The 72,089-nt window shown below is 34.5% G+C and overlaps 1 pseudogene across 1 annotated transcript; it reads left to right on the top strand.

Moving 5' to 3' along the window:
- The first annotated feature begins 36,785 nt into the window (after window positions 1-36,785).
- Window positions 36,786-39,630, top strand: LOC149560144 (bidirectional sugar transporter SWEET5-like; annotated as a pseudogene). Its single transcript, XR_016363330.1, has 6 exons — window positions 36,786-36,954; window positions 37,682-37,718; window positions 37,847-38,063; window positions 38,217-38,378; window positions 38,917-39,036; window positions 39,144-39,630. The product of XR_016363330.1 is annotated as a bidirectional sugar transporter SWEET5-like (transcript).
- The last annotated feature ends 32,459 nt before the right edge of the window (window positions 39,631-72,089 follow it).

Here is a 72,089-nt window from a genome sequence, read left to right as displayed (position 1 = left end):
GATGCACTTGGGAAGCCCAAGTGGTCTCAGAAAGTGCAAAAATGTGCCCGAGAAGGCTCTGGGGGCCAAAATCAACATGATAGGGGGCAACTAGGAGCCCAAGGGTAATTGCAAGGATTAACACTCCATAAAGTGACATAATAATGAAAATGATAGCTCATTTTTTTCACAAGAAAGATATGAGTCCAATGCAACTGACATTTCATAAATTAGAGGTTAAATGCAAAAGTTATGGCCTCCGGAGTGTAACCTAGGGGTTCCAGGAGCCATTTAGGATAACCTAGGTCCCCAAGTCCGACAAAACTCTACCAAGTGTGTCAAAGATGTATTTGGCATGGCAAAGTGCATCAATGATGCATTTGGGAACCCCAACTGCACCCTGACAGTGCAGATTGTGCCCTAAAAGGCTTCGGGGCCCAAAATCAACCCGATTGGACTCGGAATGCCCCGAAACTTTGTGTGCATGCCCAAAATGATTGAAAGATGTCATAACATGAGGGAAATCATCAAAAATGGTTGTATTTGGTCAAATATGATGAGAAAAATTTCATACTAAAGTTGAACCAGGTGGAAAGCCACAGAAAGTTGATTGACAGTGTAGGATGATGCAAGAATGCATGAATGCAAGATGAAGATGATTTGGTGAATCGGAAGACATGATTATGGTGATGGAAAATGAGATAAAGAAGAAAGATGAGATGAGGAGATGTTAGTATGATGGAAATACTTTTGCTTGTAAAAAGTGCACTATATGTCAAATGGAGCTTTATTTTGATATGGCAAATGGAATGCAATGCATCATGGCATAAAGGGCCAGAGCGCAAATGCAAGCCTTTTGCATAAACAAGCACGATGCAGACAGAGAATGACCTTGTCCTTTCTAAGGCATATGTGCATGCCCCAAACTCTCAAAGGTACATTGTAATAGATAAAAATGGAAAAAGATGACCATGAACCATCCTGACTAGTCTCATAGATTAGTTTTATATCATCGAGTGGCATAGGAACATGATCAAAGAAAAATAAACCAAAAAATAAATCACTCACTAAACAGCATGAGGCAACAGCTATCTTTTTTCCATTATTACTTTCTTTTTAGTGTTTTAGGTGTTTATATGGTGTTCAATAGGTTGATAATGTGATAGCACTATTTGTGGATTCAGTTGATAAGTTCATAGTGATCTGTTGGATTGATTGATGGTTCATGTTGGTTAGATAGTGTGATATTCTTGAAAGTGTAGAGCTTTGAGTTTTAGGTTATAAAGTGCAAGTTTGTACGCAAAAGGGATGGTTATCCACAATGAATATGTCCAAGGTTTATTGCAAATTTTTGACAGGTTTTGTGATTTTTAGGGTTTTTTAGGATATTTGATGTTTTTGTGTGACTAGTTTCTTCAGGAGATTTTATGATTTTTATGGTTTTTTCAGGACATTTTCTAATTTTTAGTGCTTTTTTCAAGACATTTTCTAATTTTTAGGGATTTTTTTAGGATCGTATAAGCATAAACAAGTGTTAGCTCAAATCCATTATGCGATAGGTCTAATGGATAAAAAGCTCTTAGGGATATGCCCCCAGTTCAAATTCAATCTCATGCACCATGTAGGTAATATGCCCCCAAACAAGATGCAAACTATGTACAAAGGCCAGTGACAGAGTATGTGTGCAGGCTGGTGATGCTTAGGCAAGGTAACAAAGGACATTAACCAATTTGTGAGTCATGATAAGGGACCAAGGATGTCTTGCAATATGAAGGATATGATCAAGGAATGATGGAGAGGGAAAAGATCAGATGGAATCCTGATAGATGGAGGAGCAACACTGATTACACATGGTGCCTGTTTGCCAGGTTTTCACCATTCTACTTGCCCAAAGCACCTATTTGCCAAGTTTTTACTTTTGGATGAAATTTTTCTCTTGACTCAAATTTTCATGCCAAGATGCCTATTTGCCAGGTTTTCATCAAGGCATCCATTTTTTCATGACATTTTTTCACTTTTTTCTTTGCTTTTTTCATTACTTTTTACTATTTTTTTGATATTTTTTCAAGACTTTTAGATGAAATCAAGAATGTCACTGACAAATTCTAAGAAGATATCTATTGTTGGTGCTGCTAGCTAATGAGCTCTGGATCCATGATTGACCATAACTACATAGGAGTCGTTCCGAGTCTGTAGCTACAATCAAACCACTAGAAAGGCCTCGAGAGATACCATCATGTACCGTATGTAAGACAATGTCTATCTCTAGCGAATCAAGGAATCTAAGGATAATTGGGTCAATAGAAATGTCATGTGGGATGTCACCGATGATGACATAGGAAAAGGCTTGTTGGATAAAGGACTGATTTTGGTTATAGGACAAATTAGGTAGCTAGATTGGGGGATAAAAAAAGGGATATAAGAGAGGGTTGGGAGGTTTGAGACCAATGACCTTTCGCATGAATTCTGATTGAGAGAGCTCCAAAAGACTTTGTGGCATGTTGAACACTGGAACACTGATATTCATGGCATCATATTTTTCATTTTGAATCATTGGGAGCTACTTAGCTTTTGATTTTTTATGGTCTAATGGTGCTTTTCGGTTTTCACCAAGAGATCTATGCTTGCTATCTTTTTTTCTTTTTTCTTTGTAACTAGAAAGTGGAGTTGGCTCCACAAAATATGCCAATGTGTTCTCTTTAGGAGAAACTACTTCTTTATGATCTTCAGTCATAATGCCTTCAAATTCTATTATAAGAGTGTCATCATTTTAGAATCGATCAAAAATTGGTGGTCCGTGTTGGTCCCAATCCAAAGGTTTAGGATAACTTGAGGAGATGTCATCATTAGTGTTGAATGGGCTTTGGTTGAAGGTAGATATATGGGTAACTTATTCAACTAGGTCATTGGGGTTATGCTCAGAGGCTAGGGGATTGTTGGTTTCAAGTGGGATATCCTCATATGCCTTTTCATCATTTGAAACATCCATAGTCTTACATGTAGGTGCCATGGTACTAGGAGGACCTATTCATAATGGTTTAAATCCAAGCCCAAAACTAGGAGGTTGTCCTTCTATAGTGATAGGTTCCATGATTCCTTGTTTCTGAGATCCAAGACCACTATAGCCATCATAGCCTTATTTATGCATGATGGTAAACCCAAGTCCATATTTTCTAGGAGATATCAAAGTGTATTCTCATTTTTCTTTTTCTTTCTCAATACATGCGGATGTATTCTCATTGATAGAAGTATCATTATTTGTACTGATGGGAGAAAGTGGTGACTCTCTAATGTGAGAGAGTTGAGACATAAAGTACTCTCCACACCCATTGTCTTCAATCTTCATCTTTTCCTTGGCTTTACTGAGCACTATATTGGCATCCACATACTTAGAGGGATTTGTGAGTTGTGCTTCATTGTTTGTTGGGATTTGGTATGCAGTATCATCTCTTATATTAGCAAAAAACTGGAAAGGATCTGGATCATCGGGGATGGTAACCTCTACATTGTGATAGGAAAACTTTATACATTGATGATATGTAGAAGGGATTTCTTTCATAGCATGAAGCCAAGGGCATCCTAGTATCATGTTGCAATTCATTTTGATGTCTAGGACATGGAACAATGTATCTTCAATAGCTGGACCAACTCTAATAGGTAATGTGATGATGCGGTTGGAGAAGCGTTCACCATCATCATAAGCTTTTATTGTGATTCTTTGAGAGGGATCTACATCATCTTAAAAATAAACCAAATTGTTGACAACCTTAAGAGTACAAATATTCAGTCCTGCTCCTCCATCTATTAAGACATGTCTGACTTTAGCATTATGGATGAAGACTTTGAGATAAAGGGGATCATTATGGTTGGGTTCATCTTTAGGAATATCTCAAGGTGAAAAAGTAATATGTTGTGATGCAGATAGGTTCCAACCATGGTTGGGAACTGGGCAACATCAATGATATCTAGGACAACTGACTATTTAAGGGCTTGATCCAAGATCTTCTGACGTTGGCGAGATGCATGCAGTAGGTCCAAAATGGATATTTGTGCAGGGGTTTTTCTGAGTTGTTCAACAAGGCTATAATCAGACAAAGTAGGAGTAGTAGGTTTACTTGGGGGTGCAAGTCCAGTAGAAGCAGTAGGTCTAGATGGGGCTCCAGGCAGGGTGATCTTGCTATGGCATGTAGCGATAGCACAATGAGGATCTTCAGCCTTCAATGTGAATTTGGATACGCAAAAGTCAGACTCATTAAAGCAATTGATGGTGTAGTCATAGCCGGTGTGTGTGTAATTCACATTACCTTGTGAGTTTGAGTTTGAACTTGAGGGTTTCTCTTTGTCATGATTACCCAAAGGATCTTTGAAAATAGTATGATCAGAGTTGGATGCTAATGGTGATGGATCAGCAGTGATTACACCATCATCAATAAGGTCTTGTATTGCATGTTTCAATTGGAAGCATGATGAAGTCTTATGTGCTTTGGTGTGATGGTAATCACAATACTTTTTGTCATCCCACCAACCTGCTTTAGTTATTGGTTCATCTTTGATTGGAGGTAATTGTAGGAAGTTATTACTCAGTAACTATTGCAATGCAATCTCAAGAGGTATCCCCAATGGTCTGAATTTTCTATCCTTGGTTCTAGGATGTCTTTTGTCTTGCGTGGAAGTCTCAATTTTATGTTGTTGAGGTGTTGTTTGATTAGGATTTTGTGAATTTGTAGGGTTTACACCTTTCAAAGTCAGTTAAGGTTGTGTTGTGCTAATCGTGCAAGCACCTACGATGCCATCATTAGTCACATTCTTGTTTTTGGAGAAAATATTTGCCTTATCATTAGACGAGTTCATATTTGTTTTATCTTTATTTATCTTGAGGATTCTCTTATAGATAAGAGCATCTTCAATACTAGCCCCTTTCTTCATTAGTTTAGAAATGGTGCTTGGACTCTTGATTTTGAGTTCATACATTAATTCTAGGACTAAGTTTTCAATGTATAGGTTTACTTGTTGTTCTTCAGGAATGTCTAGTGAGCATTGACTAACTAGGCTTCTCCAACGCAGTAAGAATGTGATCAATGATTCTCTCATCTTCTATTTAGTTGAGCACAAATCAAAAAGTGTCACCTCATTTGCAATTTTAAAGGCAAAGTGGGAGATAAACTTGTCTGCTAGCTCTAACCAAGATTTGATATTACCAGGAAGTTTTGAGTACCATTCAAGTGCAGTCCCACCTAGAGAATGAGCGAACAATCTCATAAGGTACATGGGCTCATCACTGAGTTTGGTACATGAAGCACAAAATTCTTAGATGTGATCAATAGGGTTTCCTTTTCCTCAGTATTTTTCAAACTCTGGAGCCTCAAAGTGTCTTGGGAATGGAGGCATATACAAACTATTATCGAATGGGTTAGGACATAGCTCCCTTTCTGTATATAGAGCCTATTTCTTTTGGACTCCCAATGCCTCAACTTTTTTGGAAAGTTGTTTGAATTGTTGTAATATTTCTTCATTGGGGTTTTGTATGATGGTCTTTCCTTCAAGTCTTTTGTGTCTGTGAGTAGACCGTTTGCTATGGTGAGAACTATGTCTACTTGGTTCTGACATTTCTGTGTCTGATGAGTCCGATGAAGTGTCACTAGGTGGTGGAGGTATGTCGGAACCTTGAAGACAAAAAGGTCCTTGTTGTTGGGGTACTTTTTGTGGTATTTGATGTGGCACTTGTTGTGGGATTGATTGTGATTGTTGTACCATGTGTTCTTGTTGTGCCATGTGTTGTGGTTGTTGTTGGGATACCTCTATTGGTTGTATGTGAGACCATGTATGTGCTTGTTGTTGTAGAGGTATTTGTTGAGGTTGTTGTGGCACATGTTGTTGTTGTAACAAATGTTGATGGTATGCAATTTGTTGCTCAAGGCGTCTTTGGTATTCCAACTGTTGCTTGAGTTTCTCTTGTTGTTTAGCAAACATCATTTTTTGTTGTTGGAATTGCTTCTGAAATTACTGCTGAAATTGTTGTTGATAAATTGTGTGTAAGTCAAGTGGGTTCACATGGGATTGTGTATTAGGAACATTGGGTGTTTTCCCCAAAAGAGGTTGTTGTCGTGGTGGTTGATGTTTTTGTTGATATGTGGGATGTGTGTTAAGTGGATGTATACTTGGTTGCACCTTGGAAGTGTGGATTCCTTGTACCATTATAGGTTGTTGTTGTTGTGGGGGTTGACTAAGTCCTAGAGAATTGAACGTCATGTTTGTATTGTTGTTTTGGTACCTTTGTGTTTTAGATGTTCCTGCTTGTGACATCATATTGACTTGACTATGAGATGTGTGGGAATGGGTGTAATGTCAATAAGACTTTTCCTTTGTGTGTCCATAGGGATGGTTGCACTTGATGTTTCACATGTTGTACTTATGAGAGGCTCTATAGTGTTTGATGTCATAGCACTTGGTAAAGTTAGGAGCAAAGGTGTACTTTGTTGATTTGCTTCCAAAGAAGGTATGTTTGGCATTCCTAGAGCACAAGTCTCTTTAGGTGCATCTTGTTGTTGCATCATGTGACTAAAATCAAGTCTTAATGTCCTTTTGGGGTGTTTAGGGATTGGTGGTATTTCATCAAACAAGGGATTAAGATTGATGTGTTCAAATGTACTTTGGAGGATTTCGATGGTTGAATCTTCATGGGACTTTATAGGTGCCACTATTGTGTTTGAAAACTCAAAAGGTTGTTTTCCCCTATCTAAGTTCAAATTTATCATGGGTTGTATGTTTTCAATAGCTGTGTTGGTTTGATGTTTGGACTTAGGAACTTCCAAGTTTGGGTTAAATTTGACAATTTCTTGGGCTGTCAAATGCTTGAAGTTCTTCCAAAAACTTTTGTCTTGACATGCCCTAGCCATTTCTTCATTAGTGATGCCATAATCAGTGTCAGAGTCATCACTTAGGTGTACAGTACCTTGTTGTATGTTTGATGTGTTAGGTTGGCTGAATTCAAAGGAATGTGATTCTTCATCTTCAGGTGTGGTTGTACACTTCCTCCTCCCAGTGGTATTGGCATGAATATAAGTTCAAAGTTAGGAATCCATTGAACCATCCCATGTGTGGGGGAAGTGTTTGGAGTAAATTTCATGGTAGGTGCATTGTTCAAGGTTTGTTGTTCCATAGCTTGATTATGAGGATCTCGCGGATACATGTTTAAGGGGTCTGCTAGTAATGGTTGTGATGCCTCGATTTGGTCTTCGTCAAAGGTTTGTTGTGTTTTCTTGCTCTTTTTCTATCTTCAGCAAGGTTTTGGTTGTGCTTGTGCCTCAAAAAACAAAGGTTGATAGATTTCCTCGAGTCTTTGAGCTGATTGTGTCCTAGTAAGTGCTGGCATGATACCTAAGAGTGCAAATGCAATGGAGTTTTTGAGTGTTTTGGGTGATTTAGAGTGGTGGGTATGCAAGATATGAGTTTTTTTTGGATTTTTAAGTGTTTAGGAATGCTATGCAAGGTGTGGAAATGCTAAATGAATTATGGTTTTTATGTGCAAAGTACAAATGTCCTAGGGATGTAGTGCAAGTGCAAATGTGAGGTGATGTTTTGAAGTTTGACTAGAGGGGATGAAAATGACTCTAAGGTATGCAAAATGACAATTAGGGTTGTGTTTTGGACTTCCTATGGATGCTAAAGGTTGGTGTGTGCAAGGTAGACTATGCAAATGATGGTTTCCAATGGTTGATAATGAAGTTTAGGTAATGCAAAATGAGGGTAAATGATCAAGAAGGCAATTTCGTTAATGGATAATCTAATAGGGTGTGCTAGTGAGAATGATGCTAAGGTTTGGACCATGCAAGATGAAGGGGATATACCACTAGGGTAAGTCAAAATGATGTTTGGGGATGCTAGGGATATGATTATGCTATGACAAGGGTATAGGTAAAGTTTTTAACTTAGGTAAAACCTTTAGAAATTATTTTGCCTACGATTTTAACCTTGTGATAAAGGACTTTGGATCTTGACAAAAAACCAATAAAGATGAAAAGATCAAATTGATAAAAGATGACAAGGTCAAATCTATCAAGAAATAGACAAATTTTGACCCAAAAAAATGATAAGAAAATATGAAAAGACTAGTCAAGATCCATTATCTGTCAACACAAGGAGATACTCTAAGACTCATACTTTGTGTAGATTTTTGAGTAAATTCAAAGGTTTTGGGGGTTCAAAATGATGTTTCGAGGACTCAAAATGGTGGTAATGTTGAATGGATATGTGATATGGACAATTCCTATAATTCAAAAGGAGATTTTGGGTGCAAGATGTAGTTTTGGGTAAAGTGCAAAACGGGGAGGTGTAGAGGCTCCTAGATGCAGTTTTGGGGTCCTAAAGTGCAGTTCGGAGGCCCAAAAGGGTCATGCAGGTGCTGAAGTGTGCCCTAATAGATCCAAGTGTGAAATAACAATACCAACTACATCATTTATGCACTTGGAGCTAGTTTGGGCATAGTTGGTAGTTTTTGGGCGCAGTTGGTAAGTTAGAATGAAGGTTTGCTGATTCTGAGAGGTATGGTTGCCAAACTGATATGCTAGGAAGCTAAGATGATGGGGTTGATGTTAGGATTGGTTGGGAGATGAAAAATAAAATTTATGACCTATATAATGATGTCTTAAGTTAAGGTGACAAAGACTAGGTGAGGTAGAATGCAGATCTAGGCAAGCTAGTGCAAGGGGAGCTAACCAGGTACCTTAAGACATTGTTGAAGCCCCAAAATGTTATCTAGAACCCAATACTAGATCTCATAAACACCAAGTGCACCCAAATAGTGTAGGCTATGTCAATGATTTAGTTGGGGCCTAGTTGGGCGCAGTTGGTAAACTGGGCTGAAACTGAGGCAATTCTGGAAGCTATGATTTCAAGATTGATGTTATAGAGAGGCCAATAGTAGGGGATAGTGTTAAGACCAATTTGAATGCTAAAAATTACGGTTAGGACACCTAGAATGATAGTTAAAGTAGTCAACATGATGAATAGGTATGCAAAGATGCAAGGTGGTGAATGAAAAGTGTTGATTTTAAGATGGGAATGCAAAAGACCAAGGGAGTTAAACTGAACCTAAAGGGATGCAACATGAAAGGTAATAGATACTAAATGAGGGCTAAAAGGTGAAATATGAGGTCTATATCATGTATTAATGAGGCCTATACTAGGGTGAATGCAAGTGAAATCTATGCAAGTGTGAGATCTATGTTTTGCCAAGCACGTTTAAGAGCACAAGTCACCATGTTTTTCAAGGTTTGAGTGTGTTGAACCAAAGTTTGCAAAGTTTGATAAAGGTTGAAATGTTTTGGCCATGTGTGATGTTTTGATAAGTTCAAATGATATCCAAGGTGAAAATTTAAAAGTTTGGCTTTTATCTTGATTATGATCTACACACACGCAAGACACATTTAGACAAGAATAGCTATTGTTAAAAGTTAACAAACACACCACAACCTAGGCTTTTAGGACTGTATCCACTGAATTCCTACTTGAACCAAAGTTTAGTCATGATTATCCAAAGAAAAAATCCTAGGATCTTGGCTCCACAGGCTCCCCCTTATAGCGCACTCACTTCTTGGGGCTACCAAGATCCGCTTCCCAAGGGGCATGACTTCCCAAGGGACTGTTGCCTCTACTAAGGACCGTGAGAATGCAGGATGTCTTCTTGGGCATGGGTGACCCCTTGAGCCAGTGGATAGAAAGGATTTTGGCCACTAAAAAATAGTTTTTAGCAAGGGCATTCCTTTCGGCAAGTGAATGATAAACTTTCATAGAAGGTCTCCCAGCCCTAAGAATCGAGGTTTGACACACCACAAGGGTACTGGAGGAGAGCTATCACGCAGCAATACTGTCGATACAACTTTCACCATAATCAAATTTTATATAGTAGCTAGAACATTGACCTGGCTTTGGCCCGTTACCAGTCTGAGGTCGTCCCCTGGCATACCCAATATCGAGTATCTTGGTCCAAGGCAGGCCTCCTATAGAAGTTACATAGATTTCTCTTACACCCAAGATCCTCGAATGGCGAGGGGAGAGGATACGTCCAATGAAAATCCTAGGTATTTAACACAATTGACACACCAGGCAGAAAAGAAAAAGGTTCTTTTTAAGCACCAAACGAAATGTTACCTAATCTAGGAAATCCACACACATAGTTTTGAAAGACACACAAAGTCTTCGATAACATCCTGCAAACAAAGTATTAGTAGTTTATGATCATGTCTTCATCCCACGATTGTCACATGCTGCAAATAGACCATTTGTAACAACAAATCATTTAATCTAAGTTCCAAGAGGAAATAGAAACCTTATGTGCATATTTTAATTAATGCATATGCTTACTGTGAACCCGAGTGTGCTCTGACAGAGCAGATTGCTCCCCAGAAGGTCAAAATGGATCTAAACATCCCCAAGTGTGCCCAAATAGTGTAGACTAAATAAATGATGTAGTTCGGGCCTAGTTGGGTATAGTTGGTAGTTTTAGGGTGTAGTTGGGAAGTCAGGTGCAAAGTGTGGGGAAATGGTGCCTAGACAAGACCCAGAAACTAAAATTTTCAAAGCTACACTCCCAAGTGCACTCAAACAGTGTAGACTACATTAATGATGCAGTTGGGGCCTAGTTGGGCATATTTGGTAAGTCAAAAACAATAGAAGGAGGTTTTGGTGGCTTCTAAACTCCTAAAATTGCTCCTAGGGGTCCCAAGTGGGCCTTGACAGAGCAGAGTGCACCCTAGGATAGCAAGCTAATAGAATGCATGAAACAAGAGCATATAAGCATTTTACTAGACCCCATAATTAATCTAGGTGTGAAAAGGAATAGTAGATAGTCATTATACCCTTCCAAGTGAGCTCCTTCCTTGCACCTACAAGCACAAAACAAGAAAACCCAAGTTAGAAATGCATGCTCACGTCGAGTTCACCAAATGTAGGACAAGAAAATGGGTTAAATGCATAACATACTATGAGAAAATCATAAAACTCAATCAACATACGTTAGCACCCACTAGTCTACCCTGAAAGCCAAACTAATAAAGAAAGCAATAGAAACCCCCTTTTTTGCTTGTAGCTCCCATGTCCTTCTTTCTTCTCCAAATGATTGTAGCTCCAAAGTTTCCTATAGTGCACACAAAATTGAAGCAAAATTCTATGATGTGGATAATGCCATGAGAATACTTGAAGTTGTCATTTGAATGTGAGAGATGGAGTGAGAAATCTAAAAGAAATTAGGACCTAAAGGCTTCCAAGACTTCAAGAAGACCCGAAATAAGAGAAAGAGTGTCCATTTTATAATCAACATTCAAAGTGAGGGCATTGGATTTGTCACCCATAGATATGCGATGTGGCAAGAGATTCCTTTGAGAATCCATGACGCATATGACAAAATATGCCAATTGTGAGATTCTATGACACATGAAAGTCAAACTTGGCTAAATGTGGAAGAGAATCTATGACGCGTCATAAGACACCTCAACCCACTTAAAGCCAAGAATATATGACAAAGAAGCTAAATAGAGACATGCATAAGAGAATAAGAATATTTGATTATGAGAAGTCTTAGAATATTAAATTATGGGTTACTTAATCCTATAGAGAAAATTAGTAAATGATTGGCCAAATTGATTAAATGAATGCAACTATACCCTTTGATAAAAATGTAATGATGATGGATATGGAATAAGATGATGATAGATAGACCAAATCCATGGTCAAATTGATTGATAGATCAAAATTGATAACATGCCAAGGACACATGACATGAATTGGTTGATATGTAACATTTAACCGACATTGTAAATGCTACAAGATTGAAATTGATTGATAAGGTTTGATCATAATAACACCATCGAACATTGTCAATGTTATTAAAATGTTTGATGATGTCATGATTTGACATTTAAAGCCTCAACAATGTCAAAGATTGGATGACATGAATGATAGTTTGACCTAGCACTGAGAGCCACGACAGTACTATGGTCAGATTGATAAGATTGATAGGTTGATAGATTTCCAAGGCACTAAAAGCCACAACAATACCTAGGAGTTGGACAAATGATGATTGATTTGGGATGTTTGATATGTTTTGGGTTGATTAGGACTGATTTCGAATGATTTTGAGTTGGTTTGGGGTGATTTCGAGTTTATTTGAAATGGTTTTGAGTTGATATGAAATTGATGTGAAGAAGGATACAAATGACAAAATATGGTCAATCTGGCCAAAAGATCAAAGTTAGTAGAATGAGAAAATGGGACAAATTAGTATCAAGAAGTGATGAATTCTTAGATGCAAACCATTTTTGAGCGTCTACAACCTCAACTTGTGACATCTCAATGATTTAGAAGAATCATTTCTTTCAACCCCAATTGTCTAATGCAGGACCATCCTAGGTTGCATGGCTATCTTATATGTTTGCTGAGTTCCTTAGTTGCTAGTGAGTTGAAATGACTTACATTGTTGAGTTTTCTTTGGTTTCCAAGTTTGCAGTTGTTGCTGAGTTTAGGCTAACCTTGCAGGTCAATTCATGTTTGGTATTTAATATTTGTTGAGAGTTGACTTATGGCTTGGTTTTCATTTAATGTAAAGGTTTTTTTTTTGGTATTTGTAATAGGTTGACTTGTTGTCATGCATGCATTTAGAGGGGTCCTAGGTACAATCTTAGGGAGAATAGTAGAGTAGGACAAGTAGAAGAAAAGTTGGAATTTGAGGCTTATCATTGTGGATCAAGTTTGAATTGTAATGTTGGTTGTAACCTAGAAGGCCTTATAGCTGGGCATGTATGTTGATGATTCAATGAATCTATAAAGAATTTTTCTTTTCTATCTTCTTTGGTTGTTGTATTTGTGTTTTTTCATATGATAGATAGATGCATATGAAGTGAACCCTCAAAATCAAGCCAATATCTTTGCATTTTAGCTTAACTGGCTTTACATCATTTTTGATTCATTGTAGCCTAATTTTTACTCTTACAAAAAAAGATTGTTCTTTAAACCATCAACAAAATATACATCCTGAGTGTTAGTTTTACCATCAAGAGTTATAGATACTAGAAAATTTGTTCTATATTGAGGATATAAGAGATATTTACTATAAAATAGAGAGTATAGGCAATGATGAAATTCATTGAGACCTAGGAACCATTTGCAGCAATGACTTATCCTTGAAGTTTGAGTACGCACACCTAAACGATTTGAATTTTGTAAGCTATATGTTTTATATAGAGTTTGACAATCATGATTGGACCCAAATCATTTTGAGTAGGGTACATGATGATATGTTGTGGCCAAGTGATGCACAGATTATTATTGATAATGACCTTATTCACAAGGTCACAAGATTGAGTAATGAAGGTTGCAATCCTATTAATGAGATGAATGTCAAGAAGATGATTAAGACAAACCTAAACACAAGGTTTGATAGAAGAAACATGAAGGTTGACTCCATTTGGGAAAAAGGAGTTAAATTACTAAGAAAGATATTAGGGTACAAGTTAAACCATGTATCGAGGGTTAACTTTGTACCAACTAGATTTGTACATGCAGCTTATGTAATGGCTATCCAAGGAAGAAAGGTTTATTTGTGTGAGATCATCAAATTGAAACTATTGGATAACATTGCAAAGATTAAGAGAACTAAGAATGCAGTTTTGAGATTTGAGTCTTTGCTAACTCATATATTTTTCCTTACTACAAGGAAGTTTCCTGGATTGATAAATTGGGATAGCAATGAGGGTGCATTGAAATTGGTGACTCAATGATATAGGTCCAATCCATAAAATTCTAGAGATGATGACATCAACAAAATGATGAAGAATTTCTAGTCTGAGATGAAACAAAGGTATAGAATACCTTCCTCTATGGTAGAGAAGTACAAGGAAGAGCTATGCTTCATGGTGGAAATATACAACACCTGCATAGAAGAAGTAATACCAAGAGTCAAATTTATAGAGTCTATGGGATATAAGATGAGCATAGAACTCATAGAAGGGTATGCATGGATTATCTTTGAAACTAAGAAGGATACAAAGTACCCTAGATGGGGAACATGTGAGGTGAAAATAAGAATAGTTCAGTTTGAACTATATAGGAAAGAAAGAAAGAAAAAGGTAGAAAAAGACATAGATTCCATTCTTAAGGAATCGAACATGACTAGGTAAGAGTTTGATGAAATAAAAGGCATTACATTAGAGATGAAGGCTAGTGGATAGACTGAAGTGTTGATTGAAACTCCCATTTTACTTGCAGGACCTTAAGCGAGTGTAACAGTAGCACAACCATGTGTAAAAGCACCAATTACACCATACGCAGTAGTTGAATCATGTTTTGTGCAAAGGAAATTAGAGACATTGGTGAATGTGAAGCATGAAGCTTCACTAGCAACCAAGAAAATGGTCAAGTAGATCACTAGAGGACCTAGAAAGAAAAAAGAAATAGTGCAAGTTAGTGATTCTAAGTAATCAGAGGATGAAACAAAAGATAGAGCAGTAGTCTAGAATGTGCAAGAAGGAAGAACAAAAGCTAGAAAGAAAGCATGGAAACCAAAGGTAGAAAACTTTAACATGCAAATTATTAATGATGGAAATTTTGTACAGTTGAATAAATATTACGATTTGTATAGTAATATGAATAAAAGGCAGTTCAAAAAATGTCATTATAAGGAACATGATTTTGAGGAACAAAAGGTTTGAGAATATACAGAATAAGATGCTAGAAGATCTATATAATAGGCTTGTAAATAGGAAAAGGAGAATATTAGAGGAAGACATGAATATGAGGATTACAATGATAAATAAACTATGTGATGTTGATTCTATGGAGGAACTAGATAGAATTTTAAAGGGTATTGAGCCATTCCTAAGGAACAAAAGAAGAGAAATTCATCTAATGGGAGGCAACTATGAGGATGTTAGCCAAGAAATAGAGGAGGCAATAATAAAATACATGACCTTAGTACCTAAGGTGAGTTCACAGTCTAAACTTGAGAGTCCAATGTATGTACAAGTAGGTACACCTTCTAGTGATGAGGAAGAAGTGGAGGAGACACAATAGGAATTCTTGCCACCACATAATGTTATGAGTGCTAAATCCATGCAAGTGGATAGTATGCATATAGAATACACTAGTTTTGATGATGATGAAAAAGAAAAGAGGATAAAAGAAGAGGAAGAAAAGAAGAGAAAAAAAGAAGAAAAGAAAGAAGAAAGTAGAAAAGGAAAGGAAGGAGAAAGCATAAGAAGAAGAAAAGAAGAAGAAAGTAGAGGAGGAAAAGATAAAGAAAGAGTAAGAGATAAGGAAGAAGTCAAATGAAGACTTTGAACTCAAGTAGAAATAGAAGATTTTGATCCAAGAATCAGTATTCTTGCCCAATTTGAAACATGTGGAGATAGAAATAGGAAAAGTAGTGTTCCAACATGAGGTTGATATACCTTATGTAGCTCCAGCAACTATATTTGTTGTAGCATTAGCAGCCAATCCATAAGTAGTAGCAATAGTGACATTAGATGATGAAGATCAAAAAGGATTAATGAGCACTTTAAGTAAGTCATTTGAGCAGAACAAATAAATAAAGACTTTGGAGAAGACATTAACTAAAGTCTTGGATAGAATGCAAAAGACAGTTACTAAAATTGTAGCTAGTCCAAACTTGAAAATGAAAGCCATGGAGTTGGTGAAAACCTTTAATAAGGAATTCACAACTTTAACAGAAGTAGCTTCAGTGCAACCTTAGGTAAGACATGATGTAGCACTATTTAACATAGTGTACAATAATGTGCAAAATGATATGAAGGCACTTGGTGGAAATATCAAGGGACTAAGAAAGCATATTGATGAAGGGAAAATATTGTATGGAAAATTTATACAGTCATACAATTACCTTGTAGATTTTGAGAGTTAGATAAAAGGTAATTTAAGTGAGCTTGAAACACTCATTGTCAAGTTATAACTCCCAAAATCCAGTATTGAAGTCTATCAAGAAGAAGTGGAGAAGATACATGGTATGATCAGAGACTTGGAATCTAATAAATATAAAGTACCAAGGAGATTCTCTACTCTTAGAGAAATTTTTTCATTAAAAATCGGCATTTTGCAAAGCCAACTCAAGGAATGTCTTATAGCTAAGGCTTACTATAATAAGTTTTCCTATACTGACTCGAGTGCAATTGAAGTGGCATCCTATGCGCTTTACACACTAATCAATATCTCAAAGAAAATAAAGGAGAATTAGAAGAAAGAGATAGAAAGAATAAAGATTGTTTATGTAGATTGTTTTTCCAAATTAACAATTTGATCAATCGTAGAACACCCAAATTTTTGTATACAATTTTTGGCACCTTTACCATTGATGTCAAAGCGGGGGTATTAAGTAGAAGGAAAATTGTATAGATGTATACGTATATATAAGGGGGATCTTATGCATATATTAATGTAAAGGAGTGATAAGGAATGTAATGGTCCATTAAAACATGAATAAAATTGTTATGATTTGAAGGCAATTATGTGTAGTTACTTTTATTTTCTTTTTTAAGCATGACATCATTTTGGGACTTAGCCAACTTTTCCTAATGTTCCCATTAATGCCAAAGAGGGAGCTTGTTGGAAATATGTTCTGATAAATGTCTTGATGATTCTCATTTATGGAAACATACATTTAGTTTATGCATTTAGAGTTAGAAAACTATCTAAGTGTTAGATAACTTATAGTAACACAAAGAATAGATGTTTCGTGCATAGACAACTTGTTTAGAGCTAGCTCATGCATAGTGGAGGAAATCTTCATCACAATATCATGATACTCATTGTCATGTTCCAACTCCCAAAATCCACAATTGAAGTCTATGGAGTAGAAATGGAGAAGATACTAGGTGAATTAGTTATCCAACAATTAAAACATTTTTCTTTAAAAAAACTTAACCATTCAACCAAAGTAAAGAGAAATGATAATAAGATGCACATAGATATTTACACCAAATAAGTTGACTAGGGAAACCCTTGATCAGAGGGAAAACCCCAGTGGGAATGATGCCCAGAAAGATGATGTACTAGTATAAATATTCCTTGTTAGAGGATGGACCCAATTAGGAGTCTATTACAACTGTTGGTGTAAATACATATTTACTATTTACACTTACTTAAGTTTACTTAGGTTAATACATTATTTTAATATTTATTTATTAGTCACCTAGGATTATGTGCACTCTTGTGAGTTGTCATGTTGACAACACAGGAGTTCACACCTCTTTTATGCACATGTTGTTTACAACATAGGAGTTAGCACACTAATTAAGCACTTGAGAGGCCTTTATATACAAGCACTCTTACTGTGTTTGTGCATACAATACAAAGCAATGTATGAGGACATACTCTAATATTGATCATACTCTTTTTTGGTCTATAGTTGTGCTTGAGTTTGAGTTCTATGATCTTGAGTGAATCTTTCCCTAAGGAAAATTCTTACATGGTAATAGAGCTCTTGGAGAATCTTCGCATAGTTGTTCGAGACCATCTTCTTGCTTCAGCACCTTGGCTCAAATCTAGAGTATCACATAAATTGGGAGTGTCTAGAGCTAGACTTGACCTCACCATTGCATCTGAAATGTTGATTTGGTGAATTGACTATAAAGTTTCCTACCCTAGGCCAAAGTTGATTGTAAGGGAGAAAAAATTTGCAAACTAGCACCAGAAGGACCAATTTGCAAAATTGGTATGATCATTTTAGATCTATATATTTAATTTTTAGATCTACATTTTTTCATCTACATCTCTGCTATTTTTTTCAGATTTGTATTATTTACCAGAATTTTTTTGGCCATCGGGCCATAGGAGAGATTTTTTGCAAGTGAAGATTGGTGCTTGCTTGTGCAAATCAGATATTTGCATCACATTTAGAAGGTCAAGAAACCCCTAAATTAGATTTTTTTTCATCCAAATCAAACATCTAAGGCAAAAAATAGAGACAATAAATTTTTGGAGGTGCAACGGTGGTGATTCAAAAAAAAAACAATAGTAGTGATTTTCAAATAGTGATATCTCCCTCATATAGATTCCTTTTTGCAAGATATATTTTTTTTTTTAGGGTAGAATTTCATGGTCTATACATTGGTGTAGGTTGTTTGAGATCTATGTTCCTAAGTTTTTCTACAACTCACAAATACTAATTTTTGCCACTTGAAATGCTTAGTACAGGCACATCTGGAGTCTAAATCAAGTTCCATTTTTTTTGAAAGTGCATTTTTTTTGTCTACTTTCTAGATCTATAATCATATTATAGGTTATGTGGATAAAAATACTATTTTTAGAAATAGGCCCTAAATTGGCAAGTGGCTAACAAATGCCTAAATCATACATTAAGGGGGTTCTTTGATTTCTTTTACATTTTGGGAGGTTCATTGATTGATCTCATGGAGTCTTGTTAGATTTTTCAGTCTGGTATTAGACCATAGTTGACAACAATGAACTATCACAAATGGAGTGCTTTTCTACTTGATCATCTAAGAGACCATCAACAATTGTTTCCTTATCTCTATTCATTGCCACCACATTTTAATTGGACACATCTTATGCACCTTCATCATTTTTTGTATAACAGTATAAGTAAGGAATCTTTTGCTCCTCTTAGAATGGCAAGTTTTCCTTATGATATTTGGATGTCTATTTGGGAAGTATATGGAGATCCATGTGTTCCTCTATCTCTAGAGGACATTCTACATCCAGTCACTCCCACTATGGTTTCTTCAATTCTAGATAAGATCACTCCTCTAGATGCTCCCATTGCTCCTACTAATCCTATTCCAACCACAAATGCTTTGGATTCAATGTAGTAGGACACTTCATGTCTTCCTACTTCAGCTTCAAGGGATGACTTCCTTCTAGCCATTCTAGCATTGTTCATGGAGTCTCACATTGAAGATGTGGGAGACATCCTAGATGACATTTTTCTTCTTTTTGAAGTGAATTCTTTTGCCATGGTGATTGATTCATGTCCTTTAGCAAAGTAGGGTACACTTTGTCTTCCAGTTCTAGCCTCGGGTGATAACTTCTTGCTAGACAGTTCAGCTCTATTCATGGAATCACACAAAGTAGATTTGGAGAACTTGTTTGATGATATTCTACTTCTCATTGCTAAGTACGATCCTTCTACAATTGTTGTGAGGGCTCACTCTAACTTCTCTACATGATCAGTCTTTATAGGCTGATGTGATTTTGGATCTTTATGTACAATAATTATCAGAGGTCTTTTTGTCATTTGAGGAGACTGTTTGTTCTTTGAAACAAGTTCTGTAGTAATCCTTGTTAGATTTTCACTTCTTCTCAGTAGTTTTTGAAGGAGTTTTTGGTCCTTATATGGTATTGACATTTGAGTGTCAACACACTTAATCACTTTCTACATTGAAGCTGAGCACACTATGTATGCCAAGCCACAGTGCATGCTGAGTCAGATTTCCAATAGGTGCTAAGTGACTTCAGGTGCTGACTAGTATAGAGTGCCAAGTGATATATAGGTTTTGAGTCATAGTTTATGCCAAAAAATCTAGGATCTTACATATGCCAAGCAAGATAGAGTGTAATAGGTGCCAAGAAATCTAGGATAGTTTATGTGCCTAGCACTAATAGTCCAGTATGTGTTGAGTAATATAGAATCAGCATATGAGTTTGTACCTTCACAAAATCAAATGTAAACCATTTTTGGAGCCGACATAGAAGGATTCCAAAGGAGAAAAAGGATAAGGATGAAACTTTTACATTTCTTATGCAATTAGCATGCAACCAATTAGAAAAATGGAGAAGGCATGCAACCAATGAGGAAAATGCAAGAAATGAGCGAGAACTTAAGATTCAATATGGATCGTAGATCCATCCTAACCCAAAGTCTTCACAATATTTTAAAGGAGGATGAAAACCCCATTGTGTATGTGGATGAGAATAGTGTATGGGGAGATTATAGCAAAATTTAGTGTGAAGTGAGTAAGACTTAGAATAATAGAGCACCAATTATACATCTAGTTGATCAGAATAGCACAAGAGATAAGAACAAAGATCAGACCAAGCATGGGTCACATCAGAGAGAGTAGATCAAGTGCTTGAATCTAGTAATTAAAGATTGCATACTATCAAGTTCATTGTTCTAATACTTTCTTACCATTTTAATAGAAGTTTGATATCCTATATTGATAGGTTAGCTTAACAGCTAGTTTGGAGAACCTTTGGAGAAGGTGATTGAAAATCCTATTGTAAATCATTTAATAGGGTGATACTTTATGTAAAGTGTTTGTAAATCCTCTAATTAGGTCACTATTGACACATTGTAAAACCTTTAGTAGGGCAAGCCTTTCATAGGGCAGACCATCAGAAGTGGTCAAACATTTATTGTTGTAGTGATTTTTGTGGCTATCATCCCCACCCCAATTTTACCTTCTTATTCCTAGAGGGTTTTTGGGTTACCAAATTTGGTGCTATGTGTGTCATGTGCATGTGTTTACTTTATGTTCATTTATATGTCTACATATATGCAGTTTACTTTTCAGTTATATGTTTAAAAGATTGAAAAGGGTTAAAAGTGTGGTACTTCTAATTCACCCCCTCCTCTTAGAAGTACTCTTCCTATTTTGAAAATTCCAAATATGGTATCAGAGTAGAGGTTTTCACAAGGATAAGCCTAACAACTTAGAGAAAAGGTTTGAAGATGGAAGTCCTGAAACTTGGGAAGATCATAGACAATCAGGTGGTTGATGTGCACCTAGCTCTATACAAAGTGTAAGAAGCCAGAGGAGAATTGAGAATTTCCTTGAAAGGAAGGAAGGAGATAGCCATAGCTAAAAATGATATACACTACAAGGATATTTATACCACACAAGTTTTTTCCAATGGAGATTCCAAGGAATTTGATGCAGCAATAGCTGAACTAATGGAGAAAAATAGAGCACAAGCTGAAGAAATTAGATTACTCAAGCTTGAACAAGAATCACAAGCCATAATGCTTTGTGAAGTGAGTGAATAAAAGAAGAGAGGCATTGAAGATAAGGCCATGATAGAAGATGCCAAGAGAAATCTTAGCAATAGATTGGAGGAGAAGACAATTGAGTTTGAAAGGATCTCAAACATGTAGCTAGACACCTTAAGCCAAATGATGAATACTCATCATGAGCTAAACATGAAAGACATTGAGATTTCCACCTTGAAGATGCAGAATGAGTAATTGTAGAATGAATTGAAAAGAGAAAAGAAGATAGTAGAAAGCTTCAAAAAACCCAATGAGGCTATCAAGTATTTTGAGCAACTACTAAAATCACCAAGGGCTAGTAATGACACCTCAAGACTGGGTTGCACCAGCATTGAATAAGGAGAATCATCCAAGACTATAGAAGAAAGGAATAACAAAGGTAAAAACACTAAACCTAATTGTCATTTATGTGGTAAAAAGGGACATTCCTCTAATGTGTTTAGGAGCAAGAATAGTCATTAGCATGATAAGCCTACAAATGCAAGCTTTTGTTACAAGTGCAAAAAATAAGGACATCAAGCACATGAATGTAGAGCTACAAAAATTATTGAACATCAAGGACACCAAGATTTGAAGGTTGGTCACTACTACAACTGCATAAATTATAGACATAGAGAATTTGAATGCAAATCAAGGCCTATGTGGACACCTAATCAACCTGCAAGAGGAAACAAACATGGTCATCACTACAATTAGGATTACAATACTAGGTATAGCTATCACTATTGTCATGAGTATGGACACATTCCTAAAAATTGAATAAGGACACATTTTAAAGGGAGTTACAATAGATGGCTAAGCCAAACTACATGTTTCAGTTGCTTGAAAACTAGTCATATCAGCAGGAATTGCCCAATAAAGTCAAAAGCACCCAAGACAGAAGTCAACAAAAGAAAAGAGAAGGTTAATGTTGAACAAATAAGGAGGCAAATGAACAAGACTTGGAAAAAGAAAGATGAGTGTAGCACATCAAATGGATGGATCACTTCACCCAAGAGGTCAAGTGATCACACTTCATCCAACTAGCCATAAGAAGAGTGTATGGGACTGATATACAAAGTTATATCATACATTAGTTCCAAAGAACAAAGGAGTACTACAGTAAAGAAATCTGCACCAGCAAAGATGCCAAGTCAAAACTTTGATGAAGCTACTGAGTTACCCTTGGATGCCGAGTAAAGCTCCAATCGATGTCGAGTTTCTAATAGCGACCAAATTGATGGTTGATGTTGAGTTGAGATATGCCAATAGAAGCTGAGTAAATGAAATACAATGAGAGCTAAGTTATATTGAATCCTTCAAATGTCGATTTTATAGCTTTATATGTATGAGGCATTTAATGTTAGGTCTTTGACAGGTATAAGGTCAAATTTTGTTCATTTTCATGCCATTTGTACATAGAACAAAGATGAGAAGAGTGAAGAAGCGATCAAGTAGCAATGTAATAGCCATTTGCACATATTTCAACAATAAATTAGCTCATGTTCATCGATTCAAAGGTATTTATCAAGTGTTGAGCTACGCAAAACTTAAAGTTTTAATACATTTAAAACCCTAGTTCGATAAAATGGCCTCTAGTTCAAGAAACCCCAAAGCAAGGGATGGTCATGAGATTCAGTTAGTTAGTAATGACATAAAGAAACCCAAATTTAGGCCAATCCCCAAGGTTGCCTATAGAAATGACCCAGTCGGTGCATTATCCATCATTCCACCTAAACTTGTAATGGTTCAAGATGTGAGAAAATGTTATAACAAAAAAATTGGTGCCCTAGGTGATCTTGAAATCTTTCATTCCTATGACAAGTTATGTGACAATAGGATATTGAAAGAAAAATTCCAGATTATTGAGAAGAAGGGTTTGACCAAAACCCTAGTTTTTCCTATGGTGTTTAAGACTAAATAGATTTGCATTATTTTGAGTTGAATACATGATGGTTGTCTATGGCTAGAGGTACGATTTGTAAAGACTACAAAAAGAATAGTGCATTGGGTTACAAGACTTCCAACCCTAGATCGGCCAAAGACCTTGAGAAGTGATAGAAAGGAGGTCATTGAGAAAAATACAGGAGCCAAATGGAACAATAGGGGAATGACCATAGACACTGTAACTAAACCCCTACTTGACTTTGCTGTGAGAATAATTTCACACAAATTCTACCAATCAAGTAGATTGAATAGCATACCCTACATAGTTGTTGATGTAGCTTACAAGTTAGTAAAGAAAGATCATATGTATAATCTGGTAGAATTAATGCTTCTGCAAATAAATAAAAATTTGGGAGCTATAAGAAGATCCAAGGGAGCACAATGCAAATTTGGATCAATATTAGTCTACATATTCTTTTATGTGATGGAAGAATTCCCTTCAATTGGGAAGGTAAATTGGAATTCCAACAAGTATGAAATTACACAAATTAATGAATTCATTAATCAGATGGGAGATAACTTTGAGGCTCAGATGACTAGTTATTTTGAAGACTTTAAGAAGTCCATGAAGCAAAGAATGCGAATACTAGTTTCATTGGTAGAAAAACATGTCAATGACATTTGCTTATTGGTTGACATTGACTACATCTACATCTAGCTAGGAATACCAACAGTAAGATAGCTAAGGCCATTAGGATATGAGCTTGATGTAGATGAAGCCTTAGCAGCAATCACAGCATTGCTAGCAGAAGAGATAGACAAGAAGGCTCCTCACTTTGGAACATATATGATGTTGTCAATTCCAAACTTAAAACTGATTTGAAGACATCCTTTCTTATCAAGGAGAAAGGAAAAATAGTGAAAAAGATAAAGAAGCAATTTGGAGCAAGCATTGAAGATGAAGTAGGTGAAGAAGAAGAAGTAGAAGGAGATAGTGAAGAAGAAGAGCAAGGGCAAGGCCCAATAGAGCTAACACAAGGATTAGGAGAAGACAAGGAGGAAGGTGTCAAGGGAGAAGAAGCCAAGGAAGCACCTACACCTGCCAAGAAAAAGAAGAGAAACGAAAAAGCATAGCCTACAACTCAGCCCAAGCCTAAAAAGGTCACTAAGCTAGCTCTAGCAACAAGGGCCACTATAAGGGCATTCACTCAAAAGGCCAAAGAGGCATCAAAAGAGAAGAAGAAATCCACTAAACAACTTGCTAAAGAGCCCAACAAGAGAAGAAGGTATGTGGCATAGCTAGATATAGATGATGAAGAAAGAATAGAATCAGAGGACATCAACCAATTTAAAGTTGTAAGCCATCCTCCTAAGAATGAAATTGATAAACTTTGTGATAAGATTGAAAATGCAAATTTGAATGATTTAAAGTCTCTTAATTTCAATAAGCTCAATAGGGAAGATTAGAATAAAATAGAGGAATTTATGTATGCCATGATGGCAGAATTTAAAAATACACCTCTAAAACTTGACAATACTATGCCTAAGGAATTGTATGAGATAATTGAGAATAAATGTCATTATTGTCTTAAAATGGAAAAGGAGATTAGAGAATCTACCTTTGCTCAAGTGAAGCCTAATATGACAAAGGGATAAATATCAAAGGCAAACAAGAAACATGGTGGCAAGTTTGCACCTAAGTATAGAGCCTTCAACATCCTTCAAAACAAGATTGAGGATGTGGTGAATAAATCCACACAATTGTGGGAAAAAATTTACAAGATAACTGATGACAAGGTAGAGGAATCAAATAAGGCAGAAACTAGAGCCAAAGAAAAGATAGAGGAAAATAAAATAGAGGAGAAGAAAGGAGAGGAAGAGAAGAAAGAGGTGGAGAAGGAAACATTAGCAAGGGCCGAAGAAGAAAAGAAGAAAGAAGAGGAAGATAAGAAAGTTGAGGAGGATAAAGAAAAGGGTGAGGAGGAAGAAACTATGGCAGTAGCTAATCAGCAATAAGAAGATGAATAAAGTATGCAAGACACACAAATGCCACCTCTTAGTCCACCTCATGTAACCACTACACCTGCAGAGACAATAATCATCAAGGATGTTCCTGATAAGTCAGCTCAAAACATCAATCCCCTTACTACAAAGGATCTCTCCAAGATCCTTCACCAATCTACTTTACAAGCACAGTTATTCACAAGCCCTATATTGGTGAGTGTTGATGAGCTACAAAAGGCAGTAGCAGTACCACAAAAAGAACAGGTTAAACCAAAGGAACCACCTTTCACATATATAACTACTTGCACTAATATTTTCATGCTTCCACCACCACCTCCACCAAGAGCAACAAATGACACTATTTAGATGTTGAATGTAGAGAAAAGGAAGTTAGATGGAAAGGAGGATACCTCAAAAGAAAAGGAGTAGGCAGCCATTCACACATTGGTAGAACTACCAAAGACTGGCACTCCTACAAAGACCATTCAGAAGCTGAGCACTGAAGCCATTCCTTTGCAATTCTCAACTCCTATCTTGAGTTCAACTAGAATGGAAAAGGTACTTCACTATGGAGACCTTGAATTAAATAAAGATATTGTTATACCTTCCTATGATTCCAAGACCATCACAATGGCAGAAATGACTGAAATACAAACTGCATTAGACAAAAGCATGAGGTAGGAAATACTTAGGAAAGAGTTCAAACATAAGCAAGCACTTCATGAGATCAAGGACATCTTTATAGATGTCTTCAACTTACAGTCACTAGATGAAGCAAATCCAATAATAGAGCAACTATCAGATATAGTTGATCAGGTGACAAATGAAGACTAGGATACCAATATTAAACTCACAGAATGGTCAGAGAGAAAATTTCAACAAAAAGTGAATGAAAAGATATCAAGTGGAATAGCACTTGAATAGGTAGAATTGGCCAAGAAAATAGACAAGGTCAAAGTTGTACTTGAGAAAATTTTCTCATTGTACAGGAAGCTGTGTGATTTTCCCAATTTCACACAAGAAATAAATTAAAGAATAATGAGCTTGGAAAGAAATTTGAAAATTTTTAGCATGCAATTGTCAAAAGATCTAGCTCAAACTGAGAATCATTTTGCACAATCACTTCACATTCAAAGGGAGTTAGCTGTCCTTACAGCAGAGGAGGCCAATATCAAGGTTAAATTGATGCAAATTCAATCCTCCATAACCCCACATTTAGAAGTCCTCCATAGGGAGCAAGTGTATGTTGAAACAGTTTTAAAGAAAGATCCAAATCTTTCTACACTTGATGAACTTGTACACCTTGCTATAGAGACTACCATCTAGCACAAGTCACTTGATATTGCTTTGGAGAATTGGGATGCAGCTCTAAAAACAATAATGGAGGTAAATAATAATTTTTTGGCTAAGTATGGTATTACTCCTTAGAACCCTTTGACATTAGTGTCAAAAAGGGGGAGATATATGTTTTAGGGGAGATATAAGGAAGATATTTATAGGCTTTTTGATGAAAATATAACTAAGGGGGAGAAGACTATAAATTTTGATTGCATTCTTTCATTGGGGGAGATATGAATAAAATAACACATAGATACAAATTGTAGATACAGGTCAAAGACAAAGTGTATTAGGCACATTTAGCACAGAATTTTGGTTGCAATAATATCAAGGCACAAATCAGCACAGGGGGAGTTATAAGGTATTTTGAACAAATTTTGAATAAATTTTGAAATTTTGCAGATAAGGTACTCACAACGACAAATTAGTAATGATTTGTTAAGTGGTTTTGACAATCATGTCAAAGGGGGAGATTATTGGTCCTTAGATGGTTTTGACATTTGAGTGTCAACACAATTAATCACTTTCTGCATTGAACCCAAGTACACTATGTATGTCAAGCCACAATGTGTGCTGAGTCAAATTTACAATAGGTTCCTAGGTGACTTCAAGTGCCCAGTAGTATATAAGTTTCGAGTGATATATATGTGTCGAGTCATAGTTGATACCGAGAAATCTGCGATCTTACATGTACCAAGCAAGATAGAGTGTAATAGGTGCCGAGCAATCTAGGCTAGTATATGTGCTGAGCACTAGCAGTCTAGTATGTGCTGAGTAATATAGAATCATACTATGAGTTTGTACCTTCACAAACTCAGATGTAAACCATTTTTGGAGCTGACATAGAAGGATTTCAAAGGAGGAAAAGGATAAGGATGAATCTTTTACATTTCCTATGCAATCAACATGCAACCAATTAGAAAAATGGAGAAGGCATGCAACGAATGAGGAAAATGCAAGAAATGAGTGGGAACTTAAGATTCAATATGGATCATAGATCCATACCTAACCCTAAGTCTTTATTTCTTTAAAAGGAGGATGAAAACCCCTCTGTGTATGCAGATGAGAATAGTGTATGGGGAGATTATAGCAAAATTCAGTGTGAAGTGAGTAAGACTAGAGGAACAGAGCAGCAATTATACATCAAGTTGATCAAAACAACACAAGGGATAAGAACAGAGATCAGATCAAGTAAGGGTCACATGAGAGAGAGTATATCAATTGCTTGAATCTAGCAATTAAATATTGCATACTATCAGGTTCATTATTCTAATACTTTCTTGCCATTGTGTTAGAAGTTGGAAATCCTATATTGACAGGTTAGCTTAAGAACTAGGTAGGAGAACCTTTGGAGAAGGTGATTGAAAATCCTATTGTATTAGGTGGGTTTAATAGCCTAATTTAAATCCTTTAACAGGGTGACACTTCATGTAAATTGTTTTTAAATCCTCTAATCAGATCACTATTGACATAGTGTAAAGCCTTTAATAGGGTAGGCCTTTTATAGGGCAGACCATCAGAAGTGATCAAACATTTATTGCTGCAGTAATTTTTGTACATATCATCCCCAACCTAGTTTTACCTTCTTATTCTTGGAGGGTTTTTGGGTTACCAAATTTGGTGTTATGTGTGTCATGTGCATGTTTTTACTTTATGTTCATTTATATGTCTACATGCATGCAGTTTACTTTTCAATTATACGTTTAAAGGATTGAAAAAGGTTAAAAGTCTGGTTCTTCTTATTCACCTCCCCTCGCAAAAGTACTCTTCCCATTTTGAACATTCCAATAGGAGCCACCATTAGTATTGGCACAGGGACACTTCAACAGGTTTCAAAGACATCATTCATCATTGCTATTATTTCCACACATAGCAGAAGCATCTCACTAGTACCTTTGCCACTGTTTCTTCCAAAGGGGAGGAACATCATTCAACGATCATGGATCAGCTTCTATGTTGGAGCATTTCTCATTGGTTGGCACCTTATCTTGTGTGTGAGGGGAGGGGAGGAACTTTTTCCTCTTATGAGGTCTTGTTCTTCTCATTCTTCACTATTTTATATACTTGATGGATGTCGTAATGGAGGGGTCTTGATTACTCCATCCATCCATGCATCTAGTTTTTTCATCTCTCTTTTTGGGGGAGGGATTTTCCCATGAGGTTTTCCCTCTTTCTCTACTTTATGAGAGATTGTATTTCATTATATACATGGGTACCTAAATGGCCTAGTAGCAAGAACCCATCATGCATTTCATCTTAGTTTTTTTAAGCTTAAGGGCATTCCCCTAAGTTTCACTTAAGGGGGGGTGTTGGTGTAAATACGTATTTACTATTTACACTTACTTATGTTTACTTAGGTTAATGTATTATTTTAATATTTATTTATTAGTCACCTAGGAGTATGTGCATTCTTGTGAGTTGTCATGTTGACAACATAGGATTTTACACCTTTTTTATGCACATGGTGTCTACAACATCTCTACTTGAGATACACCTTGTCATTCCTATCCTATCATCTAGAATGATGGATAAGACATGTGCTTAATTGTCATGCTTATCTTATCTCTTGGCTCTTTCTAGAGACATTCTAGGTGCTTCCTAAGAGGCCTTTATACACTAGCACTCCTAATGTGTTTGTACATAAAATATAGAGCAATGTATGAGGACATACTCTGATATATTGATCATACTCCTTTTTGGTATACAATTGTTCTTGTGTTCAAGTTCTACAATCTTGGGTGAATCTTGCCCTAAGACAAATTCTTACAACAACATTTAGTACATAGAGTCCCTCTAAGGAGAATTTGAATCCCTATTAGGATATTCCAACCCTATTTGGAGTTGTGCCAACCCTATTAGGAGTTGCAATACAATGTATGCAAGAAGAGCCCACTTCCTAAACATGCAATTTCAACTACAAGAAGACCTCACAGCTCAAATGTGTAGTTTACTAGTGTGTTCTTCTTTCCTTTTTTCTATCAAGCAAGCCAATCTCTTTTAGACCTTGTAGACCAGGTCAAAAACCTCATATCCAAATATCAAACCTTGGATCACTCAACAAAACCACAATAATGAAGTTTCCTTCACTTCTACACTGCTCTGCTCAACTTTGCATTCCACTCTAACGATTGCTTATCACTAATCAAAACCATACCATATCCTTACCAGGATAAAGGAAAATGTCCTTCCTTCATACTGATTCCATAAAATAATTCCCCAAGTCAGCTTTTAGACCTTCTCGATAAATCATTACAGGACCACATTAAGAATATATTACACTTAGTGATAACAGTAATCTTTCGCCTTACAACTTGAATATCTTTATGTACATGTAATATTATGATGAGTGATATTAGCCATGTCATCACCCATATGTCTTCTACACATCCTTAACCTTGATTCTCAAAATAACAATTCTGCTAAGAGATATAACAAGTTTACCAGAACATGCCTCTATAACTCAATCTCAAAAAAAACATCACCAAAACTTACATAACTTCTTCTAGACTTATCATTTCTTCTTCTAACATTTACTACATATACTAAATACACAAAAGTATCTCCATAACCTCGAATAGTTAGAATACTCAATTAGTTTTTCGTACCAACTTGATATTTCCATTGTTCTTCTTTCAGATACCACAAAAGATTGCTATGTTCACATTAATGACAAACTCATTCATGAATGTAACATATTATCATACTAACATATCAACAATACTCCCCCATAGGAATATCATCATCATTCATGCTTCCATCAATCTTGCAATAGATACATGGTATGATCAAAGACTTGGAATCTGATAAATAAAATTAAGCAAGGACATTATCTAGTCTTAGAGAAATTTTATCATCAAAACACAGCATTTTACAAAATCAACTTGAGGAATGTCTTATAGCTAAAGCTTCCTATAACAAGTTTTCCTATACTGACTTGAGTGCAGTTGAAGTGGCATCCTATGCAATTTGTGCAATAGTTAGTATCTCAAGGATAGTAAAGGAGAATTGGAAGAAAGAGATAGAAAGACGAAAGGTTGGTTATGCTAATTATTTTTCTAGATTAACAAGTTGATCAGCAGTAGAACATCCAAATTTTTATATACAATTTTTGGTACCTTTACCATTCATGTCAAAGGGGGAGTACTATGTAGAAGGAAAATTGTATAGATGTATATGTATATATAAGGGGGAGCTTATGTATGTATCAATGAAAAGGAGTGATCAGGATTGTAATGATCCATCAAAACATGAATAAAATTGTTATGTTTTGAGGGTAATTTTGTGTAGTAAATCTTTATTTTATTTTATGCATGACATCATTTTGGGACTTCGCCAATTTTCCCAAATGTTCCCATTAATGCCAAAGGGGGGGATTTTTGGCAATATGGTCTAATAGATGTCTTGATGATTCTCATTTATGCAAACATACATTCAACATTTTATTTATGCATTTAGAGTTAGAAAACTATCTAAGTGTTAGACAGCTTACAACAACACAAAGAGTAGATGTTTAGTGCATGAACAACTCGTTGAGAGTTAGCTCATGCATAGTTGAGGAAAGCTTCATCACAGTATCATGATACTCATTGTTATGTTACAACTCCTAGAATCTAGTATTGAAGACTATGGAGCAGAAGTGGTGAAGATACATGGTATGATCAAAGATGTGGAATCTGATAAATAGAAAGCAACAAGGAGATTCTCTAGTCCTAGAGAAATTTTGTCATCAAAAATCAGCATTTTATAGAGGCAAATTGAGGAATGTCTTACAACTAAGGCTTCCTATAACAAGTTTTCCTATACTAACTTGAGTGCAGTTGTAGTGGCATCCTATGCACTTTGTGCATTAATCATTATCTTAGAGACAATAAAGGAGAATTGGAAGAAAGAGATAGAAATACTAAAGGTTGTTTATGAAGATTGTTTTTCCAGATTAACGAGTTGATCAATAGTAGAACACCTAAATTTTTATATATAGTTTTTGGCACCTTTTCCCTTGATGTCAAATGGGGAGTATTATGTAGAAGGAAAATTGTATAGATATTTATGTATATATAAGGGGGAGCTTATGTATGTATCAATGTAAAGGAGTTATAATGAATTTAATGATCCATCAAACCACGAATAAAATTGCTATGTTTTGAAGGCAATTGTGTGTAGTTATTTTTATTTGTTTTTTATGCATGACATCATTTTGGGACTTAGCCAATTTTCTTAAATGTTCCCATTAATTCCAAAGGGATAAATTGTTGGCAATATTGTCAGATAGATGTCTAGATGATTCTCACTTATGGAAACATGCATTCAGCATTTTATTTATGCATTTAGAGTTAGAAAACTGTGTAAGTGTTAGACAACTTATAACAACACAAAGAACAGATATTTAGTGCACAAGCAACTCGTTGAGAGTTAGCTAATATGCAACTGAGGAAAGCTTCATCAAAAAATAATGCTGATGTGTGCCAATTTGCCGATGTAAATGGATAGTATGATGTGTGTTATGATTAAAATACTAGTGTGGGTATCTAATAGTGCATAACAGAGCATAGCAAAGAATTAGATTGTGTAGTCTTAGGATTTATTTTAGTTACAAAATAATTATTAAGTTATGATGAGCCAACTATGTGGCTATTAATCCATATTGATATTTGTATTATGAAAAACATGTGAACACATGAAGGCTGACTGAGAAAAGTTTTGTAATTATGCAAGGTATAAGTAAATATATTATCTAATGTAGATAAGTGTGTTATCTATGATAAAAAAACAAGTTTTAACTAATTTAAACTATTGTATAGAGAGTTTGAAATATTTGTGAACCATATGTAATGCAAATTCTAATGTATGATTACATCAAGTGCAAAGTATAGTAGACAACAAGTATTGTGTGTATATATATTCTTGTGAAGAACTAAATTGCATAATTTCATGTTAGGGCAGTGGGATCTTCTTGCATAAATTTTATTTTTTCTACCAACTCCAAATAGGGTTGAAGCAACTCTGCACATGATTGAGGCTTCTAACAAGGCCTACCCTCCTAACAAGGACTCAAGACATTGTATGTGCTTCATAGAATCCTAACATAGTCAATATCTTTAATAGGATCCTATTGTTTAGTGAATCATCTAGTGGGTACCATCCCCACCAGGTTTTTCCCTTGGCCAAGTTTCCCTAGTTAACAAATAATGGTGTTGTGAGTTATCTATGTGCATAGTTATATTTATTGTTTAACATTGTTGGTTTACTTATGTATATGAGCTATAAAGTGATTAACAATATTCAGTTGTGGCCAAAAGTTTGTAGAATACTAATTCACCCCCCACCCTCACCGCTCTCAATATTATCTATTTCTAACACAATCATCATTGTATTGTGACTTTTTTTTCTACCATTTGATCCATAATCAAAGGATCATGAGGTGACACATACTTAGTGTTTAGGAAATTTAGGCCTATGTCTCCAATGGTTCCCAAATGTAGCTTAATTAGATGTTGTCATGCTTTGAAGTTATCTTTGTTCAACTTAGGAATCTATCTTTTGTAAGAAATCTTGATCTTTAGCTTAGGTCCTTGAAAACTTTTCTGCAAGCACCAACAGCTCTGATACCAATTGTTAGAAATATAAGATGAGTAATTTAGATGTGAGGGGTAAATTAGTTACCACTAAAACAAGTCCAAATCCCTTAAACGTCAATACAAAAACTTCCTTGAAACTCACAGCTCAGTTAGAACTAGATAATCACTGTAAATTGGTTAACAAAGAAATATGATATATTAATATGCATTCTTCTTTAGTAACTTAGTTACAGAATGATAAAGTAGTAAGAAAATAACATAAACACATGTGACACCAAGATTTAATGTGGAAACCCAATTTGGGAAAAAAATCAATGCAACTAGTTACAACTTTTCACTCTTCTAAAGTGAGCACTATTAGAAGCCATCCCAATTAAAGGTTACAAAACACACTGTTAGAATTTAACTTGCGATATTTAGAAAGGGAGAAATGCCTTGTTTTGGGAAGAGTCTTGGAATGGGCTCCCAGATCTCCCCCCTAATATCAAAAATACCTTATCTAATCTATGGAAAAAATCAATGATAGATTATCAAAATAATACTATCTCATAACATTCAGTCAAATGTGAATGGAAATCAACTACTCAAACAAATTTATCAAAGTATGAAAAGATGCAATTCAATCACTACATACAACAATGCATAGCAAATCATAAGGACATAAATGATAAATGAATTCGGGAAGCATCCAAAGATGTGAAATATAAAATCAAGTTAGGATATGAACTAATAGCTAAATCTCATTGAGGGGATTCAATTAAAATTCCTTTAGACTTATGTTGGGATTCAGCGTGTCTCCGAAAAGTCGACATTATTTTATGGGTTGCAATCCAAAATAAGATTCTTACTGCAAATAGATTTGTGAAGATGGGATTGGAAGGTGCATCAAGATTTTCACTTTGTAATAATAACTTTGAAACATCTAAACATATTTTATTTAACTTCCTTTTTCTTATACTTGTTGGTCTTTATTATGTAACAAGCTTAATTGGCACTTAGCCTTCCATAATTTAATCTTTTGTACCATCTTCAATTTTTTCCCAAGATAAGATCCCAAAAATATACAATCACCTATGGAGGATTACCCCACCTATTTTATCATGGGAAATTTGGAAAGAAAGGAACCGTAGAATATTCATGAACAAGGAGTTGTTGATTTCATCTCTCCTAAACAAAGTAGAGGCTAGTATCATAGAAAATATCAATAACAATCTCAGGAACTTGATTTAAAGAAGAAGGATCATTTTCGGCTTGCGATGTTGAAATGAAGGAAAACTGGCAAAACCTTATCAACCCTCCAGTGATGTACCCTAAAGAGGATAAGCTAGCTTGAGATAATTGTAAATGCACTCCACTGCTAAGGTGATGGACCAAATTAAATTTTGATGGAGCATCTAGAGGTAATCCTAGGAACATAGGTTTAGGATGCATCATTCACAATGATAATCAAGAGTGGATAACTAAACGTGCCAAATACTTACGTAAGGTTACCAATAATGTCATAAAAATGAATGCATTAATTGAAGGATTACATTTGAGCTTGGAACTAGGAATCAAAAAGTTGGTCATTGAAGGAGACTCTCAAGTTATTTTATATAATATTAGAAAAGGAGGAACCCCAAATTGGCAGCTCAACTCCAAACTAGAACAGACCATAGAATTAAATGATCAATTAGAAATAGCTCAAATTCAACATAAATATAGGGAAGGGAATATAGCAACTAAGACTCTAGGAAATAAAGGGGCTGACAGGGACAACATACTTATTAAAAAGTATTAAACAAAGTGGATGAATTTTTTAAAATACATACAATGACTAAAACATAAGTAGATAATTTAAACATTTAAAAGACATATAGTTCAAACATTATTTAGTTACAAAAAATTAATCAAGATTCATTCAGTTATAGTCAATAATTGGAGTATGTACAAGTTCTCTTTTGAATAAATTATATATGGTCTGGTGCTAAAAATCAAACTGAATAGGTATACTATTATAACCATAGATAGAAAATATTCTTCTTTAAAGCAGTATCTTTAGAGTTTTTGAGTCTAATAAAATGGCAAGGAATCTAAATATGAAGCAAGATATGTTCACAAACCATAATTTCAAATGGGGTATCCAAAGATAACATAAGAAATATGATCCACTAAGGCTAACCAATTGCATGTAATTTCAAACTGCATTTAAACTATATACTAAAGGACAAAATAAAGAAAAAAGTTTGGATAACATTAACTCTCAATAGGAGTGAACATTATTTCATAGAATAATTATGGAAAAGTTTTTATTCCTTAACCTTTTAATATACTAACAGCAATCTTGGCCAAGCAACTTATTTTTTAGGATATTATATTTGGAGGGCACTCTCGTTGAAATGGGCCAAACACTCAAAGCAATGATGGAAGTTGAAATTCAAATAAAAAATGAAGGCATATTCAATTGTAAACATCTAAAGGAAACAACAAGGATAAAAAGCTAAAGTACTCTGATTTAGGACATTATTGTAAAAATGTCTATTGCAACTTTTAATATACAAATTATTAAAACTTAGACCTTTTACCGATCTAAGCATATATATATATATATATATATATATATATATCAATTCCTATAATACTAATAACTATTTATTTTTATTTTTATATTTATATTTATATTTTTGTTTACAATATTAATAAATTAACATATATTATTTTAAACAATTTTATTGCTATTCACAACAAATACTGATCACTACATGAGACTTGTTTGATTATATCCTCAACGGTGCTAAACAGTCTAGACAATATTTAGTTGAACAAAAAACAACAGCCTTAATATCTCATAACACAAAATGGACATGCGATCTAGAAAATTCAATAGCAATAATTGCAATGAACAGTGTCCTATGCGATTGTAAATTACCATTGGATAGCATGCAAATGTGCTTCACACTTGAATTAATGCGGGGGTTGCGGACATAGAATCCAGTACGAATAGCTAAACACAATCATCTTACATTTCGTTACGCAATTGAATCAAAGGTTTATAAGCATGTCTTAACAAATTTTAAAAATCTAAGCTTTGGAAGAAAAACTAAGATTTCCAACTTTTTCTTTTCCTTCAATGAATCGTAGCTATAATGAAATCTTGCCCGTGAAACACTAGCATAGAATGAGGCAAGCAAACATAGCAAAACAAAATAAGCCCAATTAGGAGCAAAAAGATAAAAGATAATAATAGGGTAAATATCAACTGATCATATTGGCCGCCGTCATTTTTTAACCAAAGAACGATACTGGCTACAAATTTACAGCTTAGACCTGCAAGGCTGATCGTGGTGGATATTTTCGTGCAAGTGTTTGAGTGATTAAAAGTATTCCAGCTGCAAATTGTTAACTTGTTTACATAAAAATGCAAATTGGGTTGGCAGATCCTCCTCCTTTTTCTTAATTTGGATTCAAAAATATCTACATGTATGTAAGAATCACTGTTAGTGACATGGAATTACGTGTACATGAGTGAATGATCTTTGGAAGGGAGTGAAGATGGTACTTGTAATAAGGTTTGCATAGATGATGGACATGCGTATATATATTCATATCCGTAAAATAAAAATAAAATAAAGGAATTTTCCCTCATAATCATTCAGAGTGATCTGTATCCCACACGTTGTATCTACTATAGAATATGCTCTCTTTTCTACTGTTTTTGTACTGTTCTTCCAAGGAATCTGTACGTGTTGGGAACGAATCCTTGAAATCTTATGAATTACCTTTCTGGGTGTGGTACATTTTTCTATTCTCAGCTATAGAAAAGGACACAGAGAGATGATAACCTGATCAGAACATTGGAAAAATCACAAGTTGGCTGTAAGCATTGCATTTAGCTGGTTCCCATTAACTCTGATGTGTAAAGTTGAACCCACTGTACTCGTTAGTGCTTTGCTCCTCATCAAGTTAAAACACTAGTTCTTATTTCTTACATTCCACTGTATATGATGATATCAAGTTGGTCATATGCAGGATGAAGGCCTATAAAAGCACTTTAAAGTCTTCGTGCTCTTCACAACTTCATCTCTTCTTGTGCTGATTTCAATTAGCATTAGATATTATCCTTGCCTTTTTGAGTACTGCAAAGGCATTTCTTCTTTTGTTCAATGGCTTTTCCTCTGCAGCTTGTGGTGGGAATTATTGGTATGCCATTTAGACCACTTCTTTAGACACATTTGACAAAGCATGCATTAGAAACTGCTTCTATGAAATACAAATGTAATGTGGGAGAAAATTCTGTATTTATTCGATTTGAAAACTTTTTAAATGGGTCTACAGTAGGAGATACAGGCCATTGTAAAGCAAGAATAGAATTTGTAAGCTTCTTTGGTTGGTATCAAATGGGATGACCATTGATAGAATAAAGCATGGTGAAGATAGATATATTGAATATATATATATAGGACACATATGACTTTTACTCTATATGTCAGTCACAGAAGAATAATGAAGGCTATTGGATTCTAGACAAATACTTTTCGTTCTTCAGGGATAGTGAATTAGTGATCTTCTAATCAAGATGTGTCTTTTAAAATAGTCAGTTTTTAATGGCCACAACACTCCATTTAATGTACAAATTTTGAAGTTTACATGAACTAAAGCTCCCATAAATTAAATGGTGTTTCTCAATAACAAACACACATTCTTCTTAATCCAAAAGGGATTTTATTTCCTGCTTTACAATCTAAGAATTTGTATCTCGATTAACATGTGGGCTGCTAAATTTTGGTTTGTTATGCCCTGATGCTCATTTTGATATGTTTGGGTGGCCAAGAGTTTTGTGTATAGTTGGGTTTATATAAGACTGCAAATTGATGTGAAACATAATCGGTTCATCATAATTAATGTTACATGGTGGTATTTGTTGCAGGAAATATCACTTCACTGGCACTTTACCTCTCGCCTATGTAAGTACCATTTACACCATATTTCTCCGAGTCCAAAACATATTTATTATAAATCAGCATGACTAACATGCGAGCTTTTACTATTGATCAAGCTTAATTATAAGTATGATTGTATTTGGAAATTGCAGGAAAACATTCTGGGGGATATACAAGCTCAAGTCTACACAAGAGTACTCAGGACTTCCATATGTGTGTACCTTGTTCAACTGTTGTCTTTGGCTACTTTATGGAGCCCCATTTGTTAAACCGCACAGCACTTTGATCCTCACGATCAATGGTGCAGGATTTGTTCTTGAAATATTTTATCTGGTGTCCTTTCTGACATTTGCCCCAAAGCATGAGAAGGTAACTCATTATGCCAGCTTTAAGTTTGTAACTGAAAGCCATTTGGTGGCCACTAGCTCATACAAGTCTTATGCTTGACTAGATTCCATGCAAGAAGCTAAATACACATAATTGTGACTCTTCTGACATGGATTCCTTCAATCTGTCTTGCAGGTGAAAGCAGCGCGGTTAGCCATAGCAATGATGGTTGCTTTTGTCACGATTGTTGCAGTTACGGTTTATGCGCTGCACACACACAGTGCCTGACAGTTAGTGGCTGGCACTTTGGGCGTGATCCTTTCCATTGTTATGTATGCCTCCCCGTTGTCCGTTGTGGTGAGTTTTGAAACCTGTGTTGTTCTTGATTTGGATTGGTACGAAAAGTGTACATAAGCAATATCATAATCTCTACTAGAAAACTATAGAAAGACGCATATATTTCAGTCTCTATTCTAAATAGAAATAACAGGGAAAACATTGGTGTTATAAGTTAGGACTACTGTTGCATCAAAACATTGATCTGGACTCAGAGAAAATATAGACTATCAATAATATAGGAGGTGGTCTTATTGTCAAAGGTCAAGTTCTAATATCACTTGTCACAAGTTAGGGTTTCTATTGTATCAAAAGATTGATCTGTTGTTACAAATTAAGGTTTTTATTGTACCAAAAGATTGATCTGATAATGCTGGATACGACCACTAGACTTATAAATAATATAAGAAACTGCTAAGGGAGGTCATGAATCTGCAAGAAACCTAACCCACTGCCAATAACGAATCCCTACCCAAAAGTTGTAAAAAAAGTATAAATTGATTACCAAATGAATTCATGCTATCATGAATGTTGATGAGTTTGTGTTTTTCTATTGCAGGGAGATGTTGTCAGAACAAAAAGTGTGAAGTACATGCCATTTTTAGTCTTATTATTCGGTACTCTAAATGCACTAGTCTGGTCTGGGTACTCTGTAATGGCTAGAGATATCTTTATAGCTGTAAGCTCATCTCTTCTCCTAGTGCTGCTGTCAACTATAGTATTTATGTATGTTTTGGCAAGATTTATGACATTTTTTTTTTGAACGAATCATTCAATATTTTGCAGGTGCCCAATGGACTTGGTTTCTGTTTAGGAATAACTCAGCTCGTTGTTTACCTTGTTTACAGAAGATATGAGCCCGTTTTACCTGTATCTTCTGAACTTCAGAAAGTTCCTGAAACCAAAAATAAAGATGATGTATTTGATTTGCCTATCCATATTTTGGAACTAGACGCCTCAAATGTTCTCAAAATGTCTGCATTGAATGTTGTTATAGCTGATCAAGTTTGATCTCGTTCTCATTGATCAACAATTAACAAGTTCTATACGATCTACAGCCTCAAATTCCTCAGACAGTCAGAGTCTGCTAAATTGCATGAGAATCAGCATTAGTAGCTAAAAGTGGAAGAAGACGGGTTTCTGATAATTGAACCAACCAGTACCTCTTGGAGGGGGGGAAATGTATAGAGAGTTGAATAATTGAGGAGCTTTATGTAACCTCTTATGTTCCTATTTTTCAATAATGAAATGCTTCCTTTGCATTGCAATCCAATGAATTACTCAAGTACTATGTTTGTATGAATGTGGAGCTTTGTATGCACTTTATATTATGAGATAGAAGTAATCAAACTGTAGAAATAGTCGTTTGGTATTTTAGGTGTGCATTATCTCATAATTAAGCAATACAGTAACACCATCACAGTACAACCTCATGCTTATAAATACTGACAAATAATGTAAAGCCAAAAAAATTTCAAAGAAATCGATGCTGACTAGATTCTCAGGCTAATAGGCAATGGGCGCATCTGATATCTCAAGGGCAAATGACAGCATTGATGAATCAAAAAGTACACAATAATGAGCGAGTAAGCATTGGATTGCATTCAAAGAAAAAGTGGAGGAATGAGCGTGTAGGCATTATTTGGAAATAAAGTAGATTCAAGAATGCTAGAAAGGGACATTGACAACCTACTACTCCTTCTAAGTGAAAGTACGGGATATCTTCTTATAATCCAAAACAATGGAAATAACATATGACAATCTCTTCGTTGGGCACAAGTGGTATCATTAAAAGTTCTTATAGGTATTTAATTTATATTAAAAGACGTTTTAGTTGAAATTAGTAATAAATTGATGGTTTTGTCACATAAGAATCTCTTCAATTTTTACAAATATTGTCAATATATCAGATTTAACAATGAATATTATAAAAATTTACATATGTCAAATTAATTAATATTTAAAGATGTCTAGTTAAAATTGGTATGAAAATTGATCTAGTTTTGTCATATAAGAATCTTTCAAGTACCTACAAATATTGTTAGTATGTCTAATTTAGAGGTGGTATTATTAAAATTTCACATATGCAAAATTATATATTAATTTATATGGAAGGATGTCTTAGTTGAAATTTGTAAGAAAATTGATAGTTTTGCCACATAAGAATCTCTCTAGTTCTTATAAATATTGTTGGTATTGTTAGTTTAGGTAGCTTGGATAGTTGTTTGTCCATATGTGGTTAATTAGCAAATATTAGCAACTAGTAACCTATTGGTTAGGTTATTTTAATCGAGAAGTAACTATAAACTTCTTGGTTAGGTTGTCTTAATCAAGGAGCAACTAGAAACCTCTTAGTTAGGTAGTATAAAAGGGGGGTCAAGGGAGGCATTTGGTGAACAGAGGAACAAGAAGTTGTAGAAATATTTGCAGTGTAGCAAATGAGTTTGCAGTGATAGCAAATAGTCTTGTAGTGTTAGCAAGGACACAATGATAGTGTTGTGGATAGCAGTGGAGAATATCAACAAGAGAAATTAGGAGGCTATCTAAATTCTACCAGTGAGAAGCAAGGAATTTTGTATCTCTTGATTTGCTAAAGTTAATATATTTTCGATCTGCAAAACTAATTTTCCCTTAGGGTTTTTTCTAGTGACGGTTTATCTGAAAATATTGTGTTCTTTGTGTTGTGAATTTCTTTCCATATTTTATTGGTGAAGTTGCAGTTGTGTTATTTTTTGATATTATCTATGAATTTGTTTTTAGCAGTTTAATAATCGTTTATGATAGGAGATTAATAATTAGTAGTTACAATAGGAATTATTAAATGATATTAGAGCAGTGGTGAGGGTAGAAGAGTTTTTCTCTAAGAAAGAAATTAAGGGTTTATATAACCTAGATTGATCTCTTTAGTTTTATTATTGCCTTAATCCCTTGAGATGGCTTTAGCTAGTTTGAGAGATTAGGGCAGATTGGATGGTGCCTCAAGTTTTGTTGTTTGGAAGGCTAAAATTCCTTTATTGTTAGAAGAGAATGGTATCAAGGATTATGTTACCAATGTTGTAGCTATACCAATGAATGTGACATAACTTGCAGCATATAAGAAGGACGATCTCAAGGTGAGGAGGATTATCCTTAATGGTGTCAAAGATCATATTGTGCCACATATCTCAGAGCCAGATATGATGTGGAAGATGTGGGATACCATTTGAAATTGTACTAGAATGCTACTAGCAATAGGAAGATGATACTCGGAGAGAAGCTGAAGAATACATGGATGAACCAGGGAGAAGACGTTACAAGTTACCTCACCAGGATTAAACTTGTCAAGGATGAGTTAGTTGTTGTTGGAGATAGTCTCAGTGATGATAAGCTAGTGAGAATAGCCCTAAATGGATTTTCTAAATAATGGATTGTCTTTGTTCAAGTTGTGAATGGACGAGATTGTTGGATACAATTGTTCAATTGTGTGTTATATTTGATGTTACACAAATATCATATCAATTATCAGTTAGAATCTACTAAGCTCATTTGGTCAGCAAGGCAAAAGATAGAGTCTACCAAGCTCAGAAGGTTAACAAAGAAAATTACAGAGTCTACCAAGTGTTTCTGGAGGTTACACTATGAAGACAGTTTCTATCGAGCTCACTTGGGCATTGAAGGCTTTTGTAGCAAAGATCAGTTTATACTGAGCTAGCAAGGTCAGCAAAGGAAAGTTAGTTCTTACCAAGTTAACTCGGTCTCCAAAAGATTTTGCAGAGTTTGTAGTGTTTACCGAGCTTCACTTGGTTAACACTAGAAATCATTTTCTGGAGCAATATTTATCGAGCAGGGTCAGCCAATGAAGGATTTCATTATTTTGAGAAATAAAGTTCATTTTTTTAATGTAATATTTGTAGTTGACTGATGTATGGTTTATTGGTAAATGTAACTTGCAAATGAGCCAACTTGACAATTTGTAATGTATAAATAAAAAGGTCAAGTTGTGGACTCTAATTGTATTTTGAATGAGTATGCAAAGGATTTGTTTATGTGAAGAGGAAGTATAAGTGAATCTTGAAAAAGGATCAGATGTCCTTGAGGAGAAGCAGAGTTGTATTTGATCAGTAAGGATCTATTGAAGCAAAGTAGAGATCTATATCAACAAAGTTTAGTTGCATCTCTTTTAGGTAACTTATTGTTACTTTCTTACTATTGTAGCAATAATTCCTAAATCTCTTAATAGAGTTGGTCTAATAGCCATTTTGTAAATCCTCTAACAAGGTATATAGTTCTACTAAATTGTTCTAAAGTCCTCTAGCAAGGCCACTCCTAGTAGGGTGATTAAATCCTCTAATAGGGTCAAACCTAGTAGCATGTTTTGTAACCTTTAATAGGGTTGGCTCCTAATAGGGCTCACTCTAGAAGAGTAAAAATTGGTAGCTAGTTACTTGGTAGATTTTTTCATATTGAGTTTCCACATTAAATCTGGTGTCTCTTGTGTTCATGTTATTTACTTTTGCATGCATCTTAATAATTGTGAATGCTTAAAGTTTAGTAACAAGTTAATCTACCAAATTATAGCATTTTTGTGTATGGCTATCGAGTGATAGTAGTAACTAGTTATTCAAGACATCAGTAAGGGATCTGTGGATTTATTTTTATGGTAACTGATTCACCCGTCCCCTCTTAGTTGCTCCATTTATATTTTCAACAATTGGTATCAAAGCATTTGGTGCTTTCGGAAAGGATTTCAAAGATCTAAGCTAAAGATCAGGATGTCTTACAAGAGGGAAATTCCAAGGCTTAATAGGGATAACTTTTCAGCATGGCAAGGTCTCATGAGACTCCATCTAGCTTCCATTGGAGATACGAGACTGAAATATCTAGATGAAGCATATGTAACTCCTATAGGCACATTATCTACAAATGACATTGCTAAGAAGAAGAATCATAGCATCATGATGATAGGTGTTGCATTTGCCCTAAGCTATGAAGAATTTGATGATGTCAAGGACTACAAAACTACCTTTGAAATGTGGAACAAGCTGAAAGAAATCTATGGAGGAGATGATAATGCGAGAAGAGCCAAAGCAGAAAGTTTGAGAGGTCAATTTGATCAAATGAGGATGAGAGAGGATGAAAACATTGCAAAATATGTTGAAAGAGTCAAAGCAAGTGTTAGTGCAATCAAAGCTTCTAGAGGAGATATCAAAGAGGAAACAATTATAATTAAAGTTCTTAGAATGTTACTTCCCACTTATGCAATCAGAGTTTCTGCAATTCAAGAAAGAAGATGTGAAGCAAATCATAAGATAAATCTAGAAGCCACAATTGGAAGATTGACTACATTTGAGCTAGATAACTATGGTAACTATGTTCTAGCTACCAAGAAAATTGAATCAGAATTTGAAGCCAAGCTTTCACTCAAGGAGAAAGGCAAGAAGATAAAAGATTCTCAATCAAAAAGTGAAGAAGAATCGGAAAAAAGTTATGATGGTGATCTTGAGGTGGTTGAAGCTCTATTAGCAAGGAAATATTCAAGAGGCAAAGGAAAAAACAAAGCTAAGGTTCCTCTAATTTTATTTTCTTGTGAAGAAAATGGATATATTGCTGCTAGGTGCCCAATTAAGCAGAACAAGGATGAGAAGAAAGGTCACAAGTGTAATGGCAAGAAAGACTTCAAATCATTCAAGGACAAAAGTAAGAAAACATGTCTTATGGCTAAGAATTCTAATGATTTTGATGATGAAGAAAATGATAAAATTGTTTACATTGCTATGAAAGATGAGTCTAATAATGATGAGGAAATGACACTTATTTCTCATGTGAGAAAAAATGGTACATGGATCATTTATAGCAGTTGTTCTCATCATATGACTGGTGATAAAACTGAGTTTGAACATTTTGAAAACTATGATGGTAACGGTATGAGGTTTGGTAATAATGAACCTTGTTGCATAAAAGGAAGAGGGGGAATCTCACTAACCAAAGAGCTTGTGTGTGATAATGCATATTGGGTAGAAGGACTAGAACACAATCTGTTGAGTTTGGCACAACTACTTAATAATGGATTCAAAGTGGAATTCACGCATGGAAAAGAAAAATTGTTGGATGAAAAAGAAAAGCTTATTGGATTAGGCACTCAAACAAAAGGTAACTTGTTTTATTTTGAACTTGGTGAATGTTCATCCTTTATTGCTCAAGTTGAAGAAAGTTGGTTATGGCAAAGGAGGTTGTGTCATGTGAACTTTGATAGCTTGGTGAAAATAAGTAAATTTAAGAAAGTAAGAGGAATTCCTAACATAAAGAAACCTGAGGTTGGTCTATGCAAGAATTGTCAAATTAGTAAGATGGGAAAGACTAGCTTTAAAAGTAAGAACTATCAGTCTAAAAAAGTTTTAGAAATTGCCCATACTAATTTGTGTCGACCTATTGGAATTGAAAGCTATACTGATAAAAAAAAATTCATTCTTTTTGTCAATTATTACTCAAAAATGATGACTATCATGTACTTAAGAGAGAAATCATAAGCATTTGAGAAGTTCAAATGGTATTTGGCCAGATTTAAGAAGGAAACAGGAAAAAACATAAAATGTTTGAGATCAAACAGAGGTGGTGAATTTATCTCCCATGAATTCAACAACTTTTGCATTGAAAGGGGAACCAAAAGACAAGTATTAGCCCCTAGAACTCCTAAGAAAAATGAAATAGTTGAAAGAAGGAATAGATCTTTCGTGGACTATGCAAGAACCCTAATGATTGAAAAGAGCATTGCTATCAAATACTGGAAGGAAGCTATCAGCACTGCAGTTCATACCCTAAACTGAGTACAGTTGAAGGAGGACTCATTCAAAACCCCCTATGAGTTATGGTATGGCTATAAACCTAATGTTAGTTACCTAAAAGTATTTGGAAGCAAATCTTACATTTTGAAAGAATCTAGAAAAGGTAAATTTGATGTGAAGGGTGATGATGGAATATTTATGGGTTATTCTTACAAGAGTAAAGCATATAGATGTTTAAACTTGTCTACTCACAAATTCATAGAAAGTGCACATGTGAAAGTTGATGAGTTTGTAGAAAGAACTCAAGAAGAAAGCAAAAGGGAACCAGAAGACAATAGGAGATTTGTTTTTGTTGAGCCTAATATAATGCCAAATACACCTGTCAATTAGGAATCTTCCACTCCCAAATCTTCAGTAACCAAGCTACAGGAACCCGAGTCACATTCTGATGCTACCAAGCCAATGCCTACCAAGTTTGAAGGACCCAAGCAGTAGACAGAATAGCCAAAACATGAAGTTTAAGTACAAGAGGATGAAAATGCAAAGCATTCAAAAGCAAAGAACCTATATTAGCTAAGTATGTCAAGAGACATCATGCACAGAATTAGATCATTGGAGATAAATCTGAAGGTACTATGACAAGAAGTAAATTGAAAGGCACTTGTTTAATTGCTAATTTTGAACCTAGAAGTGTCAAAAATGCATTAGAAAATGAAATTTGGATTGAGGTTATCAATGAAGAGATTGAGCAGATAGAGAAAAACAAAATATGGACTCTTGTACATAGGCCTAAAGATAAAAATGTGATTGGAACTAAGTGGGTATTCAAAAATAAGTTAAATGAAGATGGTAAGCTGTCAAGGAACAAAGCTAGATTGGTATGCAAAGAATACTCTCAAGAAGAAGGAATAGGTAGTGGAGAGACTTTTTCTCTTGTTGCAAGATTGGAAGGTGTCAAGACCTTACTCGCATATGCTGCATACAAAGGATTTAAAGTTTATCAATTGCATGTTAAGTCAGAATTTCTCAATGGTATACTAGATAAAGAAGTTTACATTGAGCAGCTTGAAGGTTTTGTTGATCTAGACAAGAAGGACATGGTCTACAAATTACACAAAGCATTATATGGTCTAAAACAAGCCCCTAGAGCATGGTATGAAAGATTACATAACTATCTTATTCAAATTGGTTTTCAAAGAACTAATGATAATAGTAGCTTATATATCAAGGAAGGACCAGATAATAAGATTGTTTTGGCAAAAATATTTGTGGATGATACTTTGTTCACAAGGAATGATGATCTTTGCAAAGAATTTTCAAAGCAAATGAATAAGGAATTTGAAATGTTAATGTTTGGTGAGATCAAATTCTTTGTTGGTCTTCAAATTTAGCAGAATAAGAATGGCATCTACATCACTCAATCTAAATACATCGAGGAGATACTAAAAAAAAATTGTGTGGAAGGCTGTAAACTAGTTAGGACTCTTATGTGTACTGGATTGAAACTTACCAAGGATGATGAATCAAAGGAGGTAGATCAGATATTGTATAGATCTATGATTGGAAAGTTGTAGTATGTAGTGCATAAAAGACTTGATATTGCCCTTGCAATTGGTATTGTAGCAAGATTTTTAGCAAAACCAAGAGAAAATCACATGATGGCAATCAAAAGAATCATGAGATGCTCGAAAGGAACCAAAGATTATGGATTATGGTACAAATTTGGAGGTAATCTAGATTTGAAAGTGTTTACTAATGTAGATTGGGAAGGAAACATTGATGACAGAAAGAGTACAAGTGGAGGAACTTTCTTTCTTGGAAAGAGGTTGATTTCTTGGACAAGTAAAAAGAAAAATTGTGCATCCCAATCCACAGCAGAAGCATATTATGTTGTAGCAGTAGTAAATAGTTCTAATATTGTTTGGTTCAAACAGTTATTGGAAGGTATGAAGGAAGAAATCAAAGAACCTGTTGTTATGTTTTGTGACAATACAAGTGCAATTAACATATCCAAAAATCCAGTAATACATTAAAAAATTAAGCACATTGCAATAAAGTATCACTTTGTTAGAGAATTGGTGCAAGATAAGGAGATTAGATTGGAATATGTCCATACAAAGGAAAAAATTGATGACATATTCACAAAGCTTTTACCTAAGGATGCATTTTTGTATCTAAGAGGTAAGTTAGGGGTCATTCCCCTATCTGAAGCTCACTAAAATAAATTTTTAGTGATGCATCAATAGGTCTCAATTCGAAGATCTTTTCAGTTGATGCAGAATAATCATGAAAGTTGCATATGAATCAGTACATAAGGTACATTGTTATTCACTTGGTTTGTGTTGTCTTTGGCATTTGTTGCCAAAGAGGGAGAGTATACCGTCATATCTTTCTAAAATTTGAATTTGTTTATGAAGAGTTTGATATTTGTATAGAAGCTATGTAATTCCTTCACATAAGGAGATTACTGCATTTGAGGAGTTTTTGGAATGAAATGTAAGGGGAGAAACATTCTGTTAGAAAAAGACTTGTTTTCAAATTTCATTCTACTATGACATGTTGTGTTGTCATCAATGCCAAAGAGGGAGATTGTTGGATACAATTGTTCAATTGTGTGTTTTCTTTGATGTTACACAAATGTCATATAAGTTATTAGTCAAAGTCTACCGAGCTCATTTGGTCAGCAAGGCAAAAGACAGAGTCTACCGAGCTCAGAAGGTTAACAAAAAAAATTACAAAGTCTATTGATCATTTTTGGAGGTTACACTGTGTTGAAGGCTTCTATAGTAGAGATTAGTTTATACTGAGCTAGCAAGGTTGGCAAAGGAAAGTTAGTTCTTACCGAGTTAACTCAATCTCCAAAGGATTTTGCAAAATTTGTAGTGTTTATCGAGCTTCACTTGGTTAACACTAGAAATTATTTTTTGGAGCAATGTTTACCGAGTAGCATCGGCCAATGAAGAATTTCATTATTTTGGGAAACAAAATTCATTTGTTTGATGTAATATTTGTAGCTGACTGATGTATGGTTTATTGGTAAATGTAACTTGTAAATGAGCTGACTTGAAAATTTGTAATGTATAAATAAAAGTTCAAGTTGTGGATTCTAATTGTATTTTGAATGAGTATGCAAAATGAGTTGATTATGTGAAGAGGAAGTATAAGTGAATCTTGGAAAAGGATTAGATGTCCATGAGGAGAAGCAAAGTTGTATTCAATCAGTAAGGATCTATTGAAGCAGAGCAGAGATTTGTATCAGCAAAGTTTAGTTGCATCTCTTTTAGGTCACTTACTATTATTTTCTTACCATTGTAGCAATAATTCCTAAATCTCTTTACAGAGTTGGTCTAACATCCATTTTGTAAATCCTCTAACAAGGTGGATAGTTCTACTGAATTGTTCTAAAGTTCTCTAGGAAGGCCACTCCTAGTAGGGTGATTAAATCCTCTAATAGGGTCACACCTAACAGTGTGTTTTGTAACCTTTAATGGGGTTGGCTCCTAATAGAGCTCACTTCGAAAGAGTGAAAATTGGTTGATAGTTACTTGGTGGTTTTTCCCATATTGGGTTTCCACATTAAATCTAGTGTCTCATGTGTTCATGTTATTTACTTTTGCATGTATATTAATAATTGTGAATGCTCAAAGTTCAGTAAAAAGTTAATCTACCAAATTATAGCATTTTTGTGTATGGCTACCAAGTGACAGTAGTAATTAGTTATTTAAGACATCAGTAAGGGATCTATGGTTTTGTTTTTGTGGTAACTGATTTACCCCTCCCCTCTCAGTTACTCCATTTATATTTCAAATAAAGATACCTTCCAAGTTAGGATCGACTATGTTCTAATTTCACTTAAGAGGAGTTTAGAAAAAGTCTTGTCAATGGGACCAACAAGAGTCAGAAAAGTGAGGTGGAATAGGAAAACATTGCCCTAGTAAGGAAAGAGAAAGAAAAGAAGGGGTCTAGTAAAGAATCAAATTCACAAAGTGAGAAGAAGAAGAAGGACCTTTCTAAGGTTAAGTGCTTTGGATTTTATGAGTATGGTCACTATGTCAGTGATTTCCCAAAAAGGAAGAAGGCAAAGAAGTAGGTGGCAGCTTCAGCAAGTGTAGAAGAACTCTCCAATAGAATGGAAGATGAGTTTGCACTTATAGCTTGTATGGTGAGCTCAACCTCATAAATTATTTGGTATATAGATAGTGGGGCATCATTAATTATGATAGGAGTTAGAGAGTACTCTATTTATAAAGAGGAGAACACTAATATCCAAATTTCTATGGGAAGCTTGTCCAAACTCAACTCAGTTCGGAAAGGGACTGTTTAGTTTTAGAGGGAGAATGGAAAGATCATTCTAATTGATGATGTATTGCATGTGCTAAGATTAGGAATGAATTTTATTTCTATATCTATTCTTTAGGATAGGTAGTATAATGTACTCTTTAGAGGGACACATGTGTTAATCAAGCACAAGGATTGGAAATCACCCATAACTATTGGAGTTAGGAGTGGTTTCCTTTATAGGTTACATTTTGATCTACTCCTAAGGCACCCATGAACAATAGTAATCTTAGAGATCTTGGAGAGCTGTGGCATAGGAGGATGGGCCATATTCATCATGGAGCACTTAAACTACTTCATGAGATAGTGATAGGTGTTCCAGAGGTGAGCACAAAGCATGACAATGTATGTAAGGGATGTGTGTTGGAGAATTTGTGAAAAAATATTTTCTAAGGAGTGACACCAGATCTAAAGGTGTTCTTGATCTAGTACATTCAGATATTTATGGACCAATATCGACAAAGTCTCTCAGAGGATATGAGTACTATGCTACTTTTATCAATGATTTCTTTAGGAAGACTTAGATATACTTCTTAAAGACCAAGGATGATTTTTCAGTTGGTTCCAAGAGTTCAAGGATCTTGTGGAGAACTTCACAAGAAAGAAGATAAAGGTTCTTCAATCAGACAATGGAGGCAATTACAAAGGAAATAACTTCTAGGAGTTTTGTACCAGAGAAGGAATCAAGAGAGAGTGGATTTGTCCTTACAATAAATAGTATAATGGAGTTTTTGAGAGGAAGAATCATTCTATATTGGAGGTGGAAGGAGCTATGCTACATGACCAGGATATGCCCCACTACTTATGGGTAGAGGCATGTAGTACAATAGTCTACATTTAGAACAAGGTTCCACACAAGGCACTAGGGAAAATGACACTAGAGGAAGCTTTCACAAGAAAGAAGCTAGATGTTGGTCACTTCAAAATATTTGGGATTTTGGCATATTGTCATATTCTAGGTGATACACATACCAAGTTAGATTAGACTGGAGAGAGAGGGTACTTCATTTGGCACAATGGAAACTAAAAGGCATATAGGATTTTTATCCCTAGGACCAAAAGAATTATTTTTAGATTTGATGTTAAGTTCATGGAGGACAAGGCATTTAGATGGTCTAGCAGAAGCTCTAATGTCTAGTTAGCAAAAGAAAAGCACAAGTAAAATTACCAATACAAGTGTAGGCTCAGGTGGTGAAGATTTATAGAGTATGGACCAATAGGTGCAATAGGAAATGCATCTAGAAGAGTTAGAGGTTAATATTTTATCTTTTATAATTGGCAATAGGAATCGTGAGGTGCAAGAGACACAAAGGGGTACTCAAGAGTTTGTGGGAGCTCCTAGGAAGAGTACTTGAGAGCGAAGACAACCAACTAGGTTCAATGACTATGTGGAATTACTTAGTTAGTTAGTAGATGTATGCACCTTAAAAATGGTCACCTAGACTATGGCCCCCCTTATTCAATTTATCAAATTTCCTAAATCAATGGTTTGTAATATTTTATTAAATCAATTTAAATCAATTTCTTTGACCAAATTGTAATTATTTCAACTATTTCAATATTTCATAAGGTTTGATGATTTTATCTGAAGTCTCATTTAATTAAAAGGAAACCTCTCTTTAAATTAAATAATTAATCCACATTTAGTTAATTAAGAGAAAAAACCCTCTTTTAATTTAAGTAAATATTTACTATTTAATTACAATAACTTGCTCCCTTTTAATTTAAAAAAATCCCACTTGAAAAAGGAAATAAATGAAATAAAAATAAATAATTCTTTTTTTTTTGTCTACACTTAAATGCACATATCTCTAAGTGGGATTCCTCTTTCCAGTTTCTTCTCAAACAATCCTCTTTTCTCATTAGTGAAATTTTGTCTCACATGGATCAAACTCTATTATCCCATATTGGTTGTGAGAAGCCTCCCACCTCCACATTTTTCTTTATAAGGAGCCCTCTCCTTCTCATTTTGATATAGAGAAAATAGTTCATTGCTATAGTAATGTTACGCTATAGGTTTAGAGAGCAATTTTGGAGGAGTTTGAGCCTTAGAGTTTGGACATTAGAGCTTCATTGCAACTTCTATCTTCTTGTCTTATTCTCTCTTGCATCCATGGTTTCCATCATCGGGTTTTATCCTTGCATTTTCATATTATCTTAGAGTCATATTTGTGTTCATAGATTATTATTGCATTGTTATTTCCTTTCATAGCTAATATTTCCTTTTCTTGCATTGCTTTGCATTGTTATCATTTATATTAGTTCACTTCTTCATTTGCATTCATATCTTGATCTTTGAATCTCTCATTTTATGGTGTACTTACATGGGCACAAACTAGGTCAAACTGAAGGCCTCCCATACAAACTCATGCACTCCATGAATAGAGAGCTATGAGCTATCATTTGAGACCTCATTCTTGAGCAATCTTGGATATAATGACTCATAGAAGTGTGGCAACATTTTAGCACACATATCTTTGGTGCCCACTGTGGGGTAACCCATCTTTACTTGTTGGTTTTAGATATTTTTGGAGCTAATCTTCTTATGGATATTTGTTTGGAGACAAAAAAACCCTAGATCTTAAAGATTTGACCATATTGCCCAAATGGCTTGGTTTTTGGGTCTAAATTTTTATATGTAGGGTCATAACATATCACAGAAGCTTCAGAGAAATTTTTAGATTTTTCAAAGGTATTTTCTATTTTTTATTATTTTTTTCTTGATGTTTCATGAAAAATTATTTAAGCCCACAAATTAGAATTTTTTTTAGAAAAGTCTAAATTTTTTGAAAATTTCTCTAAATTCTAAATAGGGTTAGTTCTTTGTATTTTGATTTTAGAGATCATATTAAGACTCAATAATTTGATTTACAAAAATTGATCTGTATTGACAAAATGGCTCTGTAGGGCACAAATGAAAAGATATTTTCAAAATTCTAACATTTTCAAAAAGCTTTCTATTTTTTAATAGGGGTCTCTTTTCTAAATTTAAGGTTTTGGGTCATAATTCATGGCATATAGGTCCAATCTTGTTGACTAGGTTAAAAATCATTACTAACTTGCATTTTATTTGCACAAAGTTCAATGGATGATATGAGTTGTCATTTTTCTTGGAATCAAATAGTTCAATATATTTTCATGTGAATTTTCCTATTTCTTCATAATTTTTTGCACTTGATTGAAGTTTGTGAAGGTAACTTGGAGGTCAAAAGAGCAAAAAATGGAAAAAAAATGGAAAGCATGAAATCAAGGTGCACACATTCCAAACCTTCTCATTTGAATTATAAAAAGTGATCATTGTGTTCTTTCTCATTGTAAAATAATTGTCTTTTTCTTTTCAAATTGTTTGGTGTGTCTTCCCAACATTGAAAAAAGGGCTTTAAATTAATCATTGACATTCGGATTTGAGCTTTAAAAAAAAAAATCCATTTGTCTTTTAATCCCCAAGATTTTATTATTGATGTTTTCTTCTAGCATCCTCGTTAAGGAGTTTGAGGGGAACCTAAATAAGGGATCTTGATTTTTGTTTTTTTAGAGGGCCTGCCTAGAGAAGTGATCACTCTAGGGGATGCCCTCAACTCTCATGTTTTGGCAGAGTATAAATAGCGTGACTTGAATCTAAAGATAGATCTCTTAAAAGTAGAAATATTGTCAATCTTGGCTAAGCTCCAAAGAAGTTTATACCTTTGGGAAGTGAAGGTGGAGATTTGGTTACCATTTCCTCCTAGCTATTTGGTAGCATTCTCTTTCATTTATGGATTTGGGCCTCACATAACTTGCATATATCAAGGACATCTCCTATTTGAGCTTGTGCATCCTTATAGAACCCTAAATAAGTTGTTGGTGTGTTCAATATGCTTGAATTTTTAGAAACTTCCATACTTTGAACAAAAGGGGGACACATCCATCAAATTGAGCCTTAAGGATTATTTCCTTTTATGTGCTTTCAAAACCACTATGGGCTTCAAACCCTATGCTACCAAACCTTATTCAAGTCTAAATGATTATGAGTTCTCCTCTTCCATTAAAAAATATCTAGACTTACCTACTAAACCTCAATCAAGTCTAGATGATTATGAGTTCTCTGCTACCATTAAAAAGTATCTAGACTTACTTCATAGTTTCTCTTTTTCAAGGTCTACATCTTCTACTCCAAGACATCAATTTTCTTCATCTTATAGATGCAAAGACCTCTTGAAAGAGAAAGTGAGTAATAACTCCTTTGAGAATATGCCAATATTTCATGATGGGCCTATCTTTCACTGAGATGAGAATGACAAAAATGGTCCTAGATATAATATTGAGAGAATTTGTATTCCTTTTGGGTTTTCATATGACATGGTGCTTGAGACCTTAGTTGCAAAAAAGATCATTACTTTACCATAAAAAAATTCTACACCTTATGAACCTAAGGTAAAACCTTATTGGTGGAGAGATGATCATTATTGCAGCTACCATACATGTGAAAGTCATAAAACTAAAGATTTTATTGCATTTCAATGTATAATTCAAGATTTATTGATGATGGAATCATTGATGAAGAAATTCCTAAAGACCTATGTAATGAAGATGCTTCTCTTGAGCAAGATTATGTTGATGAACCTATGTCTAGTGATGGTTTCCTTGATACCTCCTTTTCTTCCAATACTTATGCATCTCCCAAAACTTCAAAGCTATCCAAAATTCTTCCATCAAATAAAGGTCATAATTCTTTTCATGTAGTTCCCTATAGTTATCCTTAAGGGATACCTCTTAAAGAAACTCAAGCTAATCTACGCTTGGCTAAAAACCCTTTTCATGCTTCTAAGACTAAAGATCCCCAACCTCCATGTCGTGCTATGTCTACTATGCACACTTCTTCTAGTCATTTTTTACCCCTTCAAGATCCTATCATGCAAACCTCATATACTCTATTGTCCTTAGAGGTGGCTCCATGTCAAAAGGATTTGAAAAAGGATAAAAATAAAAATTTCAAGAAAGATCAAGATCAAGCACTCCTTAATCTCCTTCAAGATGTCACCCCTCCATATCCTATGTATTATTCACCTCCTAAGTATGATGAAGACAGTACTTCCACTATTTCCCTTGAGCTTACTAAAAATTGTGAATAAAGTTCTATGCCTATTTTATCCAAAGAAACTCTTCAAGATCAAAGAATCCCTTCTTATTCTACTTCTCCATATTCACTTCAAAACCATTCTCAAGCTTCAAATACTCCTATCAGGGGTATTGCTCCTATTAAAGATACTCATGAGTCTATTGATGGCCTTGGTCACATTGCTTACTCTAAAGATGCTAATATCCTTTTCACTATCCCTTCACATCTCCTAAATCTACCTGTGGTCTTTATCCATCAAAGATAAATCCTTAAAACCTTCCATATATATTAGGACCTTATGTTCCTCCACATCCTACTTTCACTTCTATCTCATCTCCTAGCTCTCCTATCATACCTCGAGATCAACAAAGACACTCATCCTTGATGAATTTTCCTTTATCTATCCATATGAACTAGTCATATAATACTTATTGATCCACAAATTCCAAGTCTTTTGGAAGCAAGTTGGATGATCAATTTAAGAACAAACGTAAGAATCCATTGAAAAATGAATATCACTATGTCCCATCTAATCGACATGTAAATGAAAAGAAAGAAAAATTATTCAAAAGAACACAAAGGTCTACTACCCAAAGACCTAAATCAAAGAAAATATGGGTTCTTAAATCCATCATTGAAGAAATGTGTTCCAAAGCATCCAAAGGAAAAGAAAATCTTAAAGCTATATGGATTCCCATCTCTTTTGAAAGACTTGAATATTGAAAATACATCAAAGCAAGCATTCAATCTTTCAAAGACTTCCACTCCATCTTCTTCCAAAAATATTCCTAAGAAGCTTCCAAAATCTTCCACTCCAACTCCTTTCAAAAATATCATACTTCCTCATACATCTAAACCTCAAGCTATTTCCTCCATGATTACTCCATCATTTCACAACCCTTCAAGTTGTGTGTCAATGTTGATCTTGCCTGCTTTCTCACCTATCCTTATGCAATATGTTCAAGCCTATACTTATCCACTATCCATATGCCTTCTATCTTTCCAAAACATAAACCTTGTCCTCCATATACATTATCTACCATCTCCTTTCCATCACCCTATTAGCATCATTGACCATACCTCTCTATGGTCTTGGCTTATCATGACTTATCCTTCATATAGGAGCACTATCTAAATTGAAACAAATTGAGCTCTTTCTAAAAATTCAAAAAGAAAAAAAATTCATAAAAGCAAAGTAAAAGAGAAAAAGAAAAAGAAAAATATCGTAATGTGCCTTGGCAACAAAAGTAAAGAGAAATAAATTTGTCCTATGGTGAAAACCACTTCTTCTGGCACCTTGGATAAGTACCATGATGAAAACATGGCAAATAGACATCATGTGTAATTCTTCAATAATCCATCTATTCCATATTTCATCCTTTATCTTGACAATGTTGAGCTATCCTTGTGTATTGGCTATTGTATCCACAAATTTCCCTATTCTGCTTTTTCATTCACTCATAATTTACATATTTAATTTTATTCTTATTACTTTATCCTATCATTATCCTATCCATTTGACCCCTTGGTCTTGATCACACAATGAAAAATATGGTTCTTAGGCCTACTGACATGCCTACTTTTTTGGACTATAGGCTTTCATGCTATCTTGCTTATTAGCTTCCACTACTTATCCCACATGTTATCTCCTTTGTTGGCTTTCTTGGCTTGTCCAACACATGTTTCATATGGCTCTCTTTCCCTAGATTGGCTACTCTTGAGGAGTTAGTTCTTGAGGATCACCTTTCACTTGCTTCATCCATTATTGCTTTCTTATCCATCTTATCTACCTCGCTACTACATCATACCTTACAACTGCTAGACATTGGAAAAAAATGATGTGATCTTTCTTAAGAGTGAATAATCTCTAAGTCATTCTAAAAATCCAAAAAAAAACATATATGATGCTAAAAAAATCCTTAACAAGCATAAAATGCCCCAAAAAAATGTTCATTTTAGTGAAACCCTAACAATAGGATCTTTGATGTATCACTAGAAAAAATAAAATATCTCAAAAATAAAAATAAAAATTATTAAAAATCCTGAATTTTTTTTTTAAAAAAATCTAGCCATGTGGTCAAAGCCTAGAAACAAGTGTTACCTGATAGCCTTGTATTTATGTCTATCGGCATATCACTTTGTGCTCTGGGATTAATCTATTTCACTTCACATGTCCTTTTGGTATTCCAGGTTTTGAAGTTGATCCTAGTCTAGGTCTAGGAGGAATAGGTGGTCTTTTTCTTTATCTAGGGTCTCTTTGTTGTGTTAGCATTTCTTTTGAAACTCTTGCAAATAATTTTTTTCAACACTTCCCCTTGACATCAGGTGTTTTTCAACACTTATTGGTTTGGCCTCACCCAGTTTTGTCATCTAACTTTACCTGCTTGCAAGCATTGGATCCTTATTCTCAAAACTCAATATTGTTGAGATAATGGGTGTTGCACACATTGCATAATATTGTTATTTTATTATTTTATTATGTAATGTTACATCTAGATGGACGTGCAACATGTAAAGATTTCCATGGAATATTCTTGATGAGTTGTATTGTAACATTGTGAAAATATTTCATGTAATTATTTAATATTGGGGGAAAAGAATTAAATGCCCAATATTAAATGTGGGTTCGGTGGGTTAGGTAGCACATGGTTTTAGCACATGGTTTGTGTAATACCACTTGGTGGTTTTGTGGGATTTGCTACTATATAAGCAACCACAAGGGTAGTTGTTGTAGAGAGAGTGACAAGGAGAAGACAAAAGGCAAGAGTCAAGCGGGACAAGGCTTGACAGGTTAGCCAAGGGAGCATTTGTGAAGGTTGAAAGCATGGCATGGGATGTGTGGATTCATGCTTGTTCACATAGTTTGCTCGGTTGTGGCTATGGCCATGAAGGCTTCCATGGTTGTATGGCAATGGTTATTTTGCTGAATAATACATGATGATGGATGCTTTTGGAGGCTAGGTTTTTCCCTCAATGAGGGTTTCCCAGGGTATATCTTGTGTCACATTTTGTGGGTATGTTATCTATTCTCTTGCATGTGGATTTTAATTCCATGTTTATTTTAGATCTATTATGGTTTATGTGGAAATGATTATATTCTTTGTTGCCAAGTTTCCTTACAAGTGGTATCAGAGCTATGGTTTTATTATTGTAACCCTAGATTGAATCCATGGGAATGCATGAGAGGATAAAAGAAAAGGGCAAGATATATGAATGATTTATTGCAGATCTAAGGCTTTTGGATTTGCTGTTATGATGGGATGTTAAAATATTTGGGCATGTGAAATTGTTGGACAAAAGATTTTTCGGATGTTTCATTTAAAATGAGGGCTTTGGGGGGTAGCATGCAGAAATGACCTCCTAGGTAAAAACAGACCTCGCCATTGGATCTGGGTTGACATTTCCATAAAATTTGATATATAATATGCTCTAGTTTGGCCATGTTTAGAAGAAATGAAAGAGTTTTTTGGTTTCAGCCCATGATGACCATCAAATATAATCCCGTCGGAATTTTCGTCACTGAAAAAAATAAAAAATGAAAAATCATACTGAAAATGGTAAAAAGATTGTCTTAGTAAAATGGTCATAACTTTCTCTCAGAATATCAAATTTTAGAGTTCTTATAGGTGTTGGAAAGCTAATTCAGAGCACTACAAGATGGTGTAGGTTTGGTTCTGTGATTTTAAAAAAAATTCAAGTTTTAAGAGCCCTAAGGTCAGATGTTATTTATTTTGAGCACGAATTAGGGCATAACTTGGGCATAAGGAGTCAGATTTTGGACTTCGAGTAGTCAATGGAAAGCTCTTAGAGAGCTCTACAAATTGGTTTAGATTTGGTGTAGGTTTGGCATGATTTATTTGTTGATATATTGATCTGAACAGTTTATGATATATATTTTGACTATGGTAACATTGTGAGTTTATGGCATTGGAGATTTAAGATTTGATGTCATTGTATACTCAGTTCATATTTCAGATTGGTCTCATGATGATATGATTATCAGTGTTTGGTTTGGATATGCATGATGACTTGTTGGGTCTACAAGTTCTGTAGTGTTGTAAGCAGTCTATACTTACAGGTTGCATTTATAGCTTGGTTATGGGTTGTCTTTTCCCATTGATCCTTTATTATTGATGCATATTCAGATTGGTGGCTTGGATTTGGGTTGTCTATGCCCTAAGTCACATGATTTTATTTTTCATGTAGAAGGGATGAGATTTTGTTACCAGGGACAGTCATGGCAAAGGATTGTGGTTGACTATTTTATGCTGACAGGTTGGACATATTGAGAGCCAGATGCTCGGTTCATGGATGTGATCATGGTGTCATGGATTTTGGTATGACATGATTGGTTATACAGGTACATCCTTGATATTCATTAGCTTGGATTTTTTATTCAGTTATGGTGGTATATCTTCTTGGTTGAGGATCATGGTTATTTGGTTTCTTTTAAGGAGCTCATGATGTGCACTTTGAGTTCTTTGATGGTTTGATGCCTTGGTTGATTCTCATGGTTAGAGGATGGGTTTTTCATCATGATGTCATGGATAGCTTGGATACACAGTTTAGTGGGAGCTTGTGACAGTGATGGGGTGACAATGCAGGATTAGTTCCTAGTTTCATTTGGATCTTCATATAGGAGATGGATTTTATGATGCCATAGGTGACTTGGTACCACGGTTGAGTGGGAGTTGTTGGCACTGATATATTTATTGAGTGTTTGCAGATGTTGAAGGTTTGTCTTAGATCCTGTTGCTGCAAAAGCGTCTTTGACATTTGCATGGTGCACTTGTTATCTTCATGGTGTTTGAAGATGGTTAGATCTTGAGGACTCATGGAGTTCTCGGTTATCTTCATGGTGTGTGGAGATGGTTCTTCCTAGTATGTGGAGATGGTTTTTCTTCATGGTGTGTGGAGATGGTTGCATCTTGAGGACTCACAAGGTTCTTGGCAAAGGTGTGGTTTATGCTTTTATTTGGCGTGTTATCCTTGGTGTGAGGATGGTTTCATTATTATGTCATGGTATACTCTTGATACGCATTTAGAGTTGTGACATGTTATGGTGTGTTCATGTGGAGCATGTTATCTCTTTAGTTGAGATGGTAAGATCATGTTGTCATGTTTATGTTCCTGAGGCCATGGTTGGAACTTTGACATTGATCTCGGTTTAGTTTCTTGGTATTGAGTACACTAATCATAAGTTGGATACTTCATGATATTGTTATGTTGCATTTGGAGTTGGCATGGATTGATTGGTTACAGGTGCTCATGGATACTTAGAGACAGTGGTGACGCTGATTTATCTTGGATTAGAGAAGTATTTTTTGGGATGGTTGATGGTTTCAGCACGAAGTCCGAGGGGCAGTCACTTGATATGGACTTGAGAGGAGATGTTCTTAGATGAGTCTTGGTTGGAGACTTGGGTATCTTGATGAGCATTCTCATTCCCCACTCTTGGTCTACTCGGCGGTTTGCTACTTGAGAGGTATAGCCCATTATTTTCTCTCAGTTGCATTATATTTATGCTTGTCTTTCATGGATATGGATCTTGAGCTATGGTACATGAGTTAGTTCTGGAGGGTTCATTTGAGAGATGGTTTAGCATTGGTTATCTCCATGTGCATATGTTTTTATGCTGGTTGAGTTTGGGAGATGGTTTTATATTGGGCATATTCCTTGGTTTAGGAATGGTTTTATTGAGTTTGATCTTCTTGTGAGAGGCTTACATCCGTGATGAGTTATATGGTATGGTTTGGGTGTTTTTGAGGCTTCTTGTTGGGGTTTTATGGAGGAGATCATACTTGCACAGTTTACATCTAGAGGTGTGTGTAGAAGGACATGATACAGGTTATGATTTGCATGGTTTCTCTAGTCTTGGTTATCTTCCTGGATGTTCAGTTTTGCTTACATTGGATTTGAGATTGGTTAGAGATTGTGATCATTGGTTTGTGCTCATGTATGTCATGTGAGAGATGACATGGTTATTCCTTTATCTCTTTCCTCTATTAATTGTGGTGAACTTGGGAGAGCATTGGAGACTTGTTATGAGAGTTATTCTTGCAGGAAATTAGTTTATGTATTGTGGATGTCCTTGATACTACATGGATTCACTTTTTTGAGATGTTGTGAGTGGATTGGTTATAGATTTGACATTATCTTTTGCAGTGGGAGCTTCTTGGTATATATGTGGTAGGTATTGCTCTTGAGGCTTGTGATTGCAGGTTGCAGATTGGATATGTCGGTGATATGAGATTCACTTGTTATACCTTTGAGGTATGGATAGTTGGATGGGTTTGGCACTTTCCTGTGGGTGCTATTTCATCTATGGATATTTTGACAACTACGGATACATGTTATTACCTTTGGATCAGGTTTTTGTGCTCAGAATTTCAGTTGGTACAAGATTTTATGATCTTCTAATGCAACAGGTTGGGTGGTTTTCTCTTTGCATGGCTTCTATGTATGTCCAGTGGGAGTGGCATAATAGGAGGTGAGATCATTCATGTTCGAGATGCTAGATACTTTGATTTTGTTGCAGGTACCAGGATGGAGCACTTGGTGTATTTTGATCCATGATGGTGGATGTGCTGGGAGGGATTGTTCCCTTGTTCATTTATGTGGCTACAAATTGACCCTATGCAATGTATACAACAAGTGGGAGATTGTTGAGATAATGGGTGTTGCACACATTGCATAATATTGTTATTTTATTATTTTATTATGTAATGTTGCATCTAGATGGACGTGCAACATGTGAAGATTTCCATGGAATATTTTTGATGAGTTGTATTGTAACATTGTGAAAATATTTCATGTAATTATTTAATATTGGGGGAAAAGAATTAAATGCCCAATATTAAATGTGGGGTTAGTGGGTTAGGTAGCACATGGTTTTAGCACATGGTTTGTGTAATACCACTTGGTGGTTTTGTGGGATTTGCTACTATATAAGCAGCCACAAGGGTAGTTGTTGTAGAGAGAGTGATAAGGAGAAGACAAAAGGCAAGAGTCAAGTGGGACAAGGCTTGACAGGTTAGCCAAGGGAGCATTTGTGAAGGTTGAAAGCATGGCATGGGATGTGTGAATTCATGCTTGTTCACATAGTTTGCTCGGTTGTGGCTATGGCCATGAAGGCTTCCATGGTTGTATGGAAATGGTTATTTTGCTGAATAATACATGATGATGGATGCTTTTGGAGGCTAAGTTTTTCCCTCAATGTGGGTTTCCCAGGGTATATCTTGTGTCACATTTTGTGGGTATGTTTTCTATTCTCTTACATGTGGATTTTAATTCCGTGTTTATTTTAAATCTATTATGGGTTATGTGGAAATGGTTATATTCTTTGTTGCCAAGTTTCCTTAAAAATATTAGTTAACACACTTAATTTTTCAATGCAAACATGTAATGCTTGACTTATGTCATGATCTCTCCTTTGTGTGTTGACTATTATTGGTTTTTGTTGAGGGTCCTTGTCTAATAAGTCTCTCTGAGATGCATAGCTAGAGGACTTGGGGCATGGGGCATGTTTGTATTTGTTTTCTACTTGTGGGTGTGGTCTTCAAACTCTAGAGTGTCTCTTTTTGTCCTCTTGAAACACTTCAAAGATTTAAGGTATCATCCTTGACTATTTTGTGCACAACCATTCTTATGGTCATCCTAGCATCTATGCCTTAATGTGAGCATGGTTTTACTACATCAAATTTTGTAAGCTAACATCAAAGTCATTTTGACTTTTATGTATTTGATACTTATGTTACAATCTTTCCACATTCAAATCTGATATAAAGCATTATCATATCTTCATAGTTGTGCTTGTAATTAGTGATGATTGTGTGATTTTTCAATGTCTGTTAATAATGGCCCAATGATAAAAATAAGTTCTTTTACATTCTCTAATGAATAAGGAACACAAAATCCTATGTTATAGTTTCTCTATTGCAAGTACACCTTTGCATTTTCCTATAGCTTGCGCTATTAGACTTCATGTTAGTTTGTATTTTTAGGCTGCATTATGAGTTTGAGAGGGTTTTCCCTTCATCTTTCTTGTGGAATTTTAATCAACTATGGTCATGTTTTGATCTTCATTTCCTTATCTTCTTTCTTGATCTTAGAAAAAAATTCTATCTTAAACAATTGATTGATTTTTGGGCATTCTATTTCTTACAGAAATTTTTATTTTCTTCTTTCTATTTCTTTCCATATCTTCCAAATTTCTATCTTCCATTAACTTTCATCCCACTTATTTTCTTCTAATTCACCATTGGGGCATAATATTTCATGCTTACCTATCTACCTTGGTTCTATGATTCTTGTATCTTTCATCTTACATCAAGAACTTTATCTTTTGTTCAATTTGTTGTTTCTCCTCTATCTCATTTTGATTTTGATCACGAGGGGGCAATAACTATCAACTTCAATCCTTGATTTAGTTTTATCAATTTTATCCTCAACTTTTTTAAGTCAAAATTTATTTGTATTCTTTCTCTTGATGTTTTCCTGAATCAACCACACATCTGGGCTATTTTATGATCCCAAATCGATCTCACACTTCAATTTCTTTCTTTGACTACATGTGTTCCCAAATTGATCACACATTAGTCAAAGAGGGGCATATGTATGCACCCTATTTAAATGGTCACTTAGACTATGGGCCCCCATTATTCAATTTATCAAGTTTTCTGAATCAATAGTATGCAATATTTTATTAAATCAATTCAAATCAATTTCTTTGATCAAATTATAATTAATTTAATTATTTCAACATTTCCTAACATTTGATCATTTTATCCTAAGTCTTATTTAATTAAAATAAAACCTCTCTTTTAATTAAATAATTAATCCATGTTTAATTAATTAAGAGAAAAACCATCTTCTAATTTAATTAAATATTTCCTATTTAATTAAAAGAGCTTGCTCCCTTTTAATTAAATAAAATCCCACTTGAAAACGTAAATAAATGAAATAAAAATAAATAATTCTTTTTTTCTTCCTCTACACTTAAATGCACATATCTCTAAGTGGGATTACTCCATCATTTCACAACCCTTCAAGTTGTGTGTCGTTGTTGATCTTGCCTACTTTCTCACCTACCCTTATGCAATATTCTCAAGCCTATACTTATTTGATATCCATATTCCTTCTATCTTTCCAAAGCATAAACCTTATCCTCCATAGACATTATCTACCATCTTCTTTCCATCACCCTATTAGCATCCTTGAGCATACCTCTCTATGGTCTTCACTTATCATGACTTATCCTTTGTATAGGAGCACTATCTAAATTGAAACAAATTGAGCTCTTTCTAAAAATTCAAAAATGCAAAGTAAAAGAGAAAAATATCATAATGTGGCTTGGTAAAAACTTGGTAAATAGGTGCCTTGGTAGCAAAAGTAAAGAGAAATAAATTTTTCCTATGGTGAAAATCACTTCTTGTGGCAACTTGGATAAGTACCATTGTGAAAACATGGCAAATAGACATTGTGTGTGATTCTTCCATAATCCATCTATTCCATATTTTATCTTTGTCTTGACAATGTTGAGCTATCCTTGTGTATTGACTATCTTACCCACAAATTTCCCTATTGTACTTTTTCATTCACTCATAGCCTACTTATTTACCTTTATTCTTATTACTTTATCCTATCATTATCCTATCCATTTGACCCCTTGGTCTTCATCACACAATGTAAAATATGGTTCTTAGGCCTCTTTACATGCCTACTTTTTTGGACTACATGCTTTCATGCTATCTTTCTTATTAGCTTCCAATACTTATCCCATATGCTATCTCCTTTGTTGGCTTTCTTGGCTTTTCCAACACATGTTTCATATGGCTATCTTTCCCTAGATTGGATACTCTTGAGGAGTCAATTCTTGAGGATCACCTTCACTTCCTTCATTCATTATTGCTTGCTTATCCATCTTATCTACCTTGCTACTACATCATACCTTACACCTACTAGATATTGGAACAAAATGATGTGATCTTTCTTTAGAGTGAGTAATCTCTAAGTCATTCTAAAAATCCAAAAAAAATCATATATAATGCTAAAAAAATCCTTAACAAGCATAAAATGCCCCGAAAAAATGTTCATTTTAGTGAAACTCTAACAATAGGAGCTTCGATGTATAACTAGAAAAAATCAAATATCTCAAAAATAAAAATAAAAGTTATTAAAAATCCTGAATTTTTTTTTTTTTTAAATCGAGCCAAGTGGTCAAAACCTAGAAACAAGTGTTACTTGAGACCCTTGTATTTATGTCTATCAGCATATCACTTTGTGCTCTGAGATTAATCTATTTCACTTCATATGTCCTTTTGGTATTGTAGGTTTTGGAATTGATCCTGGTCTAGGTCTAGGGGGCATAGGTGGTCCTTTTCTTTATCTAAGGTCTCTTCATTATGTTGGCATTTCTTTTGAAACTCTTGCAAATAATTTTTTTCAACACTTCCCCTTGACATCACATGTTTTTCAACACTTATTGGTTTGGCCTCACCCAATTTTTTCATGTGACTTTACCTACTTGCAAGAATTCAATCCTTATTCTCAAAACTCAATATCAGTTAATACACTTAATTTTTAATGCAAACACTTAATGCTTGACTTATGTCATGATCTTTCCTTTGTGTGCTGATTGTTATTGATTTTTGTTGAGGGTCCTTTTCTGATAAGTCTCTCAGAGATGCATAGCTAGAGGACTTGGGGCATGGGGCATGTTTTTATTTGTTTTCTACTTATGGGTGTGGTCTTCAAACTCTAGAGTGTCTCTTTTTGTCCCCTTGAAACACTTCAAAGATTTGAGGTATCATCCTTGACTATTTTGTGTACAACCATTCTTATGATCATCCTAGCATCTATGCCTTAATGGAAGCATGGTTTTACTACATTAAATTGTTTAAGCTAACATTGAAGTCATCTTGACCTTTATATCTTTGATACTTATGTTAGAATCTTTTTCAAATCTGATATAAAGCACTTTCATATCTTCACAGTTGTGCTTGTAATTAGTGATGATTGTGTGATTTTTCAATGTTTATTAATAATGGCCCAATGATGAAAATAAGTTCTTTTACATTCTCTAATGAATGAGGAACACAAAATCATATGTTATAGTTTCTCTATTACAAGTACACCTTTGCATTTTCATGTAGCTTGCACTATTAGACTTCATGTTAGTTTGTATTTTTAGGCTACATTATGAGTTTCAGAGGGTTTTCCCTTCATCTTTCTTGTGGACTTTCAATCAACTATGGTCATGTTTTGATCTTCATTTCCTTATCTTCTTTTGTGATCTTAGAAAAAAAATTCTATCTTAAATAGTTGATTGATTTTGGGGCATTCTATTTCTTATCAAAAAAAATCTTTTCGTCTTTCTATTTCTTTCCATTTCTTCCAAATTTCTATCTTCCATTCACTTTCATCCCACTTATTTTCTTCTAATTCACCTTTGGGGCATAATATTTTATGCTTGATGATCTGCCTTGGTTATTCTTATATCTTTCATTTTACATCAAGAACTTTATCTTCTGTTCAATGTGTTGTTTCTCCTCTATCTCATTTTGATTTTGATCACAAGGGGGCAGTAACTATCAACTTCAATCCTTGATTTAGTTTTATCAATTTTATCCTCAACTTTTTTAAGTCAAAATTTATTTGTATTCTTTGACTTGATGTGTTCCTAAATCAACCACACATCTAAGTTGTTTTATGATTCCAAATCGATCTCACACTTCAATTTATTTCTTTGACTACATGTGTTCCCAAATTGATCATACATTAGTCAAAGAGGGGGAAATGTATGAACCCTATTTAAATGGTTGCCTAGACTATGGGCCCCATTATTCAATTTATCAAATTTTCTGAATCAATAGTTTGCAATATTTAATTAAATTAATTCAAATCAATTTGTTTGATCAAATTGTAATTAATTCAATTATTTCAATATTTCCTAAGGTTTGATCATTTTATCCTAAGTCTTATTTAATTAAAAGAAAATATCTCTTTTAATTAAATTATTAATCCACATTTAATTGATTAAGAGAAAAACCCTCTTCTAAATTAATTAAATATTTCATATTTAATTAAAAGAGCTTGCTCCCTTTTAATTAAATAAAATCCCACTTGAAAAAGTAAACAAATGAAATAAAAATAAATAAATTTTTTTTTTCCTCTACACTTAAATGCACATATATCTATGTGGGATTCCTCTTTTTCCTCTTTCCACTTTCTTGTCAAACACTCATCTTTTCTCATTGGTGGAATTTTGTCTCACAAGGATCAAACTCTGTTATCCCATATTGGTTGTGAGAAGCCTCCCACCTCCACATTTTTCTTTATAAGGAGCCCTCTCCTTCTCATTTTGATATAGAGAAAATAGTTTGTTGCTATAGTATTGTTATGCTATAGGTTTAGAGAGCGATTTTGAAGAAGGAGATTGAGCCTTAGGGTTTGGACATTGGAACTTCATTGCAACTTTTCTCTTCTTCTCTTATTCTCTCTTGCATCCATGGCTTCCATCATCAAGTTTTATCGTTACATTTTGATATTATGTTAGAGTCATATTTTTTTTCATAGATTAATATTGCATTGTTATTTCCTTGCATAGCTAAGATTTCCTTTTCTTGCATTGCTTTGAATTGTTATCATTTAGATTAGTTTACCTCTTCATTTGCATTCAAATCTTGATCTTTGAATCTCTCACTTTATGTTCTTCTTGCATGGGTATAAACTAGGTCAAACTAAGGGCCTCCCTTACAAACCCTTGCACTCCATGAATAGAGAGTTATGAGCCACCACTCGAGAGTGCATTCTTAAGAAATCTTGTATATAATGACTTAGAAGTGTGTCAACATTTTAGCACACATAGTAGATAGTGAACCTTCTAGCTATCAAGAGGTTGTAGAGCATCGGGTATGGTGAGATGCTATGGTTGAGGAGTATTTCTCAATAATGTAGAATAATATGTGGGAGGTAGTCCATAGACTAATAGATAGGGTAGTAGTTGGATCATACTAGATCTATAAGCTAATATATGATAAGGATGGTAGGATCAAAAAATACAAGGCAAGGTTCATGGCTAAGGGGTTCTCTCATAAGGAGGGAATAAACTACAAGGAGATATTTTCTTTAGTGGATAGGTGTACTTCTATATCAGTTGTGATCTCATTTGCAACATAGATGGGATGGTAGATCCATCAAATTGATGTCAAGACAATGTTCATTGATGGTGAGTTAAAGGAGTAGGTATACATAGAGAAACTAGAAGGCTTTGTAGCACATAGTAAAGAGACCCACATGTGTTGATTAAAGAGAGCATTGTATAGACTCCAATAGGCTCCTAGAGCATGGTATGAGTGCATTGATACATGCTTCTAGGAAATGGGCTTTGTGTTCAAAGTAAACAAAATGCTAACCTCTGCTACTTGGTGGTTGAGGGTGAGGTTCTTATTCTTGTTCTTTATGTGGACAACCTATTTCTTATAGGTGTAATAGGGCTCATAGAAGAATACAAGAGGGATCTTGCATAAGAGTTTGAGATCAATGATTTGAGACTTATGAACTACTTTCTAGGCATGGAGGTGTGGCAGACATATTTCCTTGGCCAAGGGAAATATTGCATTGAAATCTTGAAGAGATTCAAGATGGAGGATTGCAAAGCCATGTCTACACCTGTCATCATGAATTGGAGGAAGGTTGATACATCTAAGGAGAAGGATGTAGATTCACTTTAAATAAGATGATTGTTTTTCTTATGTACTTTGTCAGCAACATGCTAGATATTGCATTTGTAGTGAACTCACTTAGTTAGCTAATGATTGAACCAAAGATAGCACATTGGATAGTGACCAAACATGTATTGTGTTACTTGCATGGTCTAGTTGAGTATGGGATTAGATATGTTTTAGGTGAAGGTATCAGATTGATAGGCTATACTGATGCAAAATGGGTAGGATGTACAACAACAAAAAAGGAGCACTTCAGGGTGTTGTTTTAATTTGGGATCAAGAGTTCTATCTTGGTTCAATAGGAAGCAAAAGTCTATGCTTCTCAATTCAAAATAAATAGAAGACATAACAGCTAAAATTGTAACATTTGAAGTTTTATGGCTTCAAAATTTGTTAGTAGTGTTTTTTGGTAACAAAGTTGAGACTATTGTGATACACTGCAATAATGAGAGTTGCATCAAGTTGTTTGAGAATCTAGTATTTCATGATAGGTCTAAACATATACACAATGGATATCACTTTATTAGAGATTGTGTGCAATAGTGGGTTGCTCAAATATAGTACATACCAACAGAGGAGCAAGTAGTAAACATTCTAACTAAGGTATTGGGGAAGGCTAAAATTATCTTCTTTAGTGATAAGTTGGGTGTTATGCAAAACAACTTCCTCACTAAAAGGGAGTGTTAGTTTAGTTATCTTGCATAGTTTTGTGTCCATATGTGATTAATTATCAAATATTTGTTAATTAATTGAATCCTAGAAGAAACTAGTAACCTATTGGTTAGATTTTTTTAATTGAGAAGTAACTAGAAACATCTTGGTTAGATTGTCTTAATCAAGAAGCAATTAGACACCTCTTGGTTAGGTAGTATAAAAGGGGGGTTAAGGGAGGCATTTGGTGAAAAAAGGAACAAGAAGTTGTAGAAACATTTACAATATTAGCAAATGAGTTTGTAGTGATAGCAAACAGTCTTACAGTGTTAGCAAGGGTGCAATGATAGTGTTGGGGATAGTAGTGGAGAATATCATCAGGAGAAATTAGGAGGTTGCCTGAATTCTTCGAGTGAGAGGCAAGGAATTTTGTATCTCTTGATTTACCAAAGTTAATATATTTTTCATTTGTAAAATTGGCTTTCCCTTAGTGGTTTTCCCAGGGATGATTTGTCTACAAATATTGTGTTCTTTGTGTTGTGAATTTCTTTCCATATTTCACTGGTGAAGTTATAGTTGTGTTTTTTTTTTTTATTAGTTGTGAATTTTATTTTAGCAATTTAATAATCATTTATGATAGTAGATTAATAATTAGTGGCTACAATAGGAATTTTCATAGGTATATATGATTTAAGGCTGGTATCATTAAAAATTCACATATACAAAATTAAATTGTAATTTATATTGAAGGATATCTTAGTTGAATATTTTTTAAAATTTGATGACATTGCCACATAAGAATCTCTCATTTTTCTACAAATATTTTTAGTATATATGATTTGGCATCTTATTTAGATTTTTGAAGAGCATCATATGAAAATTTTTTATTAGCTATATTCCATTGAGATATTATTTGACAATAAAATCCGCTAGAGTAATGAGATGACAATTTATCTTGTTTGTAAGAAGTTTGTACTTTTTTAATAATGACTTATTTCCTTGATAGTGCAACTTAATAAATTCTTTAAGTCCAAGTTCTATGTTTGTATGAATATGCATCTCTCTATGCACTCCATATTTTGAGATAGAATGGTAGACAGGTAGAATAAAATTAATCAAATTGTATTAAGGGTTGGTGTTGTAGGTCTACATTGTTTCATAACTAGATACTATACTAATTATCATATTATAGTACAATCTTGTATTTATAGATCTAGAAAGAAAATAAATATTTGCAAAATAGAGAAAGGTGGAAAGAAAGCAAGGAAGACTTATTTATAGTCTATAATATTAGATGATCTATATATAATTTTGTAGATGGTCAATTCAAAATAAGGAAGTCAATGTTGACTAGATGCTCAATTCAATGAACAATGTCTCAATGAAAAAAATAATATTAATGAGCAAAACTAATGAATGAATAGGCGTTGGATTTCATTAAAACTATAAATGAAGGAATGATGTATTCATCAATTGGAAACAAAGTAAGTGGTTGGTAGATTCAAGAGTACTAGAAAGGGACACTAATAACTAATAGAAGTACTCTACACACAATGATTCTTTGGTACCAATCCAACAATTCACACCCATGGGTGAATGCACATAGTTGGGTCACAATTCCACAGAAGTCAATTCTGCAGAATGAAACCTCTTCATAAATGAGTATGCAATTTTAAAAAATAGGCACCTCTATTTAGCTCGGGTATCTGATCCTAAATTTTAAAAATGGCCACCTATTTTTTTTAAATTGGATACCCATTTTTAATTTTCAAAAAATGGGTACCTATTTTGAAAAAATAAAAAATTTGAATTTTTTAGAAATGAGTATCCATTTTTAACAAATTGAATACCCAATGTCATTTTTAATTTTTCAAAATCAGTACCTATTTTTTAAATTTCAAATAATAGGTGCTAGTTTATTACAACATGGGGAAAGATATTTCTTTTCCTTCCTTGAATTTTGGTTCAGGATAGGCTTGGTGAGACCAAGCCTATGCCTTGACCTCTCAAGATTTGGTTAAGGCATTGAACTAATAAATTCATGCCTTGCCATAATTTTTAGAGGGTCTTACCGATCAAATTTTTTTACAAAACAAAAACCCATTACAGCTCTCACTGTCTTGATTGTAGAAATAATTTTTTTATAGTGTTATGCTTTTATTTACTATTTTTATGTTATCTTTTAATCAAAGGTGCTACCTAAATGTAAAATACCAATGTTTACTAAAACTTTAATAAATTTTTTGTTTTATGTTTTTTCTTAAATTAATTTATATGTCATCAATCTACATTCAATTCTTTTGAAGTTAAAAATAGTTGAAAAAAGTGAAATTTTGATCAACTTAAAATGTCTATACATGAGAGGTTTTAAAATTTACCTTTATAGCCAGTTAAAAATAATAATAATAAATTATTCAATAAAAAAAAATTTAAAATATTATCATCAATCTTTGGTGTCTTAGGTAACTTCGTTTAAAACGGTTTTTAAAAATTCATTTATTTGTGTCAAATTATGGTGTTTGTACACAAGTGTGGTATGGTCCTGAAACATGCATTTTAAAAAACTGGTTTTTAAAGATCAATTCCCAAAAAAAAATATCATAGCACACAAATTGAGAAAAAAATCTCAAAAATCCAACATTAATAAAAATCAACAAAAATAAAACCCATTCTACCCTTGGGTAAATGAGCCACACAAATCTAATAAAAATTGAGTTTGAACCTCATATGAAAAAATGACCAGCATAATGACTTAAAACTCCAAACCCCCATCCTAAAAAATAGGGAAGTGCTCATACCCGACCAACTGGGTAGAGCTAGCAATCAAAAATGGAGGGGAATGCTAATTGTCAACCTCCTAACATACGACTACCAAAAATGGAAGTAGTAACAGAGTTGATACAAAAAAATGGAAGAGCCCTACCTGACAACCAAAAAGGGCAAACACAAGAATTTGAATAATAAAATAAAAACCCCATAGAAGTTGCCAAAAATCATGGAAATACAAGGTCTCCCCAAGGTAGATCCAATAAAACCAATCTTATAACGATCCCACACTTGTAGCTCCTATAGCGAATAGAAATGCAATCCCACAGAATAGGATTTGGAAATTTTCTCTCAATTTTCTATTTTCAAAAGTGAGAAGTGAGGACTAATA

Source organism: Cupressus sempervirens, chromosome 4 (genome assembly GCF_028749045.1).
Source record: "Cupressus sempervirens isolate cs-2001-9-10 chromosome 4, ASM2874904v1, whole genome shotgun sequence".
In the NCBI taxonomy this organism is placed as follows: Eukaryota; Viridiplantae; Streptophyta; class Pinopsida; order Cupressales; family Cupressaceae; genus Cupressus; species Cupressus sempervirens.
This window is presented reverse-complemented; position numbering and strand designations above follow the sequence as displayed.